The sequence below is a fragment of the Symphalangus syndactylus genome, chromosome 7 (genome assembly GCF_028878055.3).
Source record: "Symphalangus syndactylus isolate Jambi chromosome 7, NHGRI_mSymSyn1-v2.1_pri, whole genome shotgun sequence".
NCBI classification, from domain to species: Eukaryota; Metazoa; Chordata; class Mammalia; order Primates; family Hylobatidae; genus Symphalangus; species Symphalangus syndactylus.
The window spans coordinates 74,593,794-74,665,882 of NC_072429.2; the positions used below are offsets into that span (position 1 = coordinate 74,593,794).

The 72,089-nt window shown below is 33.7% G+C and overlaps 1 long non-coding RNA gene and 1 other non-coding gene across 2 annotated transcripts; both read right to left on the reverse strand.

Moving 5' to 3' along the window:
• Nucleotides 1-8,821: 8,821 nt before the first annotated feature.
• Nucleotides 8,822-59,594, reverse strand: LOC129486524 (uncharacterized). The gene is made up of 3 exons (XR_008659011.1): nt 59,489-59,594; nt 57,466-57,597; nt 8,822-8,855 (listed from the first exon to the last, which is right to left on the reverse strand). It is a non-coding gene; the product is annotated as an uncharacterized lncRNA (long non-coding RNA).
• Nucleotides 27,477-27,666, reverse strand: LOC129487125 (U2 spliceosomal RNA). The gene has a single exon (XR_008659241.1). It is a non-coding gene; the product is annotated as a U2 spliceosomal RNA (small nuclear RNA).
• Nucleotides 59,595-72,089: the final 12,495 nt, after the last annotated feature.

Consider the following 72,089-nt stretch of genomic DNA (forward strand, 5'->3'; position numbering starts at 1 on the left):
ACCAGAACAAAATATTTGGTACTATAATTCGTTATGCAGTAATTTGGAACTGTAATTTGTTATGCAATAATAATAGGTAAAATATATACTTGTGAAACTTCAGAATAAAACATTAAAATATATCATGTTTATATATATTTGTATGTAATAAGAAAGAAGTCAAGAAATTTACAGAGAAATAAGATCAAATTGACATTAGACTTTTCTTCAGTAGATGATAAAACACATTAGAGTAATGCCTTTGAATTCTGAAGGAATAATTTTGAATCGAGAAGATAATTCTTTTTTTAAAGTATATATACAGGACTGTGTGTGTATATATATATATATACACACACATACATATATATACACATACACATACATATACACATACAGATACATGTATGTGTTTGCTTAACAGAAACTAAATGGTTATAATACATTATATATAATCAATTAAGTTGTCATTTTACCACATTAAAAACTTTTTGTTTTGTTTTTGGTTTTTTATTAGTCCAACAGTTTATGAATTTTTCAGAGCTTCCTTGTATATTTTATAGTATTTTCCTTACAGATCTCAGTGTTCTGTAACGATAATAAATGAAACTTTATTTAAAAATTCAACTAGGGATGAAGTGAGGACAGTGGTTAGAATTGGGAAGGGATTACAATTCCCTCAATCTGTAACTATTCCTTTCCCTTTTTGCCAAGTTTTTGATTGTTCAGGAAATAACACGAAGGACAGCATCCCTATCAATGTTGGAGAGAGCTCATTTCTGAGATTTCCCTTTGGTTAAGCCAAAGCACAACTGCCTAAAATACATCTAATTATGGCAGTAATTAAAGTTCTTACCTTACCTGTGTAGTCAGGGACACAAGGACTTCTAATGGGAACAAATCTAGATATAAAGGCTTGCTGTCAATTAGCCCTGATGGTTTGAAAAAATAATGAAGGAGAATGAGGGTTGAGTTACAGCTCCGTACAAAACAAATAGAGTAATTCAGTACCTCTTTCTTTTCCTGGATCCAACGCAAGAGTTTGGGAGAAGAAAGACAAGAAGATTATCTAGGTAATATGATCTTAAGAATATCAGTGGATAATGGTGTCCTCCGTCAACTTCGTGCTAGTGCTTACCTCTAACAAAAGGGGACTGCTACAAATACAAGCCCTTCAATCTGGAAACAACAAAACTGTTCAGGCTCTTGTCACAGATTCTGTCAATAGAATGAAGACCAAAAAAAGGAGAAAAGAAATGTAATTCGGCTGTTGGCAGTGTTTTCTGCTCCATCCTCTCTGAGCAAAACTGTCTTTCCTGATGAGACCTTCACAAGCTGACGATATATTTAGAATATGTTTTTCCTTGATTAAAAAAACATTGTTTTTGTTTTGATAAGGAAATAATCATAATAAATTGTGAGAGAGCTAAATTTATGTAATGGGAATTGTTAAGGTATTCTTTAAAAAATAAAAGTCTTGGAAAATCTTTTTCATCCATAGCATATCTTGACTGTATTACATATTAATCTTAAAAATACAGATATCATATGTATTATTTGAAATGTTGTTGTTTCTATGCCCTCCCAAATTTGCCACTTGATGCAGAAGGTAATCTACACACCTGTCTTCTTATAAAGTCTTTGAGATAATATTATGGACAAATCCCAGAGACTCTGTGACCAGTAAAATGTAAATGTTCAATCTGTATTTTGATCTTGTATCTAATGTGAACTTGAATTTTGCATTAATTATACTAAATACCTATTCTATTAATTATAATGATATCAAGCATGTCATTAAGAATAATTATGTACACTTTATGCATTTCATATTTAAGATTTTTTTCTCAAATTGTATTTTAGGTGCAGAAGATACATCATATACAATTTTGTTACATGGGTAAATTATGTGTTGCTGAGGTTTGATGTATAAATTATTCCATTACCCAGGTGGTGGGTATAGTACCTCATAGGTAGTTTTTCAACTCTCACCCCATTCCTACCCTCTCCCTTCTAGTAGCCTCATGTCCAGTATCTATTGTTCTCATCTGTATGTTCGTGTATACTCAATGCTTAGCTCCCACTTATAAGTGAGAACATGCGGTATTTGGTTTTCCATTCCTTATGCTTTATTTGTGTTTTGTTCTTTTCCTATTTTCTCACTTATTCATACAGAGGGACATGCATTTATTGTGATGGTTAGTTTCACCAATTTGGCTAGGCTATAGTATGCAGTTATTTAATCAAACACTAATATAGGTTTTGCTGTGAAGATATTTTGTACATGTGGTTGTGATTTACAATCAGTTGACTTTAAGTAAGGAGACTGTCCTTGATAATTTGAGTGGGACCTCATCCAAACCATGGAAGACCTTAAGAACAAATATTTGGGTTTTCCAGAGAAGAAGAAATTTTGCCTCACCACTGCAGCATTAACTCCTGCCCTCTAAATTTTCTACAGATCTCAGCCTTGGCAGTTTCCACAATCTGAAGAGTTGACTTTTTAAGATAAATCTATAAATATTTCCACAATCTCATGAGTTGACTTTTTAGATAAATCTATAAATATACAAGGAAGACTTCAAAAAGTTCATAGAAAAAATAGAATTAAAAGACAAAATTTGAAATACAAAATTCATTTCTCAGAATCAAGGTCAAGACTTTCTAATTTTATTTTTCTGAAACAGAGTCCCGCTCTGTCACCCAGGCTGGAGTGCAATAGTGCAATGGTGCCATCTTGGCTCACTGCAAATTTCACCTCCCAGGTTCAAGCAATTCTTCTGCCTCAGCTTCCCAAGTAGCTGGGATTACACCACCACGCCCAGCTAATTTTTCTATTTTTAGTAGAGATGGGGTTTCACCATGTTGTTCAGGCTGGCCAGGGGCAGTGGCTCCTGCCTGTACTGTCAGCACTTTGGGAGACTGAGGCAGGTGGATCACCTGAGGTCAGGAGTTCAAGACATTTTTATAAGCAATGATATCAGCCATTTAGTCTATACATAAAGAACAAAGGGACCTGGGAATTTAACCATGTCAATGTAGTCTTTTTAAAATTATTAACTAAAGAAAAATGGGTTCTCTTTAATGTCTTAATTTTTTTTAAGATTAGGAGACAAAAAGAAGTTAGAGAAAAATAAAGACTGTAAGGTGCATGCTAATGATTCCTCATAAAAACTCTCACAAAATTCCCCTTACTTGATGAGAGAAATGAGTAGGAGTACTGTCGAGGTAACGAAGGTCTCTCTTTCATGCTAAAGCTTGGCTAACTTTCTTAAAACACTCTCATGATAAGTAGATGTTATCATTCTTTGGCTCTCCAGAAAGTCAACCACCAAAATGTCTTCAGCATCCCCACAAAATGTTGCCATGACCTCTGCTCTTCACAGGTCCACTTTTGCTTTGACTGGATCACTTCCACATCATGGTAGCCACTGCTTTGATGGTGTTTTGTCTTCCGGATCATACTGATAAAGCCATGTTTCATCTGCAGTTACAATTTATTTGATAAAACACTTCAGGATCTTGATCCCAATTGTTTAAAATTTCCAATGAAAGCTCTGATCTTGTCTGCAGCTGATCTGGGCCCAACAGTCTGGCATGCATTTATCGAATGGAAAGTTTACTTTAACTTTTCAGTCAAAGTTTTGTAAGCTGAGGTAACTGTGATGTCTTTGGCATTGACTACTGTGTCTGCTGTTAATTGTTGGTCCTCTTTAATTAGGCCGTGAACAAGATGAATTTTTTTCTCACAAGTTGATGTGGATGGTCTGCTATGACAGGCTTCATCTTCAATATTGTTTCGTTCCTTCTGTTTCTTCTTAACACAAGTTACCTATTTGTAAACTGTTGATTTCTTTGGTGCATTGTCCCCATAAACTTTTCATAAAGGATCAATGATTTCGTCATATTTCCACCTCAACTTCAGCACAACTTTGAATGTTTACCACAAATATTCTTGCGTCAATTTTAACAGAATTTAGGTTACTCTGACAGGGGCTCTTTTCAAACTAATCTTATCTTTCTTAATGCCTCCAACTAGATTCTGTTCTGTACAGACATGTTATAGTAAATTACTGTGAGTTTATATTTGTGCAAAAAATGTTGAAATTCGTGATAGCTTTTTGATAATACACATTTTCCATGAACTTTTGAAGAAGCGTTGTGTGTGTTTGTGGTGTGGTGTGTGTGTGTGTGTGTGTGCGCATGCACTTTCCTGAAGAATGCTGACTAATATATAAATTTAAGACATGTGGAATATATATGAAATTTTATAATTTCAGGGAATATCATGAGTTTTTGTCTCTATGTTTGTCATTTATTGCTTTATGTTTTAATACCACATCTTTGAAGTCAGTAATAGAAATGCAAATATGTACTTTGAAACTATCTAGAAAATTATTTTAAAAGATCAGTATGAAAAGCTCATAAATTATACATTTTGCCATATCAGTTAAGGGAATGATTTCAATTTCTTTCACAGTATCATTAAACATTGAGTTGAGTTTACTTAGACAATGCTTTTTAAAACAGATAATCTTTATTGGTTTACAATTTAAAGCAATGAAAGGTACTAAAAGTTTAAAAGAGTATTCAAGCTGTTTCTTTTCTATTTCTCAAATTAATATTGGCCAGTAAACTGGAATAAACACATACAGCATCAGTGTATCTAAGTACATAGATTTTCCAACCATAATTTTCAACTTGCATGAAAGAATGTTAGGGCTTTAAGTATTATCAATATATTATCTAATTTGGAAAGAGGATGCCAATTACCATGGATTGCAAGAGAAATGGTAGATCTTTATATTGTATAAATGTTGAAGCTGAATCCAGCATCAGATAGAAATGATTAGGATGTCTGGTGTAGACATAGTTTGGAAGTTTGGGTAAAGTCAGGTAATAGTACTTGTTTAAGATATTTGACAGAACTAGGCAAATCTATCCTAAAGTAATTAATCATTAAAATCATTTTATGCTTTTCCTAAATAATCTAAATATGTTGAATTCTTATCCAAATAGAAGCATTTCAAAATAAGCAAATACTATCACTTATGCAGAAAATAACTCTACATTAAAAGATGAGAAGAAACATATTGTATAAATTCTAAGACCTTAGAATAGGTCCTTCTATTGCTAATGTAGCCTTAGTCCCAACTCACTTCTCTAATAACTTTAAAGATTAATTACACTAAACATCAACATTGTCCTTACATTAAAAAAAATTTAAATTTAAGAAATATTATTTTGTGTTTGTATATTGCCTTGTAATTTGTTGGTTATTTATGTATCTACAATGCCTACAAACTAAAACATACTTTGAGGTAAATGTCTATCCCAGTTCACCATAGTTCTTGGTATTGAAACTCATTAGACTAACAAAAACATCATAACATAAAATAAGTATTAGAAAGATACAGATTGTAGGAACATGGAAAATATATATGTATAGTTGGAATATATATGTGTGTGTGTGTATACATAGATTTTCCAGTTATAATTTTACAATATATGGTGAAATTATATATATATTATATTATATATTACATATATATTTATAATATATATATTTGTCCACCATATATATAGATTATGTTTTTGAATCTCCAGGTTGTTTACTATTGTCTTCAAAAATGTGTGTCTACCATACATTTTATACATATTGTATACATGGTAGAAAATGTTTGTCTACTATCTATATTATAATATATGTTTATATACTATGTTATAAAACATAACATGTATATTACAATATATATTATTACCATATATATTATGAAATTTATAATAGTAACCAACCTGAAGATTCAAAAACAAATGGAGCTTCCCAGTTAATACTTTTGATGACATTGCGGGACAGTATGTCTTCAGCAGAATATATAAAATATGATTGTATTATTATCATTTTAATTTCTGTTGTTTTATTTTTCTTAGAAAATAGATAATTAAGAAATATAATGGGTGACACATCTTACAAGTTTTCCTGAAATGCCAATATAATCATGTCTTTCTACTAGTACAAAAAGTTCTGATAGTTTTCTATTACACACTGACTCAGGTTTAAACTTTTCTGATAATGTTTAAGGCTTCCCAGAGTATGCCCAACTCTATCTATCCATATTATTTCCTCATAATTTATGATATTATTTTCCCTTTGCATTAAGCAGGTTTATCATCTTGCTTATTTCTCAGAACTTTTCACTTTTCTTCCACTTATAAAGCCCTTACTCTCTGTTCTCCTGCCACTTGTGTCTTTCTGTATCCTCTTTGCTCTTCAAAGCTCAGCTTAAAATTTTGCCTAAATATAGCACTCAGTCAGCAAATAACTGTTGATTGTTTATATGAAAGAATAAAACTACACAAAAAATGACTCAGACTACAAACTATAAGCAAGTGAGTTATGAATGATGGAGGTGTTCACTGCATTGAGAAGATAATAAAATATGACATAAAACCTATAACAACTATTAGCCATATTATGTAATCTTTGTTGGCAAAATTTCATATCTAATAAAATAATAAAACCCATAATGGTCTAATAATTTTAAAAATAGGGAAAGCTATAATATTATAACAAAATTAATAATAAAGAATGTCCATATTTAGCCAAGAATTTTCTCTTGATAGCTTCAATTATTCCACGTTTTATTCTCTACCTCCTGTCCATGATAAGGACCCATTACCAAATGACCTTGTTCAGGAAAGAGACTGTACCTTATTCTTCACTGGATCCCAAGCACCTAACATTGGGTCTAACCATGTTAGACACTCAACAGATATTTGTGAAATAAATAAATTATTACATACTGTTTTCTATGCATTGCAATGTTTTCAAATGTGACGTATTTTTTTTTACTTTCTTCTATTCCTCATTTGCATATCTACTTCCCTTTTACCAGTTCACAAATTGGAATTTTTCTTTGATTTTTCCCCAAGTTTGGATGATGTTGGTTGTCCTTGCCCTGCTGTTTTCACTCTTTATGCTGTTTGTGCTTTCGATCTTATGATTTTCCTAAATGATAAAGCATTCATAGCTGTATTTATTGTCCAAATCTTATGCTTCCTTAAAGGCCCTACTCATTCCTTTGAGAACTTTAATAATTATACTAAACATCAATCTTACTTTATATATTTTTTAAAATCTTAAACTCAAGACACAATATTTTTCTTTATATATTGCTTATTTTTTGGCAATTTTACATATTATTTCCTACCAAACGAAAAATAATGTCCTCCATCATTATATTATTTATTTTACTATCTACAGTGCCTACAAAACATATAGAGCAAATATTCATTACATTATTCTTGAATAAATCTAAACAAGACTTTGGTCAATAAAAATTACTACATCATAATTATCAGAAAATGGTGTACCATGACCTGTGTTTGGTGGCTGTAAGTACCAGCAGAAATTATGACATATAGTGAGCATTTTTTTTGCAATAATAATGAACAAAATGGGTTTAAGATTAGAAACCAACAAAATTATGTGATTAATTTGAAAATATTAGCTAGAATTAAATACTCTTAATTGCTTAAAGAACTCTGAAAAGATTGTTAAAGTAAATATGAAACATACATATTTTTTTAATAAAAATGTATGAAAAATAAAGGGACTGGTTATTATATTGATAAGTATGTAAAATAGAGGTTTTTAAATGTTTTGGTCTCAAACTCTCTGCACACTGTGAAAAAAATATGGAGCACTTCAATGAATTTTTATTTTTGTGAGTTATATTTACTGATGGACACTCTTAAAAATAAAAGCATGCATTTAAAAATATTTATTTCTTAATTTGTTTTAAATTACCATAATAAGCTCATTTTATGTTATTATAAATGATACACTTTGTTTTTAAAAGTAGCTATATTCTCATTTTTTAAATTTTGATTACATTTTTATTTTTTAGATTTTTAAATTTCTTTAATACCTGGCTTAATAGAAGACAGCTGGATTCTCATATCTGTTCAGCACTCAATCTGCTGTGATATCATCACATATTACATAGGACCTGACAAACTCACTGTATATTTGCTAGAAAACTAGTGAAGAATAGGTAAATCACCTCTAGTGTTATTAGGAAAATTTTTTATAGCTGGAAAAAAATCAAGAAAACAATCTCATCTACAATAGCCACAATAAATAAGTAAATAAACAATATACCTGGGAATTAATCAGCAGCATGATAGAGCTCTACAAGAAAAGCTATAAAACACTGATAAGAGAAATTGAAGAGGATACCAAAATATAGAAAGACATACTATGTTTAGAGATTGGAAAAAATAATATTGTTAAAATGACCCAAAGCAATCTTGCAATTAAATATAAGTGACATTCTTTACAGAAATAGAAAAAAAATTATAGAATTTGTATGAAACCACATAAGACCCTGATTAGCCAAAATAATTTTGAACAAAAATAACAGAGCTGGGGCATCACACTACTTGACTTCAAAATGTACTACAAAGCTATAGAAACCAAAATAGCATGGTACTGGAATGAAAACAAATGAAATAAAATGCACTATATATATATATATATGCACTATATATATATATGCACATATATATATGCACTATATATATATATGCACATATATATATGCACTATATATATATATGCACATATATATATGCACTATATATATATAGTGTGTGTGTATATATATACATATACACACACAATACACAATGAAATATTATTCATCCATAACAAAGAATGAAATTATTTTATTAATGGAAACACAGATGAATCTGGAGGACATTATATTAAGTGAAATAAGCCAGGACCAGAAAGACGAATACCACATATACTCACATATATGCGAAAGCTAAAAAAGTTGGTCTCATAGAAGTAGAGAGTAAAATGGTGGTTGCTAGAAGGTGAGAGGGATAGAAAGGAGAGAAAATTAAAGAAAAGCTGCTTAATGAATATAAAATTAGAGCTAGACAGGAGAAATAATTTCTAGGCATCTATAGCCCCATACAGTGAATATAGTTAACAACAATTTATTGGATATTTTAAAATAGCTAGAAGAAAGAATTCTGACTGTTCCCAACAGAAACAAATTATACATGTTTGAGGTGAGGGATATGGTAATTAATCTGATTTGATCATTATGCATTGTGTACATGTATCAAAATAGGACACTGTACCTCATAAATATGTACAGTTATGTCAATTCATAATAAAAAGTCAAGGTCCTAGACAACTTCCTACCTTTTAACATTAAAATCCATTTCTAATAAGAATATAATTATGCTGACAAAACAAAATTTACTAGACCACACTTTGAGAACCACTGCCTGCAACTTCTCTTTCCCATTTGATTATAAATCCTTTCAGCAAATGCTAAAAATAGCCAGTCATATTTACCAAATTAAGGACTGCCTCCCTCTCTGAACCAGACCATACATTAATATATTTTTTAATTGAAGGGTGAAAAACTAAAGGCAGGTTTTATCCTGCCTTTCTTTTCTTATTCAAATGTTGTCAAACAAAGCCCAAATAGTAACTGCAGTGCTTCTAGCCAACTACATGAAAATGTGATCATTTAATTTGCCAAAAGTTTTTGAGCAATACGGCTGTCATTACTAATGAAAGGAGTAGGAATCCTAGTGTTACCCACTCCCTGCCACTCCACCTCTAAAGGCCAAAGTGGGACACCATTTCAAGGGGCAGAGTTGAACTGAACACTTTCAGATTTTTTTTTTTTAGTAGATACTGCAACAATGGTGAGATTCAGCAAAACTTTCAAGACTTTGAGGAGCAATAGTTTCCTATTCTCTTACAGGAAAACAAATAGCAAGGAAACATGCTTTCAAAACCAAAAGAGAAACATTTTCAGGTAAAACATCTGCAGACACACTGTGTTTTTCTTTTTTCTCTGAGATGCTTAGCCTTTCTTATGGAAGGAACACAGACATCTTAAAATTTGCTTAAAAACCATAACCACAGAATATTATTACCATTTAACGTTATGAGAAGAAATAATCATTACAGGGCAGCATCCCAAGTGTTTCTCATAATCTTTAGGCACCTAATTTCAATTTTAATTTTTGACAGTTTTAACTCATGTTTTAACTCTTCCAGTGTAAGCTCTTTTGTTTCGAACAAACAGTCTATAAATATGCTTAAAGAAAAAATAGAGTTTATAGTAGAACCTCGTAGAATCTAGGAACCTGCTATTCCTTTTCTATCTCACAGGCCACATGAAATCTCCCTAATGGCATCTCAGCTTCCGTCTATGCCTGCCCCCTATGACATTGATCTGCCATGATCTCTTTTTGTCTCACGACTCTTCCTATGGGTATATACATCCATGTACAACTTTAACATATTAAAGAGTTTTCCAATGTATTTTAATACTTTAAGGATATGATTTCTCTATATTCTGATTTTTATTTTTTTGTTACTGAGAAAACCGAACTCAAGCTTATTTTTGCTCTTGTTAAAGTAATATATTTTGTGTCAGTAAATGGTTTTAAAATGTTCTCTCTATAATTGCTTTTTTGCAATTTTGCTCTTATTTTCTTTGTATTTATTTTGCATGGGGATCCACAGTGATTCTTAAATCTGAAGCTTGATGTATTTCATCAGTGTCAGAAAATTCTCCACAGTATTATCTTTTCAAACATTGATCCTGCCTACTTGCTTTACTCTTTCTTTCTGAAACTTCTGTTACATCTATGCATGGTCTTCTCAACATACTATTTATACCTTTCCTGCTCTTTTTAAATGCACTTTTCATCCTTTTATTTTTCCGTGCTTCTTCTAGATACATTTTTTCTGCTCTATACATTATGTAAGTGATTCTGTCTGCATCTGTGTCTAATATAATGTTAAACACGTTCATAATTGTAAATTTGTTTACTGATTTGTTTAATTCCTGAATTTTCATCTATCTTATTTTTGTACATTTTAGTTGTCAGTCAAAATTCTCAATCTTGTCTTGAAATCCTTAATTATATCAAGCTCAGCCATTTCAAATTCTGTGTCTCATTATTTCATTTACTGCATTACCTTAGACTGTACTTCTATTTCTATTGTTTTTCTTCGTTCTAAATCATGTAGTCTTATTACATACCTTGTTACTTTGACAGAGTGCCAGGGTTTATAATACCATAGAAATAATTTGAGGCTTGGAATGATTATACCTTCCTTCAGAGAGAATATACTTTTGTACTTGCAGATGGCTACAGGCACTTGGAATTTCAGATCACATAATCCAATTCCAAGGAGATGAGCAGAAACTGTGCTTTAGTCCCTGAAATGACTAAACTATTTCTGATTAACCCTTACTCCTATCTTGTAGACCTTTATGACCTAACATAAAGCCTGAGGGGCTTGGATTCCAGTTTCTGTCCTCAGGCTCCATAAGGCTGTCAAAGCTTTGTTCAGCTTCTCAACCCTTCAGCCACCTCTGCAGTAATCAGAAAAATCCCCTAAGTAAAAAATCTCCTAAGTAAGAGCATTCTAAAATGATGGGCTCACCTCTCTAGGTTTCTTTCCTCTCCAACTCTTTTATATCTTGACCTCATATTTCCTTATTAGCTTCTTAACTTTCCAGTGTCTTCAAACAGCTTTATTTTTCTAGCTTTTCTAGGTGTTTTCAATGTCAGTATTGTTCTGATTTCCTACTGCACTATTACTAGAAGTGGCCCCTTCCAAAGGACATTTTTAACTAGGCTAATTAACAAATAAATAAAATGATAAATAACAGATCAGATGCAATAAAAATGAAAGCAAAAATAGAAGTAAAAATCATCCCAAATCCACTACTCATTAAAGTGCATAATATTTTTTAGCTATTCAATAAATCATTGTTGCTATTTAATAAGGATTTTTCTAGAAGAGATGTTAACACTGATAATAAAAGGTTTTTAGAATATAATTAAATCCAGGGTCTGTCAATAATTATGTTTTTAAAAAATACTACTACAAGAAAGAAATTTTAATTTCCATTATTCCATAAAGATTTTAGGAAGTGAGCCAAGCTCAAATTTTCTTTTGAGATAAGCAACCAATGTATTAAATTAACTGATGGTAACATACACTTGACCCTTAAACAATATGAATTTTAACAATGCTGGTCCATTTACATGTAGATTTTCTTCTGCTTCTGACACCCCAAAAGAACAAGACTAACCCTTCCTCTTCCTCCTTCTCAACCTACTCAACATTAAGACGGCAAAGATGAAGATCTTTATGGTGATCTGCTTCCACTTAATGAACATTAAGTATATTTTATCTTCCTTCTGATTTTCTTAATAACATCTTTTCTCTAGCTTCCTTTAAGAATACACTGTAAAACATATATAACATACAAAATGTGTTGACTTTTTCAGTTACAAATAAGGCTTCTGATCAACATTAAACTGTTAATAATTAAGTTTTTGAAGAGTCAAAAACTTTTGGAGAGTCAAAATTATACATGGATTTTTTGACAGCATGGGGTGTTGGTGTTCCTAACCCCCACATTGTTCAAGGCCCACGTATATAAACATTATAAGTCAAATGGAAAAAATAATCAATGGAGTAATTGAAATTGGATGGAATCTACATAAGATCCTTGAAAGAACTCAAAGATGAAATAATGGAAATGACTAAAGTATATTATATGTTATCATAAGTGTTCTTTATTTTGATATATTGGCTGATTGACTATTTAACTCCCTGTAGAGGTTTTAAAAGATGACCTGTAAGCCAAATCATCTCTATGTCATAGTTGGCAAATTTCCTATGATTACATTCAACAGAAGGGTTCTTCACTGCGTAAACAACTCAACCTATTGGTATGTTATGAAGTTTATGCCAAAGGAAGTCAATATTTTCTGGAACCATTTTAAGGAAGAAAGCATGTACATAAAAAGAGGCTAATTTACCTTGGCATTCTAAAAATTAAAAATAGAATACTTGTAACAAATTTTTGTGATGGCTATCTTTGAAAACAACACTAAAGATTGGAGTTTAATAAAAAGTGTGATTGACTCTTTTCCTAAAAGTTTTATATCAAAGAAACATCTTAAAGCATTTTGATGTCATAAAGAACCTATTAAAATCCAAAGCTATATTTAGAAGTTCAGGCATATTTTTAGACTTAAAGTAGGATAGGATAGTTTCAAATCTAAAGTAAATTCAATAGAACTTTCCATTTTGAATTTTCTTTTTTTTTTTTTTGAGACGAAGTCTTGCTCTTGTCCCCCAAGCTGGAGTGCAATGGCGCGATCTCAGCTCACTGCAACCTCCGCCTCCTGGGTTCAAGTGATTCTCCTGCCTCAGTCTCCTGAGTAGCTGAGATTACAGGCGCCTGCCACCACACCTGGCTAAATTTTTCATTTTTAGTAGAGTCGGGGTTTCACCATGTTAGCCAGGCTGGTCTCGAACACCTGACCTCAGGTGATCTGCCCAACTCAGCCTCCCAAAGTGCTGGGATTACAGGGGTGAGCTACCGCGCCCAGCCCATTTTGAATTTTTAAGAGTATATCTTGTGATGTTTGTCATCTGCTTAAGATGAAACTGGAAAAATTATCACTCCTTTCCATACAACAAAATAATGGCAAAGAATGTAAGTTCAGAGCTTTTCTTAAGCTCCTCAGAGAGTTGAGATTAAAAGTTAACTAACCCCAAATCTAAAAAAATAGAGGTATCAAAGGAGAGATATAATGTGAACACTCGTTCACCAGTGACAGATGATGCTGGACACCATAAAATTGAGTAACATTTTACCTAATTTTTTTTAACATATTGCTAAAGTGGCTAGCATAAAAATATAGAAGCTCTAGTAGCTGCAGACACAAGAAATATTCACACTCACTCACAGCTCTTCTCTACATACATCACTAGATACTCATAAGAAAGAACAAGGACAGGACAAGAGTTCTGAGAAAATGTGCCTCATAATACAGGCTTGGGGAAGGGAGCATCAGTCACTACAACAAAGGCAAAAATCTCTGCCCAAATCCATATTCTCTATCTCTAAAAAAGCAAAAGCCTTCAACCACCTGGAAAGAGCAGAAAACCTTGTTGCCCTTTGGACACTGTGAAGACCAACTGAAGCTAAGAGATGGAAAAAGGGAACAAATACATATATTTTTTTACCCTTGCAGTGGAGCATACATTTACCCTGAAACCAGACCATTAGAATTCTACCACTATAGTGAGCAGGATGGGACAAATGAGAATACCCTATACCTGACACGCGAGGAAACAATGGATGCCTCAGACTGACACAAACTGCAAATAGAAGAGCAGAGAACATTCTCTTCCCACTCTCACCACCAGGCAAGCAAGCACTGAATGACATGAAACAGCAGGCTATCTGAGAGCAGGGAGCGACAGTCTCGGAGGCATGTCCACAAAAGGAAGACCTAGAGCTGAAAGTAGAGTAGTTATTAAAAATAATCCTCTGGCAAACTAGCCCCCATTCTAAACATAAAATAACACAGAGAAATTGAACACTTGTGATGCACTGAGTGTAACCATGGCAACAACAACAGCAAAAAAACCATACCCAACAGGAGTAGCTATATCAATATCAGAGAATAAAACAAGGGATATCACCAGGGATAAAGGAAAATGTTATGTAATAGGAAAAGGTTAACGTTCCAAGAAAATATAACAATCTTAAATGTATATGCACCTATCAAGAGAGCTTCTAAATATAAGATACAAAATCTGATAGAACTGTAAAAAGAAATAGACAACTCTACAATTATAGTCAGACATTTTTATACTTTTCACTTAGTAAATGATAGTGCAAGTGGTCAGGAAATCACCAAGGCTATAGAAAAGCTGAATACCACTATCAACCAACTTGGTCTAATTAACATTTGGCCAGTGCAGTGGCTCATGCCTGTAATCCCAGCACTTTGGGATGTCAAGGCAGGCAGATCATCTGAAGTCAGGAATTTGAGACCAGTCTGGCCAACATGATGAAACCCCGTCTCTACTAAAAATTCAAAAATTAGCTGGGTGTGGTGGTGCACACCTGTAATCCCAGCTACTCGGGTGGCTGAGGCAGGAGAATCACTTGAACCCAGGAGGCGGAGGTGGCAGTGAGCCAAGATCGTGCCACTGCATTCCAGCCTGAGCAGCAGAGCAAGACTCCAAAAAAAAAAAAAAAAAGAAAAAGAAAAACATTTATAGAGCACTCCACCTAACAACAGCAGGATAGACATTTATTTCAAGTGCACATGGAACATTCACTAAGAAAGAGATTATTCTGGGGATAAAGTATATTTTAACAAAATTAAAAGAATTAAAATCATACAAACATACAACTCACACTGCAGAATTTACCTAAAAAATCAATAACAGAAATATATACTTAAAATCACCAAATATTTGTGTTATGAGTTGAATTGTGTCTTCTAAAAATTCATGTGTTGAAGTCTCAATCGTCAATACTTCAAAATGTGACTATATTTGGAGATAAAGTCTTTATGGAGGGAATGAAGTTAAAATGAGGTCATTAGGGTGGGTCCTAATTCAATCTGATTGATGTCCTTATGAGAAGAGAAGATTAAGACAGATAGAGACACCAGGCATGCATATGCATACAGAAAACATCATGCAAGAACACAGAAAGAAGCCAGTTATCTGCAAATAAAGGGGAGAAGCCACAGAAGAAACTAAACCTGCTGACACCTTTATCTTGGACTTGTAACCTCCAGAACTATAAGAAATAAACTTCCGTTTTTTAAGCCACCCAATCTATTATGGAAGCCCTAGCAAATGAATAATATTTATAAATTAGGCAACATATTTCTAAATAGTCCATCAGTCTAAAAGAATATATTAAGGGAAATTAGAAAATGTTTATATTAAATAAAAATGAAAGCACAGTATATAAAAGTTAGTAGGATGCCGCTAAGGGAAATATAAAGCTTATACAGAAAAGATGAAATATGTCACATGAATAACAGAAACTCCAGTATTCAGAAGCCAGAAAAAAAAGAAAAAAAAGGAGCAAATTAAACCCAAAGCAAGGAGAAGGAAAGAAATAAAGAAAAAAGTAGAAATTGGTATAATTAAGAACAGAAAAACAATTTAAAAATTAGTGAAACCAAAACCTGGTTCATTGTAAAGATCAGAAAACATGATACATTCTTAGCCAGCCTGACAAAGGAAAAACTGAATGAAAATATATTACAGATGTAAGAAATAAAGGAGCAGGCATCACTATAGATTCTATGGGCATTTAATAGATAATCAAGGAATAGTACGAACAGTGCTAGGCCATAAATCCAACATCTTAGATAAAAATGCATAAAATTCTTGAAAGATACAAACTGCATTGTAACTATATTTTTCATTATAACTATTTTAAAAAGTAAATTGAGTTAAAAATGTTTTAACATAAAAAATTTCAGGTAAGATGGCTTTACCTAAAGAGGAGCTTGAAGTGGCTGATTACAGGCACCTGGTACTCACTTTCTCCACAGAGAAGAGCCAAAATAGCAAGTAAATAATCACATTTCAAATAGATCATCTAAGGGAGAAAATTGGAATCCAACAGAGAAGTGACAGAGAACACCTAAGGCAGGGAAGGAGAGGTAAGTGAGGCACCCTGCTTTGCCAGGATCAGCTGGGAGCCTGGAGACTCAACGAAGGAAAATGGTAAGTAGGAGAATCCCAGAAGCCCACATGACTAATGCAGATTTCTTCAATCCTAGCCACAGGAGAGCCCCTAGACCATCACAGGCCCAAGACTAACAAAGGAAGCTGCCTGGAGACTAAAAGACAGCATTGTTCCAGAAAGGGTCCCACACACCCCTAATCCTAAGCAGCCACAGAAGGTGCCATATTGAGATCCCAGTACCCACCATACTGCATCCTGCCTGGGGGCCCAACAGCTCCTGTATCTTCATATCCATGCAGCCCCACTGACACTCCCCATGTCCAGTCACCACCAAAGGTAGCTGCTGCTGCCAGGGCTGAAGTACAAATCACTGGCAATTACTCCACTGCCTACAGTGAGGCAGTCATGCATTTTCACATGCCCCAAGGACAAAGTCCCCTGCCTACAGACACTGCTGCTGTGGGCTGCCACCACCAGGCCAAAACGTGAATGAAGTGCATGCTACCCAGCCACTTAAATATGACTGTTGCTGCTAAAAGCAGCCCCACCCTCCTCAGTAGCAAGGCTGCAATACAGCTGTTGCTGCCTCTACCAGAACATTCCCCTGGAGGCCTGGGAGATCCTCCTGCCTGCCACAGCCAGCACCTGTATCCACCATCAGGGGGTCACAGGAAAAGTCTACCCAGCTCAGCATTGCCCCCAGTCAGGGCCCAAGCATGGATCTGGGGGCCTGGGAACTACCCAGTTGAGTCTGCCACAGTTTTACCTTGGCACTCTTCCTGGGGGACTGAATTTGGGCCCACCCAACTTGCCACTACCACCACATCTGGTACACACCCTCATGTGTCACTGGTGGGCCTGGATACTGGCCTACTCAACCTATTACAGCTACCACAAACACCAGCATGGACCACTTGAGAGACAGAGGTTTGTCCTGCCATTGCTACTGCCATCACTCATACTATGCTTGCTTCCCATTGGCCTGAAAATGTGCCCACCCACCAGGTACACCACTGCTAGTACTGGCACCTGAGCAAGCTGCCTGGAAGACCAAGAATCAGCCCACCTAGAACCAATAACACTGGTGCCAGCACATACCACCCTGGGGACAGGCATGCTTAGCCTACTACTGCCACGACTGGGACCCAAAGATACAGTCTATGTAGATCTAGTTCCTGTCTCCATCAAAACTTTACCACAGCCTCCACTACAACAACACCCGACACCACCAAGAAAACCAAAGACACCATTGACACTGTTTAGAGCTGAAGAAATAATGCAGAGATTAAATTACTTCATGTGCCCTGAATCAAAGCCAAAGCACTCTTTCAAACCAATAGCATAGATACATCTTCAGGAAAAAAGTTCTCCTCCACTATAACAAATTTAAAAAAAAAATGGAAGAAGCAACTCTTACACCAGATGCACACATATCAACATGACACAAGAAATGTAAAAAAGCAAGATAATATGACACCTCTCAAAGAACACAATACTTCTCCAGCAACAGATTCTAATGAAAAAGAGATTTATAAGGTCCCAGGAAAGGAACTTAAAATAAGGATATTAAAGAAGCTTGGTTAGGTACAAGAGAATACAGAAAAAAGAATATAAATGAATCAGAACAATTTGGGATATAAATGAGAAATTTGCCAAAGAGATAGAAACTCCCCCCCAAAATTTTGTAACTAAAGAATTTATTAAATGAAATACGAAATACATTTAAAAGCTCCAACAATAAACTAGATCAAGCAGGAAAAATAAATTCAGGAACTGAAGACAGGTCTTTTGTAATAATCCAGCCAAACAAAAACAAAGAAAAAATAATTTAAAAGAATAAACAAAGCCTACACAACATATGGAACATCATAAAATTACCAAATTTTCAAATTTTTTGGTGTCTCAGAGCGTGAAGACAAAATAAAAAAGATTTAAAAATTCCTACTTAATAAAATAATAGCTGGAAATTTCCAAAGTCTAACAAAAGATTTAGACATCCACATACAGGGAGCTTAGAGATTTCTAAACAGATACAATTCAAAAAGGTCTTCGGCACATTATAGCTGAATGATCAAAAGTCAAAGACAAATAAAGTATTCTATAAATAGGAAAATAAAAGTAACTAGTCAGTTATGGGAGAACCCCCGTGATACTAAGAGTGGACTTCTCAGCAAAAGCCTTATGGTTTAGTAGAAAAATAGGATCGTATATTCAAAGTGCTGAAAGAAACAAACTGCCATAAATAATAATATACCCAGTAATGTAATCTTTTATAAATGAACAAGAAATGAAGTTTTTACCAGACAAGCAAAAGTGGAAAAAAAATATCACCAGTAGGCCAGCCCTACTAAAAATCCTTAAGGGAGTCCTACACCTGGAAGCAAAAGTATGATAGCTACAATTATGAAAATACATGAATGTGTAAAATCCACTAGTAAAGCAGACACACAGATAAGGGAGAGAAAGGAATCAAATGTTACCAATACAGGAAACCACTGAACCACAGTGATAAATAATGAGAGAGAAAAAGGAAGAGAAAATATACAAAACAACCAGAAGTCAATTAAAATAATGATATTAATTATTTTAATATCGGAAATCAATTCCTAATAAAATAATCGGAATAAGCCCTCACATAACAATGATAATCTTAAAAGTAACAGATTAGCCTTTCTACTTGAAAGATACAGAGTGGCTGAATGGATAAGAAAACTTGACCTAACTATATGATGCCTACAAGAAACTCACCTCACCTGTAAAGATACATAGAGACTGAAAGTAAAGGGATGTAAAAAGATATTCCATACAAACAAAAACCAAAAGCGAGTCAGAGTAGCTATATTTTTCTTAGCTAAAACAAACTTTAAGTCAAAAACTATAAAAAGAGGCAAAGAAGGCCTTTATTTAATAATAAATGGATCAATTGAGCAAGAGGATGTAACCATTCTAAACATATGTGCTCCCAACACTGGAGCACACCTAGATATATAAAGCTAACAATATTAAATGTTAAAGGGGAGATAGACTTCAATACAATAATAGTTGCAGATGTCAACACTTCAGTTTCAGCATTAGACAGATCATCTAGTCAGAAAATTAACAAAGAAATACTGGATTTAAATTGGACATTAGACCAAATGGACCTAAGAGATATTTACAGAATATTTAATTTAACAGCTACAGAATACATATTTTTCTAATTAGCATTTGAGAATTCTCCAGGATAGACCATAGGTTAGGACACAAAACAATTCTCAACAAATTGAAAAGAAGTCAAAATCATATCAAGTATCTTCTCAGACCACAATGGAATAAAACTAAAAACCAATAACAAGAGAAACTTGGGAAATTGTACACAATCATGGATATTAAATAGTGTAGTCCCAAATGATCATTGGGTCAAGACAGAAATTATGCAGGAAATCAAAAAATTTCTGGAAACAACTGAAAATCTAAACAAAACATAAAACCTATGGGATACAACAAAGTCATCGCTTAAAGAAAAGCAACAAATGCTTACATCAAAAAAGTCGAAATATTTCAAATAGCAATATAACAATTCACCTCAGGAAACCAGAAAAGCAAGAACAGATCAATCCAAAAATTAGTAGAAAGTAAGAAATAACAAAGATCAGAGAACTAAATGAAATAGAAAAAATATATATAAAATATCAACAAAATGAAAAGTAGCTTTTTTTGAAAACATAAAGTCAATAAACTGCTAGCTAGAAAAACAAAGAAAAAAAGAGAGTAGACGCAAATAATCATAATCAGAAATGAAAAAGGAGACATTACAAAGGTAACAGAGAAACACAAAAGGCCAGCCGGGCGCGGTGGCTCACGCCTGTAATCCCAGGACTTCGTGAGGCATAGGCGAGTGGAACATGAGGTGAGGAAATAAAGACCATCCTGGCTAACATGGTGAAAACCCATCTCTACTAACAATACAAAAAATTAGCTGGGTGTGGTGGCATGCACCTGTAGTCGCAGCTACTTGGGAGGCTGAGGCAGGAGAATCGCTTGAACCCAGGAGGCAGAGGTTGCAGTGAGCCCAGATTATGCCACTGCACTCAGCCTGGGCGACAGAGCGAGACTCCATCTCAAAAAAAAAAAAAGGCAGTCAGAGATTACTATAAATTACTATACAGTAAAAACTGGAAAACCTACTGGAAATACATTCCTAGACACATACCACCTCCAAGATTGAATCAGAAAGAAATAGTAAACCTAAACAGACGAATAACAAGTAATTATATTGAATCAGTAATAAAAATTATCCACAAAGAAAAGTTCAGGACTGGATGGCTTCACTGTTAAATTCTACCTTTCAAATAACTAAGAACAAATTCTCCTCAAAAGTAGTCCAAAAAACTAAACAGGGCACCATTCTCACTAGCTCATTCTATGAGGCCAACATACTTTGACACCAATACTAGCTAAAAACACAAGAAAGAAAGAAAACAGGCCAAAACACCTGATGAACACAATGCAGTAATTCTCAACAATATACTAGCAAACTGAATAAAACAGCATATCAAAAAGTTGATACACCATGATCAAGTTGGATTCCTCCTAGGAATGCAAGGGTGGTTCAACATATACAAATCAATAAATGTGACACATCATATCAATGGTATGAAGGACAAAAACCATATGATCATTTCAACAGATGTAGAAAAAGCACTTATAAAATTCAAAATTTCTTTAAGATAAAAGTTCTCAACAAACTAGGCATTGAAGGAACATATCTCAGTGTAATAAAGGCCATATATGATAAACCTACAGTTAACATAATGCTGAATGGGGAAAAGCTGAAAGCCTTCCCTCTAATAATTGAAATAGGACAAGAATTCCTACTTTCATCAATCCTATTCAACATAAGAATCCTCTGGAGGTCCTACCTAGAGCAATCAGCCAAGAAAAGGAAATAAAAGGCATCTAAATTCAAAAAGAGGAAGTCAAGTTACCTCTCTTTGCAGATGATACGCTCTTATATCTAGGAGAACATAAAGAATCCACCAAAAAGCTCTTAGATCTGAAAAATAAATTCAGTAAATTGCAGGATAAAAGTAAACATGAAAATTAGTAGTGTTTATTTGTAAACATCTATAATGAACTAGGTGAGAAAGAAATAAGAAGACTAGCTTATTTATAATAGATTAAAAAATATTTTATTGCTAGGAATAAATTTAGACAGCCAGGTTAAACAACTCTACAAAAAAAAAAACTATAAAACATTGATAAAAGAAATTAAAGAGGAGATAAACAAAAAGACATCCCATACTCACAGACTGAAAGAATTCATATCACTAAATTGACTGTACTGCTCGAAGCGTTCTACAGAGTCAATGCAAATATTATCAAAATACCAACATATATTTTCACAGAAATAGAACAAACAATCCTAAAATTTGTATGGAATCAAAAAAGAGCCCAAATAGCCAAAGCAATCCAGAGCAAAAAGAACAAAGCTGGAGGCATTAGACTCCCTGTCTTCAAAATATAGTACAAGGCTATAGTAAACAAAACATCAGGATATTGGTATAAAAACAATCATATAGACCAATGGAACAGAACAGAGAATCCAGAAATAAATCCACATTTTTACTGCCAACTGATTTTTGACAAAGGTGTCAAGAACATATGTTGGGGAAATAACACCTTCTTCAATAAATAATGCTGGGAAAACTGGATATCCATGTGCAGAAGAATGAAACCAGACCCCTATTTCTTACCATATGCAACAATCAACTGAAGATAGATCAAAGACTTAAATGTAAGACCTGAAACTATAAAAGAAGAAAACGGTATAAACACTCTAAGACAATGGTCTAGGCAAAGATTTTATGGTTAAGACCTCAAAAGAACAGGGAGCAAAAACAAAAATAGACAAATGGGATTATATTAAGCTAGAAAACTGCACAGCAAAAATGACAATCAACAAGGTGAAGAGACAACCTCTTTAATGCAAGGAAATAATTGCAAACTATTCATCTGACAAGGAACTAATATCCAAAATATACAACTAACTCAGACATCTCAATAGTAATAATAATAATAATCCCATTAAAACGTGGGGAAGGAACATAAATATACATTCCTCAAAAGAAGACATATAAGAGGCCAACAGGTGTATAAAAAATGTTCAGTATAACTAATCATCAGAGAAACCCAAATCAAAACCACAATGAAATATCATCTGACTCCAGTTAAAAGAGCTATTATTAAAAAGGCAAAATATCAAATGGCTGGTGAGGATACAGAGAAAAGGGGGCTCTCATACACGATTGGTGGGCATGTAAATTAGTTCTGCCACTATGGAAAACATATGGATAATTCTCAAAAAATAAAAATAGAATTATCATATGGTCTAGCAATCCTACTACTGGGTATTTATCCAAAGGAAAAGGAATTAGTATATCAAAGAAATGCCTACATATCTCTCTTTATTGCAGTAGTATTCTCAATAGCCAAGAGATGGAATCAACCCATGTTCATCGGTAGACAAATGGATAAAGAAAATGTGGTATATATACACATAGTGGAATACTATTCAGCCACAAAAGGAATGACATTATGTCATTTGCAGCGACATGGATGGAACTGGTGGTCATTGTGTTAAGTGAAATAAGCCAGGCACAGAAAGACAAATACTATATGGTCTCACTCATGTGTGGGAGCTTAAATAGCTGTTCTCATGGAGGTAGAAAGTAGACTGATACATACCAGAGGCTAAGAAAGGTATATGGATTAGTGAGGAGAGTGTCTGTAAAGAGTGGGTGGTGATGGATTAATGAGTACAAACATACGTTAGATAGAAAATAAATTCTAATGTTTGATAGCAGAGTGAGTATAGTCAACAACAATGAATTGTGTATTTCAAAATAGCTATGAGAGAGGACTTGAAATGTTCCACAAATATAGAAATAATAAATACTCAAGGTGATGGACAGCCCAAATACCCTGACTTCGTTGTTACACAGTCTATAAATAAACAATGTCACACGAACCCCATAAGTATGTACAAATATTCTGCATCAATAAAAAAGCAAAAAATACAGAGAGATGGCTTCCTCTTGCAAATGAGATAAGGCAAGAAATAAAAAGATATTTATGGTAAAAAAGATGAAATATAACTGTCTGTATCTTCAAACATTATTTGGAATATAGAAATTCCTTAAAATCCGTTAAAAAGCTACTAACACTAATACAGAGTGTTTAGTAAGGTTGCAGGACACAAGGGCAATATTTAGAAGATACTATTTTCCCCTCAACTCAGTTAATTAAATATTTTTATAATTAATATATACTAATTTCCCCTCAACACAGTTACAGTTAATGAAGTATTTTTACAATTAATATTATATAAAAAAGAACTTTTGTTGTTCTTCAAAACATTTTATTCCTCTGCTAAGCCTCTGCTATAAGTAACTGTCACCATAGCTTAATGTATCTCAGATTTAATCTATTGGCAAGACCATGGTTCTATCTTCAAACCTTTCTGTCATTTTTCCTCCATTTCTCCTGTTACCATTCTACTCGAAGCCATCATTAACCCTTTTCTTATATTACTTATGATTCCTTCTAATTTAGCTCTCTCCTATTTTCCTTCTTACTCCCAAAAAAATCCTTTTCCACTTAGTAGCCAAAATGGTTATTTTTAAATCTTAAACAAGATCATATTACTCCTCTGCTTAACATTTCTCAAAAGCTTCAAAATGCTCTAAAAATAAGATCTAAGCTTATCTCGGCCTGTGTCATAGAGCAGCACTTATCAAAATGTTCTCTGCAGAACCATGGGGATCTTCGAGACACTTTAAAGGGATCTGCAATGTCAAAACTATTTTATTAATAATACTAAGATGTTATTTGCCTTTTTTGCTTGTTCTTATTTTCACTGACAGAGCAAAAGTAATGGTGTGTAAAACTCAGTGCCTGACAGTTTCCTAATTTGTAATGACTTTTCTGATAAGACAGGAGATACCATTAACGTTGTTTTTAAAATATCATATAAAGAAATGTGTCAACATTTGAGGGATCTGCAAAACTCAGTCAACCATTATTTTCCAAATAACCAGTGCATAATAGTATAGCCTAATTCATGGGTAAAGACGCATTTAAAGTTTAAGATAAACCACTGGATTTTAATGAGACAGAATAAGAAAAGTTTATTAGAACAGTTTCAGATTCCACACTGCAACTAACCTTTAAGAAACTACAACTTGGTTTTGGTGTCATGCCAAAAAAGAATATCCACAATTATCTAAAAGACTATTAAAATAATACTCTCTTATCCAACTATTTATTTGTGTGATTTCTTTCACATATGGCAACCATACAATATATGACAATAGATTGAATATAGAAATAGATGTGAAAATTCTATTCAAAAAGATATTAAAAAGATTTGAAAATATATAAACAATACCATTCTTCTCTGAAATGACGTTTTGGATTGGGAAACATAGATTTTTTAAATAAAAATGTTATTTATATTAATATATTATGGGCTTCTTATTGTTACTCCCCAAATTAATTAACAGAGATATTTTTAAAATTCAGAGTTTTAATATATAATAAGTATTTATAGATATGACTGACATACGCAAAATATTTGGAGTATTTATTTTTTAAAAGTGTAAATGAGTTCTGAATTCAAGTAGTCTGACTACTGACTACTCTCATAGTGAAATTCATCAGCTTGACTGAGCACTGTGTATTGTCTTTCATAATCTTGCTTCTATAGGCAAAATATATGAGGAATATATATTTAGTTCATAAAATGCTTGAGTTGTCTTAGTGTATTGTTTCTGATTTTAATCCCTAAATTTAGGAAAGAAAAAATATTTAAATATAAGAAGTGTTTTTTTTAATAAAAGCCATGACGCTGCTATGTAGAGATATAACATATTTTTCTATAAATTTTATTAAAAAGTGATTAAAGTAATTTGCCTTCTCCTAGAGGGATAAGATAATAAGGATTAAAACACACACACACTCACATGTTCATTCAAATCAATTCAGCCTATCTCTTGTACTATTTTTTTTTATAATCTAGTTGAATCTGATTGTAATAAAAATGAGAGAAACACCTGCAATTTTACATAGTTGAAAGATAGATCATTAGAGTTTTCATTCCTAGTCATAAGGGATCTGAGTCCATTCCAATACACTGATTAAAATTGAAGGGTCCATCCCAGCACGATTGTAGATTCCATTAAACTCTTCCCCTATATCCATCTACTCACAAGACTGCATGATCTGCCTCCTAAATGTCTTTCCAACCTTTTCTCTCTCTGCCCTATCCATTATTTATTAGAATTCAGCTTTCTTTCTATCTCTTTCTTATAGAACCAAACTCTTCCTGTAAATTACACTGGTTCAACTGTTTCCTACTTCAGAAATTTTGACCTTCCTATTTATTCTGCATAGAATAGCTTTACTCAGCACTAGAGATTGCTTTCTCCTTCTCATTCTTTATTTCTAAATTAAAATATTATTTCCATAAAGCCATCATCCTTGACAAGTGTGTCTATAAACATGTCAACCTTCCCACCTGAACCCCCCAGTTTCTATCTTGTTACTCGACTCTTTTATTTTATACTACTTCATACCACTTTGAAAACTCCTGGTTTGTTTGTTCACTTGGCTATTGTCTTGTTCCTACCCTACAATGTATATTCTCATGAAGGAGAAACTCTGTGAGTCATTACTGCTACACAAGTCTCATTAAATAGTCATGGAATAGATTAATCAGTAAACTAATGAGTCAGGATTGAATTTGTAAATAGTATATTTAAGTTCTAAGAGCAAATCTTCTATTAATTAAGTTTACCTTGTTGATGTCACTGAAGCCTCCAGACTTTCCACTACAAACATGAATAAAATTGCCGTGATCATTAAATTAGATCATTGGACATTGTAGAAGCACTTATTGAGGCGAACTATTGTTGAAATTAGGTGAAATATAACTATGTGTCTGTGTGTGTGTGTGTGTGTGTGTATAAAATAGTATGTGTTTCTGTTCTGTTATCTGGAATTAATAGTATTGTATTATCGGGAATTCATAAAATGTGAGGAATTTGTAGAAGACTAATAATAAAAATTCATCATAAATTCAGAAGTCATGACTTTTCCACAAGAGCAAAAATAATAAATTGCTATAAAATAATTCATTAATATTAAACAATTTATTTTAAAAAGTAACTTTCCAGTAGCCATTGGTATTCTTTTCATTATTTTGCCTTATAAAAAGTAAATGTTCTCATTCTAATCTTTTTGACACTTTTTACCTTCTCCAGAGCTCACAATCAATGGGACAATAATTACTGTATATTCACAGAAAAGGAGTCTTGAGCAATATTAAAATGTTCACTATCCACAATCAGAAAATGAAAATTTCTGATTAGGGTATCAACTGAAAGAAAATGACCTCAAAAAAGCATTCGTGGTTTACTTGGCTTTCTGTAATGCAAACACACACACACACACACACACACAAAATAAATAATGTTGGCTTAATTTAACTGTTAGCAGAAGAGTCCTAGGACTGTATTTCTTCCAGAGTCAGGAAAACGATATGAAATTCTTATTTCAGTCCTCAAATGAGAAAGGCTCATAGAATTTCAAAAATTCAAAAGAAGTTTAACAGTCATTATTTGTGATGGATTCCTACCTGGGATTTAATGGTCTCCAAGATATCTCAACTCCTCTTTGAAATACCTTAGTATAACAAATGACCAAAGAAAAGAGACTTACCCACGGTAAGCCAAGTAAAATATTGATTCTTTCCATTTAGCTAGACTGTAGTAACTAATAGTTACATTTCAGAACAAAAGGTCTAATTTAATATTATGCAGTACTTTGTTATGTTTAAAAGAAAAGTAAGTCAATAATGTATTTTTTAAAATTCCTCTTGGGGGTACCATTTCTGAGAATGCTGATAGGCCAGGTCAATATGTGAAGTGGATTGAGCAAGCTCCTATTCCATCTCTGAGTTCCAAAAATTCATTTAATATTGCATCCTCAAATAGAGAACATATCAAGTATTAAACTGGAAAGAATAGATGTACACTTGATCTTAGCCAAAAGGCTGAGAAACAATTATAAATCATCTCCTAATAAATGTATTATCTTTTCATAGATGGTATATAAAGAATTTTTCAAAATATTGAGTTCATATATTAGACATCATAATAAATACTTCTAGGAAATCAATAGAAAACAAATGATCTAATCCAATTCTCTCTTTCTGCAAATAAAGTATGAAAAGCCTAATGTGCAAATAACTAACCCAAGGCTATTCATTTTCTTATGACCAAGTATGTAACTACAAATAGTGCAATGCTAATCTGGTGCATATTCGTGTTCACTAAAGAGAAGCATTTCCCATATTGCTATACTTGACTTAAGAAATATATAGTTCAAATCCTACTTCTTCCCAACACCCAGTAGTCATCCACATTTAAGTGGATGACTTTTTTGCATTATATGGAAGAAGACTATATTTTTCAGAATAAAAACAAAGTATGTAAGTTGACAAAAATAAGGGCAAATCAATGATATTCACTAGGTTAATATTTGATATTCAGATGTATGTTTCAAAATGTTCAAATATTCTCTATAGAAAGAGCTACAGTATTTAATTATTAAGTCCAAATTTTATTCATATTTTATTTTAAAATCATCATTTTCTTTTCATCAGTGAATCATTCTGAGATATTTTAATCTGGCACTTCAAATTACTCTAAATATCTTCCCTTTATTAGAAAAATTGGTAGCTTTTTGAAGGTCATAATAAACATTTTCAAGAATAGTTTATAAATTGGAAAGAATGTAACTTGAAAGTCATATATATTTGAATTTGAATCTAAATTATACCACTAATTAATAACAAATTCTTGTTCAAATTACTTAGCTTTATTTTTCTCATTTGTTAAGATGGGTGCACTAGCACCTGGTTACTAGGGGTACTGAGAAGATTTCTTATAACTTTTTAATATTTTCTTCACCAAAGGTAAACAGTGTGTGCATATAAAACCTTTCTCAGCTATATGGCCTTGAAAAATATTTGTTAAGCAAATAAAATAAATAAATACATGAAAATAATATACGAGAAAATAACAGCACATGTAAATTGACTGACTGAGTACCTAAAGTATAATGGGACCTCAATTAGTGGTAAACATAATTGTCATTGCAATTTAGAATATAAAAATTAGATACTATTAACAACTAGGACAAGTCTTCAATATGGTTTATCTATATTCTCAATAGAAAAATTGAACAGCTCGAGAAAACATTTAATAGAGTTTTTCCCCATCAAATACCTGATTAGGATACTAGCAGTTTTAAATATAATAAAACATTTTCCATGTCTCTATCATTTCTAAGGCACATATTTACTGGTGTGCTAGTTCAGGATCTTTGAAATGAAACAGCGGGGCCCGGCGCGGTGGCTCACGCTTGTAATCCCAGCACTTTGAGAGGCCGAGGCGGGCGGATCACGAGGTCAGGAGATCGAGACCACGATGAAACCCCGTCTCTACTATAAATACAAAAAATTAGCCGGGCGTGGTGGCAGGCGTCTGTAGTCCCAGCTACTCGGAGAGGCTGAGGCAGGAGAATGGCGTGAACCTGGGAGGCGGAGCTTGCAGTGAGCCGAGATTGCGCTACCGCACTCCAGTCTGGGAGACAGAGGGAGACTCCGTCTCAAAAAAAAAAAAAAAAGAAGAAGTGAAAAAGCACTGATTTGTAGTTTTTGTCTTATTCTCTGATATAAATAGCCTTTCTTACATCCTAGTGTCTCAGCTTCTCAATACCACATGTGGAGCAAATTTTATATATTTTTTTAATAAATGAAAAACATCAGAAGGATGTGCTTAGGTCCATTTAGCAGCATGAAATTAGTTTCAAAACACAAATTCTAAATTCTTTTTATTTGCTAAGTGAATACAGGTAACATGCTCACCCTCTCTGCTTTCTTAGTATCCTTAGATATAAAATCAGGTAGCTATATTGACCTACACACACATACACAAATGCTAATTTGTGACAATGGAAGAAACACATTATTTCAACTGGTTGAAGGTAATATTATATATCACTAATCCATAATATTATGATTTTTTTAAAATAATACTTGTTGAGCCCCTGGTATGCACTAGTTACTAAGGTTCAAAGATGAAGTTAATCAAATCTTATCACATAAGCCATTACTTTCTGATTTCTATCGATGTTCCAAGCTCTTTTTCTCTGCTTTTACATCATATAATTTTTAGCCCTTTTATAACTCCGCATTCTCTACTTTAAACATGGTCTAGTTATTTTCTGTAGGTCTTAATATATACTGTCTGAAAATAAATGTAATGCTCTAGATAAAATTTCACTAGAGTAGCCTAAACAGAACCAGATAACTACCTGCTTTGTTCTTGGTGAATGATGTTCAAAATTCTAGTTCTGTAGTGATGTCAGCAAGATAGAAGACTAGCAAGCTACAGGACCTCCTTCTGCCACAGGGATGCAGAGTTAGCAATAATATACAGACCAGAATATCTTTGTGAGAACTCCAGAGAACAGTTGAGAATCACCCAGGTCATTGTAAAATAAAAAAGGAATTCAAGTGAAAGGATAATTATATATATATATATATATATATATAGTAGCCTTTGGTGCATGTATTTATGATCCTCCCTTTATGAAGATAGAGTAGAGCAATTGCAAGAAAACTCTCATATTTAGGCTTCTCTCTTGGAATGGAAACAAAAGAGTGGCCCAGTTCCAACATTCCAGACCATCTGGGAACTGCCAAAACAACTGATTTCTATCTTATCTAACTTGGAGTGTCCATGGGTCTCCAGCATCAGATTTTGCAAGCCACTAAAAATGGAGGTAAGAACAAAGAACATTAGACCTACAGCTCCAAAGGCATAGGCTAGGGGAAGCAAGAGAATAAAAAGAGTTTGAGAAGTCCTAGAAAATCTTGTTCTGCTGATTGGTAAAACTCTTCCTCTTTAGGAAATGTGATGGTTAATACTGAGTGTTAATTTGATTGGATTGAAAGATACAAAATATTGATCCTGGATGTGTCAGTGATGATGTTGCCAAAGGAGATTAATATTTGAGTTAGTGGGCTGGGAACTGCAGACCCATTCTTAATCTGGGTGGTCACAATCCAAGCAGCCGCTAGAGTGGCTAGAATATAAGCAGGCAAAAAAATGTGAAAACAGAGACTGGCTTAGCATCCCAGCCTACATCTTTCTCTCGTGCTGGATGTCTCCTGCCCTTCAACACTGGACTCCAAATTCTTCAGTTTTGGAACTCAGACTGGCTCTACTTGTTCCTCAGCCTGTAGGTGGCCTATTGTGGGACCTTGTGATCATGTGAGTTAATACTTAATAAATTCCTATGTGTATGTATGTGTGTGTGTCTGTATATATGTATATATTCCATTAGTTCTGTCTCTCTAGAGAACCCTAATACAGGAAGCTGATACGCAAATAACCGAAGATGTTTGTTTTTCCAAATTCCAAAATCCTAGCAAAAGACTACAAGGCATAAAAGAAATAGAAAAATGTGACCCAACCAGAGGAAAACAATAAAATGCCATAAATGAACCATATAGAAAGGTAGATCTATGAGCTGCTTGACAAATAATTTAGAATAATTGTTCAAACAGATGTTCAATGAGCTAAAAGAGGACATAGGCAACTGTATAAAATCAGAAAAATGATACATGAACAAAATGAGAATATCAACAAAGAGAGAGAAATTATAAGATAGAATCAGAAACTCTGGAGCTGAAAAAAGTACAGTAAGTGAACTAAAAAATTCACAGAGAGGGTTAACAGCAGGCTTGTTCAGGAAGTAGAAAAAATTAGCAAAACTGGAAACTGTTCATTTGAAATCATTATGTCAGAGGAACAAAAGAAAAAAAAATGAAGAAAAGGGACTTAAGAGACATTATCACCTGGAGTAACATATGCATTGTGAGAATCCCAGGAGAAGAGAAAGAGGAAATAAGAGGTTATATTAAGAAATAATGACTAAAAACTTCCCAAATCTCAGAAAAGAAACAGACATACAGTTCAAGAAGCTCAGAAAATATTAACTAGGATAAATTCAAAGAGACACACTATATAATAAAACTGTCTGAAGTCAAATACAGAGAATCTTGAAAGCAACAGGAGGAAAGTAGTCCATCACATAGGAAGCATTCATGATATTATCGGTGTTCTTTTTGCAGCAGAAACTTTGAATGCTAGGATGAAATAGAATGACATATTCAAAGTGCTAAAAGAAAAAATATACTATCAACCGAGAATATTATATCTGGCAAAACCATTCTTCAAAAATGGAGAAATTAAGACCTCCAAGTAAACAAAAGCAAAGGCAGTTTGTTATCCCTAAACCTGTTCTGCAGGAATACTAAAGGGATTTTTTTCAAAATAAAATGAAAGTACAGTAGACAACAACACAAAGCCCTACAGAAGTATAAGACTCTTTGATAAAGGTAAATACTTAGACACTTATCATGACATGTATTATTACAATTTTGAAACATAGAATTAAAATGATCAAAAATATTTTTTAAACTTATAAATCTATGTTAATGGGCATATAATACATAAAGATACAATTTTTTAAATTCATAACAAATTGGGAGATAGGGCTATAATGGAGTAGAGATTTTGTATGCAATTGAAGCTAAGTTGTTATCAGTTTAAAATAGGATACAATAACTTTAAGATATTTTATATAATTGCCATGATAGCCACAAATAATGTATTTATAAAATATACTCAAAAGGATATTAGAAAGGAATCAAAGCATGTCACTACAAAATATCATTTAAAAGTAAAGAAAGGCAGCAAGAGAGGAAAGAAGAGACAGAAAAACTGTAAGACATACATAAAACAATTAACAAACAGGCAATCGTAAGTCCTTCCCCATTTGTAATGACTTTAAATGTAACTTGATTAAATTTCTTGATCAAAAGACAGAGATTTGCTGAAAGGATTAAAAAACAGGATCCAACTATATAATGTCCGCAAGACACTCTAAGGAAAATGGAGCATGAAAATAAAAGTATAAAAAAAGATATCCCATGCAAATGACAATTAAAAGAGAGCAAGAGATGCTATATTAATATTAGAAAACAGACTTTAAGTTAAAAACTGTCACAAGATACAATTAAGAATATTATATAATGTTAAAGGGGTAAATTCACTAAAAAGATATATCACTTGTAAACATTTATGCACAAAACTTTAGAATTCCTAAATATATAAAGCATACTTTGATAGAATTCAATAGAGAAATAGACAACAGCACAATAATGGTAGGAGACTTCAAAACCTTACATTAAATAATCAAATAAAAAACTACACAAAAGATCAATAATGAAATAGAGGACGTGAACAATACTACAGACAATTGAGCCTAACAGACATATGAAGAAGACTCCCTAACAACAACAGAATATACTTTCTTCTCAAATGCACATGAAGCATTCTATAGGATAAACCACATGATAGGACACAAAACAACTCTTACCAATTCAAGAAGATTGAAATTATGCAAAGTATCTTATCTGATCACAGTGATATGAAACTAAACATCAAAGCACAAGAAAACAGGAGCACAAGTAAAACAGCAAGAAGAAAACAGAAAAATTCACAAGTATGTAAAAATTAATCAACACCCTCTTAAACACCAATGAGTCAAAGAAATTACAACAGAAATTAGAAAATACCTTGAGAAAATTGAAAATTAAAATAAAAGCACAACATACTAAAACTTATGGGATATAAGAAGCTTATAGCGATAATTATTGCAGGAAACTGAGGACTAGAGAGACTGATATGGAGAACAGGAGGATTGTTTATTTTCGGTATGCACCGGCTCAGTGGATTCACATCCAAAAAGCTGAGCATTGAACAAAGACTGAGCAGGGTTTTTATAAGCAAACTTACAGAAGCAAAAAAGCAGTTAATCATACAGTGACAGGTCACATAATCTGTAGCATAACTGTTGACTTAGCATAACCTGTGGCCTTGCATAGCTAGTGACCTTGTAGCTGCATCAAAAGAAAAACAAGAACTGCCTAAATACAGACATTTGTAAAATATGGTTATGTTTAAGAAGACAGGGAAAGGAGTAACCGTAAAAGAATTTGCCTTTCTCTTCTTTTTTCCCTTCAACCTTGCTCTGGAAAGGGGTGGTGTCTGGGTGTCCTTTGGCCTTGGCTTCCTGGACAGTGGCAGACAGCATTATCTTGTAACTGTCCTTGAAGTGAGCTTGCTAGGCAGAGGAAAACTTGTTCTTTTCTTTTTAACCCTTGTCTTGCCTGTTACTTTTCTTGAAGTGAATGAATGTGTATTTATTTTTAAATTTCTGCCCCATAATTACATACATAAAAAATAAGAAAAACCTCAAATCACAGAACTAGATTTAGGAATCAAGAAACTAGGAAAAGAACACCAAACTAAACCTAAAATCTAGCAGAAGGAAGAAAAAAACAGATTACAGCAAAGATAAACTGAATAGACAATAAAAATAATAAAAAACTAATAATTTTTTTAAAGATGGACAAAACTGAAAAATTCTTAGATTAAGAAAAAAGAGTGAAGACTCAAATACTCAAAATCAGTAATAAAAGAGTAGGTATTATTACTACAGATATCACAGAAATTAAAAAGAATTATAACAGAATGCCAACAAACTGCATAATGTAGAAAAATGGACAAATTCCTAGAAACGCACACCTATCAAAACTAAATTATGAAGAAATAGGAAGTTTGAATAGACCAGTAATACATAAGGAGACTGGAACAGTAATCAGAAACCTCCGAATAAAAACAAAAATCAGAAGGAGATATTTTCACTGAAGAATTCTACTAAACTATTAAAGAATTAACACCAATCATCTGAAAACTCTTCCAATAAATTGAAGAATAAAGAATACTTACAAGCTCATTCTGTGAGATCAGCATTACCTTAATACCAAAGCCATACAAAGACACAACAAAAAAGAAAACTAAAGACCAATATCTTGGATAAATATTGATTCCAAAATTCTCAACAAGACACTAGCAAATCAAATTCAACAGCACATTAAAAAGATTATACACTATCCAGGCACAGTGGCTCATGCCTGTAATTCCAGCACTTTGGGAGGCCAACGCAGTGGATCATGAGGTCAGGAGATTGAGACCATCCTGACCAACATGGTGAAACCCTGTCTCTACTAAAACACAAAATATTAGCCTGGTGTGGTGGTGTGTGCCTGTAGTCCCAGCTACTCAGGAAGCTGCAGCAGGGGAATCACTTGAACCCAGGAGGCAGAGGTTGTGGTGAGCCAAGATTGCGCCACTGTGCTCCAGCTTGGCAACAGAGCAAGACTCCATCTCAAAAAACAAAACACAACAACAACAACATAAAAGATTATATACCACAACCAAAGGGGATTTATACCTTGAATTCAAGGATGTTGTCCAATATACAAAAATAAATCAAGGTAATATACCACATTAATAAAATGAAGGTGAAACCCTACATGATCATTTCAATTAATGCAGAAAGAGTATTTAACAGAATTTAAAACCCTTTCATTATAAAAACCTGACTACACTAGAGATAGAAGAAAATTACTTTAACAGAATGAAGGCCATTTATAAAAAGCACACAGCTACCATCATACTCAATGGTGAAAAGACTGAGAGCTTTTTCTCTAAGATCAGAAATGAGGCAAAGATGCCTACTCTCAGCACTTCCATTCAATAGTGTTGGAAGTCCTAGCCAGAGCAATTAGAAAGGAAAAAGATATAGTCATTCAAATTGCAAAGAAGAAGTAAAATTATCTCTGTTTACCGATGGTATGATCTTATATATAGAAAATTGTAAAGGTTACACACATACACTCATACATGCAAAGTTGCTAGAACTAATACATGAATCTAGCAATATTGCAGAAAACAAATTAGCAGTCAAAAATTAGTTGTATTTCCATATCAAACAATAAACAATACAGAAATAAAATTTTAAAAATAATTCTATTCATAATAGCATTAAAAATAATAAAACACTTAGGAATTAACTGAAGTGAAAGATTTATACAATGAAAAATACAAAAATTGCTATAAAAACTTTAATAAGACACAAACAAATGGAAACTCTCCCATTTTCATGGAGTGGAAGACTTAATTTTGTTTAGATGGCAATAGTATTCAAAGTAATCTACAGATTCAATACAATTTCTATTATTTTCTCAATGATATTTTCCTTTCAGGAATAGAAAAAATATTATCCTAAAATTTGTATCTAATCTCAAGAGACACTGAATAGCCAAAAACATTTTTGAAAAATAACAAAGAAGGCTGACATTTCTTGAGTTCAGACATATTACAAAGATACTATGATAGTTCATTCTATATGTCAATTTGACTGGGTCATTGTGTGCTGAGGTTATTTGGTCAAACATTATTCATGTTATGTCTGTGAGGGTGTTTCTGGATAAGATTAACATTTGAATCAGTACGCTAATGAAAGCAGATTGCCCTCCCTAATGTGGATGGGCCTCCCAATCAATTGCAGACTTGAATAGAACAAAAATGCTAAGAGGAAATTCTTGCTTGACTTTGGAGATGAAACATTGGTCTTTTGTGATCTTGGAATTCAGATTGAAATATTGGGTCTTCTTGGGTCTCCAACCTGCCAGTTTTAAGAATGGAACTTACACCATTGGCCTTCCTGATTCTCAGACTTTTAGCCACGGGCTGGAACTATGCAAGACTTCTCAGCCTTCATAATCACTTTAGCCGATTTCTTATAATAATTATATACACTTATATTGCTTATTGGTTCTGTTTCTCTGGAAAACTCTGACTAATACAGATTTAGTAAACAAAATAGTCTTGTATTTATGTTAAGACAGACATATAGACCAATTGAATAGAATAGAGAGCCCCAAAGTAAACCCAAGCATGTATAATCAAATGATCATCAACAAGAGTGCCACAACTACTACATGGGAAAAAAACTGTCTCTTCAAAAATTGTGTCGTGAAAACTGGATACCCATATGCAAAAATATAAAGTTGGAATCTTATATCATACATATATGGAAATTAATTCAAACTTTATTAAAGATCTGAAACTATAAAGCTTCTAGAAGAAAACATAGGGGCAAAACTTTGTGACACTCAACATGGCAATGATTTCTTAAATATGACACCCAAAAAGCATAGGGAATGAAAGCAAAATTAGATGAGATTCTATCAAACTTTAAAACAGTCAAATCATACAATTAATGAGGGAAAATGCAACCTATGGATGATAGAAATATCTGCAAATCATATATCTGATAAAGAAATCCTTCAAGTTAACAAAATTAAAATAAACCAATTTAAAAATGGGCAAATGGCTTGAACAGACAATTCTCCAAAGATTATATACAAATTGTCATCAAGCATTTGAAATAATGCTCAACATCACTAATCATCAGAAAAATGCAAAGCAAAACCATAGTAAAATACTGACACCCTTTAGAATACCTACTATCAAAAACACAGAAAATAGCAAGTGTTGACAAGGATATGAAGAAATTAGAATCCTTGTGCACTGCTTGTGAGACTGTAAAATGGTAAACCGGTCAGAGGCTTTGGAACTCGAGTGACTTTATCTTGAATAGGGGCTGGGTAAAATAAAGCTTAGACATACTGAGCTGAGTTCCCAGGAGGTCAGGCATTCTTAGTCAGAGGATGAGATAGATAGGAGACCTTGCTGACTATAGCACTTTAAAGATCATAAAACAGGTTGCAGCGAAGAAACTGGCCAAAACCCATCAAAACCAAGATGGTGACAAAAGTGACCTCTGGTTGTCCTCACTGCTCACTACATGCTAATTATAATGCATTAGCATGTTAATAATAGACACTCTCACCTGCGCTAAGTCAGCTTACAAATGTCATGGCAATATCAGGAAGTTACCCTATATGGTCTAAAAAGCGGACAAACTCTCAACTCTGGGAATTGCCCACCCCTTTCCCAGAAAACTCATGAATAATCCACCCCTTGTTCAACATATAATCAAGAAATAACTGTAAGTATACTCAGGAGAGCAGCCAATGCCACTGCTTCCACTATGGAGTAGCCAATCATTCTTTCTTTCCTTTATTTCTCTAATAAACTTGCTTTCACTTACTCTATGGACTTGCCCCAAATTCTTTCATGTGTGAGGTCTGAGAACCCTTTCTTGGGTTCTGGATCAGGATCCCTGTCTGGTAACACAACTGTTATGACAAACAGTATGGAGCTTCCTCAAAAAATTAAAAAGGAAAGTACCATATTATCCAATAACTTCACTTCTGGGCTATAACCAGGAGAATTGATAGCAGACTCTCAAAGAGATATTCACGATAGCAAAGAGGTAGAAGTGACCCAAATACCCATCAATAGAGGAATATACAAACAAAATGTCATATATACATACAATGGAATATTACTAAATTTTAAAACGTGGGAAATTCTGTCATATGCTATAACATGGATGAAACTTGGGGACATTTTGATAAGTGAAATAGGCCAGTTGCAAGAAGACAAATACTGTATGATATTACATGTGAGATATATTTAATGTAGCCTAGTTCATAGAAACAGAAAGTAGAATAGTTGTTACCAGAGGCTGGAAAGAGGAAAAGGGGAAATTGTTGTTCAATGGGTATAGAGTTTCAAATTTGCAAGAAGAAAAAGTTCTAGAGGTCTGTTTTACAACAATGTGAATATACTTAACACTATTTAATTGTATGTATAAAATGGTTCAGATGGCAAATTTTATGTGTTTTTTTTTTACCACGATAGATACAAAGGATAGATAGATAGATAAATAGATAGATGGATAGATAGATAAAGAGAGAGATATAGAAGATAGGTAGATAGATAGGTAGGTAGATAGATAGAATATAGGTATATTTCTAGCCCACCAAAGCCTGAAATTCCATTATTTCAAAACAAACTCAGTTATGGTAAAGTTTTTTCTAAGCATATTCTGAATTTGGGCTTTGGGATTTTTTCAATTTTATTTTGGCTCTGTACAAAGTTACAGAGATGTACAAAGATCTTCTAATTCCATTTGGATGTTTTTGGTTACAGTGCTGCCCCGGTTCTTATTTCCTACTGTCTCAACAGTGTTTCAAGCTAAAGTGTTGTCGCCTATGATTCTAATTCTCTGCTTAATCTCTGGACTTGAACTGTAGTGACCACTTTGCATCTTTTTCATTGATGTACCAGCTGTGACATCTGAAGTTTTCCAGATTTAAAGTTCTTTCCTAGACCATAAAGAGATCCTTTGTTTCTCTCAGCTGCAGCTGTCTACCTCATAAGTAGTTGTCTTTCAAATTTATAAATGTCACATGTTCTTGGTCTACTGCTAATTCACTTCCATACTTGTAAATACATAAAATCTTTACTGCTTGGACTAGTGACATGCAATTTAAAACATCTAACATTGCAACACCTGACATTTCTTCATGTTATTAAAACAAAAACTAAAAAAAAAAAAAGAGGATAGATCTATTTCTTTCTAAGACGATGTTACTTTAGTAATTAATATTCATTAGGTAAAATACTAAACTAGTGGTGAGCCTGCTTATTGCTATTATCATACAGTTCACACATTTCTATCTTGTACAAAGAATAAAAATGCCACGTTAATCCAAATATGCTATTTCTATATCAGTCCTCTGGAATACCAACTTAGTTATTATTGTCAAAAATAGGGAATAAAGACAGCCTACCATACCTTATTCTTAGTGAACACATGCTCACTGCTGCTAATTATGACCTTTCCCCGTACTCAAAAATCATCCATCCATTTCCTTCAAATATTTTACTGAGCATAAATGTCAAGATCCCTGGTCTATAGTTTTAAGACTCTGCCTAACCTTTTCTTAAACTTAGGACATTTTCCTTTCTTTACTCTCCTGGCAGCTCCCCAATTATCAATAGCTCCTCAAAGATTACTGACATCGATCTTATCTTCAAAATTACTCAGCACCCTAAATTAGATACTTCCTAAGCCAGAAAAGTAAATCATTTGGAGAATTTGTTATACTTTTTCTGTTCATATTTCTTCAACTATTTGGAATTTTAATTTCATCATTTTAGTTTCATCCTTCCAACATGAGGATTATTACATTTGAAAGAAAAGATGAAAACAAAATTGAGGTTAAAAAGATCATCTTTTCCTCTTTAGCTATTTATTATTATAGTATTTGTTCTAGGGAGACAACTTCACAATCTGGTTCACAACATAAGTAAAAACTTGGCTTTTTTAGAGGTTTTGAAAATATTAGTGCACTTTGAGATTTAGCATTCCTATTGCTGTTCTGAAATACACCTGCTAATGTCTTGCCATATTCTTTAATTCTCTCTTTGCTTTTTTCTTGTATATTTTTACTTTTAACCTGTGCTTACCAGAGAACCTTATAGAAAACACTTTGATCTTCCTAGATAACTCTCTCTGTTCTTTTTTACCAAGGTCATTCAGAATTCCATGGTCAAAACACATTTTGAAAGTTTCCTATAAAACAATTCCTCATCTAGAGTTAAAGCATGGTTTCTATGAATATACTGAATTATTCTTGCCAAAGTCTGATACTCATGACATGAATGTTAACATTTTACTACTTCATTTATTCACTTAAAATAGATGTTGAGTCTAGCACTTCAAACAGCACATATAACCACATATGATATAATTAATTTATCCATAAGTGACATCTTTGTCATTTCTCAAAACAGATTATCTCTATTGGTTAATTAAAATCTATATTACCATTTCTCATTGTTTCTCTTTTGTTAATCTTCTGTGATATAAAGTGGTTTGCAACAGGGAAAAAAAAATCACTATTTTCTCTCAGTACTTGAAAATGTCCCAAGTTTACAAAAAGGTTAGAACATATAGCCACTGTCTCTCTGCACTCTAACACAGAACACTTCAGGCACCAGAAGTTTGGGCTTTTTTGATACTGACCAATTCTCTGACACTAGATGAGTGTCCTACAATTCAATTAGATCCTGACACTACCTACCTGGAGTTAGTGTCAGATTTCAGAAGTTAAGGGCTTAGTCTCATAAGTCTTCCCCTGCTGAAGATACTTATCACAATTTTGACTGACTATGAATTCAGGGTTCCCATGATCCTCTCCTTATTTTCTGTAATTTTGCTAGAATGGTTCATAGAATTCAGGGAAACTTTTCTTATGTTTACTGTTTTATAATGAAGTATACAACTGAGGAACAGCCAAATAAAAGAGATGCATAGGGCAAGGTATGAAGGAAATGGGATACAGAATTTCTATGCTCTCTCTGGGCAAGACACCCTCCCAGCACCCTGATATATTTACCAACCTGGAAGCTCATCAACTCTCATTGCTCAAGAGATTTTATAGAGATTAATCTTCAGCCCTACCCTACTTTCCTGGAGGTTGTTGGGTGGGGCTTAAAGTTCCAATCCTCTAATCACTTGGTCTTTCTGGGGGACTGAACCCAGCCTGAGGCTACCTAGAGCTCCACCACAAGTCACCTCATTAGCATAAACTCAGGTATGATCAAACAGGCTCATTATAAATAACAAAAGATACTATCACTCAGGAAATTCCAAGGATTTTTGGAGCTCTGTGCCAGGAAGCCTGAAAAAAGACCAAATATATTTCTTATTATACCACAGTACTTTGCTGATATTTGAAGGTCCCCATGGTATCATTGACTCTTTGCAGCTCAGTTTTATGATCTATATCTGGCCAAGTATTTATAGTAAAGGCTCCCACATGTCCATCTGCTGGCAGTTTTATAATTGTCTAAGAACTAAACCTGGTTAAATCTATCAATTCTAGAACCTAATTTCAAACTTTTAAATGCAGCAGATTGAGGCCAGGGCTATGAATGACATTTTAAATAACTACCCAGATGAGTGTGAAAATAAATCATGTTTGGGAAACATTCATTTAGATCATATTCATATAAAAATGTAACTTTTGTTCTGCCTAAATTATTTGCATCCATATATTCTCTTCCGGAATCTCACTATTAAATTTTGGAATTTCATATGATCTGATATTACCAGCCCATTCCTATCTTTGTCTCTCAGTATCCATAGGGGATTGGTTTCAGGACACTTCTCAAATATCAAAATCCTTGAATGCTCAAGTTAGTGATATAAAACAGCATAATATTTGCATATAACCTACAGACATCCTTTCATAGACTGTAATAGATTACTTATAATACCTAATACAATGCAAATGATATGTAAATAATTATTATACTATATTGGTTTCTAAATTTGAATTATTTTTTATAGTTCTTTGTTATGTTTATTGTTTTTGTTCCTTGAATATTTTTGATTCATGGTTCATTGAACCTTCATGTGTGGAACCTGCAGATATGGAGGACTTGCTGTATTAACAAACCTCCTGAGAATTATATTATTCTCCCATCTGTTTTGTTGTTGTTTTGTTTGATAGGCAGTTAGATAGTTGGGAAAGGATAAACACAGCCCATTAATTTGGAAGATGAAAGGGGCCAGAAAGAGAGTGAAATACTCAAACAATTACAATTTCTAACTATTTTCTTAAAAAAAACTAGCATTGATATTCATAAATGTGAATAGGAAACAACTCAAAGATTAAAAAGTTACTAATCAGTACAGCTCTCTTTTCTTCCCTTATAAGCCTCCTTGTGTAACCATTGATATATACATAAAGCATAGACCAGCATTAAGTAGACAATAATTTGTCTTGAGCCATCCAGATGTAAGAAAATGTATTAATCCCATTTACTAGTAGATATTTCCTTTACATATTTACCTTTCTCTTGCAAAGTGTTGATTTTTGCCCCTAAATTTCGTTTTCTGCTCAAATTTCTTATTTTTGAAGTGTTTGCTTAAATCTTTCAAGCCGTATTATTTTTATTCTATAAAAAGTAAAATTTTGTCTTACTTGGCAAAGTTGAGATTGAGTGAGGAGTTTTCATCATTGCATAGATAGCCCATAGCCCAGAGAAATAATACAACTTCAACCCTATATATGAATGTGTTTATACTTAAAATTCATTCCGAAAATTTTATTCAGTATTTTCTATCTGCTATCTACACAGTGCATATGATCTTTGAGAATTCCAACAAATGAACAAGAAGTTACTACATAGAATAATAAGTTCTATGGTGAGAAAAGGCAAGATACCTAAGCACCAAAGAATGGACATCTAAACTGTACTAAGGGATCAAACTTCCAGCAATTCTCATTCTGAGGTCAGTCACAGATTTCCCAAGGATTCTCCTTACATAAAAAAACAAGAATTTTTTTCTCTCTTTTCTTCCCCATAAAGCTAAAATGTAATGTTTACGGGAGATAGTCTCTTATTTGTTTGTATCTTCTCTCCAAGTTTTTCCTGTGTGCTTTCTCATGTACTCATTTCATAACCCTAACCTTGATGCCTTCCACCTTTTTTACCCCTTTAAGTTAATTTTTTATAATACTATAATTAATACTGAATAAATACTGAGCATCTCACAATAATAGCTGAGCATCTCACAACCAAAAAATATTTAATTTTATTTATATCTCACGTGAACTTCACAATAACCTTGTGAGATTTGTATACTTATTGCAGAGATGGAAAAACTGAGGGAAAGGGTTTAGCTGGTCTGGGGTTACCCAGTCAGTAAATGTCAGAAGGAAAATAGCCTGAGAATGCTTTTATCCACTCCATTATGCTATATTCATATCTCACATGGAAAGTAAAAAACAGAAAAGGTACTGTAATTGTGAAATGACTTGACACAAAAGTAACCAAAATTAAAGATTGTGCATATGTTGAATATAGAGAAGATAAGATTGAGTAGCAAAGTGGTGATCAACATCAAATATGTGAAAAAAATAGCATATGGAACCTGTGGAATATGAAATAGTGTCATTCCTAATGGAATTTTAGTTCAAATTGTAAGTCAAAATGTAGAAGAAAAATTTAAATGACATTTAATTTGTCCTGAGGGAAGTGAATAGCAAACCTATAGAATTTTCAGGTATTTGTGTGATTAAGTATGAATATGGATGTGGAAAATAGACATGTTAGTTGTGGTGTTAAGAAACACCACCATTCACAAGAGAAAGAAACCCATATAAATATATGCCTATGCCACAGTTCACCAATGTCAGGTAATAATAGCACAATTCAGAGACGACTTTCCTGATTTCTCACTTCTTCCTGCCTGGATTTACCTTCAAAACTAGAAGCCATTATTAGAAATACATAAAAAATTTTTCCATTTTTTTATGATATGGAACAATAATTTTATGAGTTTTAGAACATCTTCTGAAAGAATGCAGATTTGTTAGCTTTGAGGTTCTCCATGTGTGCAGAAGTATCAGAGAATCACTACAGCCATATTTTTTAGCAGTGATGGACTCTTCAGGTAACCACTGTTAAGAAAATAATTATTATGACAGATAAATTCTAACAAATTCACAGTCATGATATATATAACATTTATATATACAGCATATATAATCTATATATACCTTCATATCACTATACCACATACTTATCACTAGATGTAGCAATGCTTGTTGAAATAATGCTCAAGTATTAAGTAAATGTACGCAGACTTGGTGCTTGTGATTTCCAAGCCTGAACCAAGCATATTACATAATTTACCTATTCTTTACAGTAACCCTATGCTGGATAGGTGTTATAATCTATATTCATTTTACAGGTGAAGAATTTTTGCTTTAAAAAAAATTTGCAAATAGGGCACAATCATACAGCAAATACAAGATGAACTCTAGATTTAATCCAGGTCTATCTGTATTCAAAATCTTTACCCTCGTATTGTATTTACTATACAGTGTATTACATGTGCAATGTATCTTGGTCATCAAATCAGGGATTGAACATTTGCTATAAATTTAGCTGTGTCTGTTTTAATAAAGCATCATATTTTTGGTATTGCTTTATAATTTTAATTTTTATTATAAAATATATCAATATTTGAAGATAAAAATTATGTATTAGTAATCAGTTGCACATATAGTAATATTTTATTAGTTGAAAAACAAAGTATTATACCATTATATGATACTCTAATTATGATAAGCATATCCTTATCAAAATTGGCACTAACTTTACACCAGGGACCTTCATTTTAAAGAATAGTCATTTAAGTCTCTCTGTTTGATTATTAGAATTATATTTCTGACAATCTCACAGACTAAATCAAGATACTTATTCATGCTGTTATATCCATTAAAGTAAAGATATTAATCCCCTCCTCGTGTCTATGTGTTCTCATTGTTCAACTCCCACTTATTTGTGAGAACATGCAGTGGTTGGTTTTCTGTTACTGTGTTAGTTTGCTGAGAATGATCGTTTCCAGCTTCATCCATGTTCCCGCAAAAAACATGAACTCATCCTTTTTTATGGCTGTATAGTATTCGATGGGGTATATGTGCCACATTTTCCTTATCCAGTCTATCACTCATGGGCATTTGGGTTAGTTCCAAGTCTTTGCTGTTGTGAACAGTGCTGCAATAAACATACATGTGCGTGTGTCTTTATAGTAGAGTGACTTATAATCCTTTGGGTATATACTCAATAATGGATTTGCTGGGTCTAATGGTATTTCTGGTTCCAGATCCTTGAGGAATCACCACACTGTCTTCCACAATGCTTGAACTAATTTACACTCCCATTAACAACATAAAGGATTTCCTATTTTTCCACATCCTCTGCAGCATCTGTTGTTTCCTGACTTTTTAATGATCACTTTTCCAACTGGCGTGAGATGGTATCTCATTGTGGTTTTGATTGTCATTTCTCTAATGATCAGTGATGATGAGCTTTTTTTCATATGCTTGTTGTCCATATAAAAGTTGTCTTTTGAGAAGTGTCTGTTAATATTCTTAGCCCACTTTTTGATGGGTTCGTTTGTTTTTTTCTATTAAATGTGTTTAAGTTCCTTGTAGATTCTGGATATTAGCCCTTTGTCAGACAGATAGATTGCAAAAATTTTCTCTTATTCTATAGGTTGCCTGTTCACTCTGATGATAGTTTCTTTTGCTGTGCAGAAGCTCTTTAGTTTAATTAGATCTGATTTATCAATTTTGGCTTTTGTTGACATTGCTTTTGGTGTTTTACTCATGAAGTCTTTGCCCATGCCTATGTCCTGTATGTTATTGCCTAGGTTTTCTTCTAGGGTTTTTATGGTTTTGGGTCTTACATTTAAGTCTTTAACCCATCTTGAGTTAATTTTTGTATACGATGTAAGGAAGGGGTCCAGTTTCAGTTTTCTGCATATGGCTAGCCAGTTTTCCCAACACCATTTATTAAATAGGGAATCCTTTCCCCATTGCTTGTTTGTGTCAGGTCTGTCAAAGATCAGATGATTGTAGATGTGTGGTGTTATTTCTGTGGCCTTCATTCTGTTCCATTGGTCTATATATCTGTTTTGGTATCAATGCCATGATGTTTTGGTTACTGTAGCCTTGTAGTACAGTTTGAAGTCAGGTAGCATGATGCCTCCAGCTTTGATCTTTTTGCTTAGGATTGTGTTGGCTATATGGGCTCTTTTTTGGTTCGATATGAAATTTAAAGTAGTTTTTTTCTAATATTGTGAAGAAAGTCAATGGTAGCTTGATGGGGATAGCATTCAATCTATACATTTTTGGGCAGTATGGCCATTTTCACAATATTGATTCTTCCTATCCATGAGCGTGGAATGTTTTTCCATTTGTTTGTTTCCTAATTTTCTTGAACAGTGGTTTGTAGTTCTCCTTGAAGAAGTCCTTCACATCCCTTGTAAGTTGTATTCCTAGGTATTTTATTCTCTTTGCAGCAGTTGTGAATGGGAGTTCACTCATGATTTGGCTCTCTGTTTGTCTATGACTGGTGTATAGGAATGTTTGCGATTTTGGCACATTGATTTTGTATCCTGTGATTTTACTGAAGTTGCTTATCAGCTTAAGGAGATTTTGGGCTGAGACGATGGAGTTTTCTAAATGTACAATCATGTCACCTGCAAACAGAAAAAATTTGACTTCATCTCTTCCTATTTGAATACCCTTTATTCCTTTCTCTTGCCAGATGGCTCTGGCCAGAACTTGCAATACTGTGTTAAATAGGAGTGGTGAGAGAGGGCATACTTGTCTTGTGCTAGTTTTCAAAGGGAATGCTTTTAGCTTTTGCCCATTCAGTGTGATATAGGCTGTGGGTTTGTCATAAATAGCTCCTATTATTTTCAGATATGTTCCACAATGCCTATTTTATGGAGAGTTTTAGCATAAAGTGGTGTTGAATTTTGTCAAAGGCCTATTCTGCATCTATTGAGGTAATCATGTGGTTATTGTCATTGGTTCTGTTTATGTGATGGATTAAGTTTATTGATTTGTGTATGTTGAGCCAGCCTTGCATCCCAGGGATGAAACCAACTTGATTGTGGTGGATAACCTTTTTGATGTGCTGCTGGATTCAGTTTGCCAATATTTTATTGAAGATTTTCACATCAATGTTCATCAGGGATATGGGCTTGAAATTTTCTTTTTTTGTTGTGTCTGTGCCAGGTTTTGGCATCAGGATCATGCTGCCCTCATAAAATGAGTTAAGGAGGAGTCCTTCTTTTTCTATTGTTTGAAGTAGTTTCAGAAGGAATGGTACCAGCTCTTCTTTGTACCTCTGGTGGAATTTGGCTGTGAATCCTTCTGGTCCTGGACTTTTTTTGGTTGGTAGGCTACTCAGCACTGCCTCAATTTCAGAACCTGTTATTGGACTATTCAGGGATTGGGCTTCTTCCTGGTTTAGTCTTGGGAGGGTGTATGTGTCCAGGAATGTATACATTGCTTCTAGCTTTTCTAGATTATTTGCTTAGAGGTGTTTATAGTATTCCCTGATGGTAGTTTGTATTTCTGTGGGATAAGTGGTGATATCCCCTTTATCATTTTTTTATTGTATCTATTTGATTCTTCTCTCTTTTCCTCTTTATTATTCAGGCTAGCGGTCTATTTTGTTGATATTTTCAAAAAACCATCTCCTGGATTCATTGATTTTTTGAAGGGTTTTTCATGTCTCTATCTCCTCCAGTTCTGCTCTGATCTTAGTTATTTCTTGTCTTCTGCTAGCTTTTGAATTTGTTTGCTCTTGCTTCTCTAGTTGTTTAACTGTGATATTAGGGTGTTGAGTTTAGTTCTTTCCTGCTCTCTCATGTGGGCATTTAGTGCTATAAATTTCCCTCTAAACAGTGCTTTAGCTGTGTCCCAGAGATTCTGATACATTGTGTCTTTGTTCATATTGGTTTTAAAGAATTTATTTATTTCTGCCTTAATTTTATTATTTACCCAGTAGTCATTCAGGAGCAGGTTGTTCAGTTTCCATGTAATTTTGCAGTTTTAGTGAGTTTCTTAATCCTGAGTTTTAATTTCATTGCACTGTGGTCTGAGAGACTGTTTATTATGATTTCCGTTGTTCTGCATTTGCTGAAAAGTTTTTTACTTCCAATTATGCGGTCAATTTTAGAATAAGTGTAATGTGGTGCTAAAAAGAATGTATATTCTATTGATTTGGGGTGGAGAGTTCTGTTGATGTCTATTAGGTCTGCTTGGTCCAGAGCTGAGTTCAAGTTCTGAATATCCTTGTTAATTTTCTGTCTCATTGATCTGTCTAATATTGACAGTGAGGTGTTAAAGTCTCCCACTATTATTGTGTAGGAGTCTAAGTCCCTCTGTAGGTCTCTAAGGACTTGCTTTATGAATCTGGGTGCTCCTGTATTGGGTGCATATATATTTAGGATAGTTAGCTTTTCTTGTTGCATTGATTCCTTTGCCATTATGTAATGCCCTTCTTTGTATACTGTGAGGGGAAAACCACCTACTCAAGCCACAGTAATGGTGGATATTCCTCCCCCCACCAAGCTCGAGCATCCCAGGCCAACTTCAGACTGCTGTGCTGGCAGCGAGAATTTCAAGCCAGTGGATCTCAGCTTGCTGGGCTCCAAGGGGGTGAGATCCACTGAGCTAGACCTCTTGGCTCCCTGGCTTCAGCCCCCTTTCCAGGGGAGTGAACAGTTCTGTCTTGCTGGCGTTCCAGGCACCACTAAGGTATGAAAAAAACTCCTGCAGCTAGCTCGGTGTCTGCCCAAATGGCTGCCCAGTTTTGTGCTTGAAACCCAGGGCCCTGTCAGCGTACGCACCAGAGGAAATCTCTTGGTCTGTGGGTTGTGAGGACCATGGGAAAAGCATAGTATCTGGGCCGCAGTGCACCTTTCTTCACAGCACATTCCCTGACGGCTTCCCTTGGCTAGGGGAGGGAGTTCCCCAATCCCTTGGGCTTCCTGGGTGAGGTGATGCCCCACCCTGCTTCTGCTCATCCTCCTTGGGCTGCACTCACTGTCTAACTCGTCCCAATGAGATGAGCCAGGTACCTCAGTTGGAAATGGAGAAATCGCCCACCTTCTGCATTGATCTCGCTGGGAGCTGCAAACCAGAGCTCTTCCTATTCGGCCATCTTGCCAGCCACCCTAATGCTTGTCTTAAACATTCCTTTAAAACAATGGAGTTTATTGATTATATAAATATGTAGCTCCCTTGCTTACTAACACAAATATTTCTATTTAGGTAAAAATATTCTTCAACAGAAAAGTATGATTCTAAGGTTCATGCTAAAACCAAAATGTCCTTATTTTCTTGTAAGCTTATCAATAGTTTTTTGTTTATCTTAATTTTGAGGCACTTGTACCTTCTTGTATTGACCTAATAGAATACGAGTTTTTAATATATTTTTTTATCTTTTATAATATAATAATGATTACTTAAGATTTAACAGATTCTTGAAAATTTCCATGAAGCTTCAACAGTTAATATTCAAAACATGAAATCTGGGCTTGGATTCCAATTTGCTTCTAATACAATATTAAAGCAAAATATGTATAAAATATTAATGTCATATTGTTTCTGAATTTATTTTTTATTTCAGAATAAAGTCTATCTAGATGATTTCACTTTGAAGGACATTTGTAAAACACAGTTATATTTCTTGATAACTTAATAAAAATTTTGTAATAATTAAATAGTAATTTAATGTAGCTATATTGGAAAATATCTTATACAGAATAAGATTTTGTATTTAAAGCATTATGCTGTGCATGGAACAAATTACACAATGTGATTTTTGCTTTTGTAGCAGTATTAGGAATGAAATTGAAACACTAGTGTTTCATTCAATATCAGAAATGTTTTATCTTTAAATTTTATGTTAAAAATGCCTGCTGTATTTAGCTTTTTCAATGTTTTAAACACCACATTAATTGCATAATAATTATATAGGGACGAATTCTTACTCTAGTACTATCTTCAATGTGTAATAGCTTCATAATTTTTTCATTCAGTTGTAAGGTTTCCCTATATCATTCTAAGAGAATGAGGAAATTCCACTGTTTATTGAAACACATCCCTTAGAATGAATTACACGATTGCATTCTGAAACTGAGTAAGGTCTTTCCTGTTCTAATTTGTGCTTTTATCTAACGGAAAAAAAAAATTAAATTTGATTCTATAACAGAAAATGCCTAATTTTTTATCAAGTTTTGTTTGTTTGTTTGTTTCCTACTGGGCACACATGAAGACTACATTTCTTAGTATTCTTGAAGCTAGGCGTAGCCATGTGCCTGAGTTCTAGCCACTGTAATATGAGTAGATGTGACCTACATCATTTTCAGGCCTGGTCCATAAAACCCTCCCATGTGTGATTTTTCATTCTCTTCATCTGTTTGTCAGTTATGGAGAAAATACTGAGGACTTCAGAGGATAATATAGTCACAAAATAAAAGGACCCTGAAAATCTGAATCACTCTATGGAGTAGAGCCCCTGCTGACCTACATTAAATTGTTCCATGAAGAATAAATAAACATTTATTTTGCAAAGCCACTGAAGTTGTGTGTGTATGTTTGTGTTTTGATTGCAGCAATGAGTTTACTTGGGCTATTGCAGATTCTAAATTCACTTCATACATAAAAAGCTGGACAGAGAAAATTAAAGATTCAAATGTTAAAAAGAAAATTTGGGACATTCTGGAAGAGAATATGTATTTAAGACATCAAAGTTAGTTTATTTTTTTGTTTGCTTGTTTTTCTTTTATTTTCTTTGGAGAGGCGGGGTCTCTTTATGTTTGCCAGGCTGGTCTTGAACTCCTAGCCTCAAGCAGTCCTTCTGCTTTGGCCTCCCAAAGTGTTGAGATTACAGCTGTGAGCCACCACATCCAGCCCAGAATAACAGTATAACATACAGAGATATACATTATAACAGTCACAAACATTTCAAATACTTATAAAATAGCACACAAAACATGCATATATATGCAACACAATTATAAACAAAAGCAAAAGAGGTAGAAATATAAACAAATATAAAAGGATAATAAACATAATGTCACCCGCGGGGATGGGGACAAATTGGGGAGAAACTCACAAATAGCTTGTCATTTCTTAATCAAGTTAGTTGACACATTTTGCTTTATCTTATAATGAACTTTTAAAACATTTGTGACATTATTAAAAATTCGTATTTAAAATTTATATTTATTTTTAAACGGGTAAATTACTTTTACTATTATATGCTTTTATTTAATTATTCAGTAGTATTATGAGTATATTATGTACAATGCTATATGCTAAATTCCTTAGCAGGAGAGGTGAGTAAGATACACCCCTTTTTTCATAGAAGCTGCTATTCAGGAGTTTTAAAGTCAGAACTTTGTTCTTCCACGTTCACAGATAATGAATTTGTGCCTTGCTGCCAGTATCCCCTCCTATACCTATGGCAGATGCACTAAGCAGTCACAGTAATCTTCATTCTGACCCTGAATATAGGCAGGAATTTTCAACACAATACTTCAAGCAGCTATTACTACTTGGTTACAGTTGACACACAATTTTAAATGTATACTCTCCTAGCTCTTTCACATTTATAGAATCTCAAAATATGTATTTCCACACTGTTAAGTAAAAGCATTGATATACATGGAGTACAAGGTGAGAAATAGCTTACAAAATTATTTAATTACTTTTCTATAACAACACTATTTTCCTACTACATTTGGAGCTTGGTAGAATGTATTATAAGAAATGTAATTACTTTTGTGGTGCAAAAAAAAAAAACTATTTGAGAAAGGCCATTTTTGCAATAGAAACAATCACAATATAAAAACCATCTGCATACACCATTTTATTTATAATTTGGGAGTCTGCTTTCCATACATGTCTAATGTATCATTTTTACAAATGACTCTTGATAAAGGAATTTTTTTTTTTTTTTTTTTTTTTTTTTTTGAGAAGGAATCTCACTCTGTCACCCAGGCTGGAGTGCAGTGGTGTGATCTTGGCTCACTGCAACCCACCTCCTGAGTTCAAGTGATTCTCCTGTCTCAGCCTCCCAAGTAACTGAGACTACAAGCATATGCCACCATGCCTGGCTAAGTTTTGCATTTTTAGTAGAGACGGGGTTTCACCATGTTGGTGAGGCTGGTCTCAAACTTCTGACCTCAGGTGATCCACCTGCCTTGGCCTCCCAAAGTGCTGGGATTACAGGCGTTAGCCACCACACCTGGCTGATAAAGGAATTTTTATAAGTGCCCTAACTCATTTGACTCATCACAAAATATAAAGCATTATATCAGAGTCTAAATGCAAACTAAAAACGATAATAGAAAGTACCTAATATATTTTTAATACAAGAGAAAACATTAATATATAAGAGAAAACATTAACCAGTTATTTTTTAGGTACACTGGCAGAATTTACTCTGGAGTTGGAGTTAGAGTGCTAGAGAAGAAGAGTAAAGACTGGCTTTATGGTTTGGGGCTAAAAAAACTTCAAATGAATGGTGTATAATTTTGCTAAGATAGGTAAGTGTAAGAAATGACCCAGATGTTAAGAAGTCAAATATGAATCTAATATCACTGTTAAAATAGTGCTTTTGGGTGTATAGTAAAATATGTGCATTCTAGTTAACATCATTGAGTAGTTAGTCTACCATAGTATTTAAGAACATAGACCTTGTGACGTAGATCAGGAGGACTTGTTTTCCAAGGGCTGGTCACAAGACACTGCTGAACAAAAGACGGGCTGACCAAAACAGGATGCAGCAAAGAAACTGCCCAAAACTAGCTAAAACCAAGATGGTGACAAAAGCAACCTCAGGTTGCCCTCCCTACTCATTATATGCTAATTATAGTGTATTTGTATGCTAAGAGAAACTCCTACAGGGCCATGACAGTTTACAAATGCCATGACAACCCCCAGAAGTTATATGGTTTTAAGAGGGAGGAACCCTAGGTTCCAGAAACTCCCTGCCCCTCTTCCAGAAAATTCATGTATAAACCACCTCTTACTTAGCATATAATCAAGGAATAGCCATATATATATATATGTAGCTAGCCAGCAATCCATGAAGGCTGCTGCTGCTACTACTCTGTTTCTGGAGCAGCCATTTTCCTGTATTCTGTTGCTCTAATAAACTTGCTTTCACTTTGCTTTGCTAGCTCACTTATGAAGTATTTCTTGGCAAAGCCAAGGACCCTCCCAAGCTGAGCCCCCTTTGGGGTTTGCTGGCAACACTTGGAAGTACACATACAAATTTAAAAGTTTCAGAGTCTGACAATCTTACAGGTTAAACCACCTTCCCCAATTCACTTTGCCACTAAATCTCAATTTTCTTATTTGGAAAAATGGGAATATATCTTCGCCTCAAAGATTTCTTTAGAAACTAATAGGATACTTCATGCCAATAATATAACACAGTACTCAATAAATAATATGAAGTGTAGTTACTGTCTAATTTTCTCTGATTGCATGGTTGGTATCATTTAATTAGATCATCAGGAAACCGATATTCAGAGACTGTAGTAATGTTTATGATAATACCTAGCAGTATATGGCAGAGCTACAATAAAGCTTACTCCATATTTTCTATGTTTCATCCATTACAACACTTTGCTTCTGTGTTTGTGATTGTGCCTTAAGCAGATAGATGAACACCTTTGATTAAATCTCAGTGCACACCTATCATGTATTATTATTATTATTATTATTATTATTTTGAAGCAGATTCTCCTTCTGTCATCCAGGCTGGAGTGCCATGGTACCATCTTTGCTCACTGCAACCTCTGCCTCCTGGGTTCAAACGATTCTCATGCTTCAGCCTCCCAAGTATCTGGGATTACAGGCCTATGCCACCATGCCTGGCTAATTTTTTTGTATTTTTAGTAGAGACCAAGTTTTGCTATGTTTGCCAGACTGCTCTCAAACTCCTGGCCTCAAGTGATCTGCCTGTCTTGGCTGCCCAAAATGCTGGGATTACAGGCATGAGCCACCACACTTGGCCCAATGTATTAATTTAAAATATCCAGAACAACAAAAGCAAAGTATTTCTTTTACTCATTCCTGTTCCAGATAAAAACAATCAGAAAAGGACTAATAACAAGGATACATAGCATGAAGAATCAGTCGAAGTCCTAGTAAGAATCACAACATAAAGATAAGCATAGATTTATCACAAACTCAAAATGAATGACTCATGAATTTTTTTAATATGAATGTCCTTCAGGAATGCCACATTCATCTTATTCATGCTTAGAGGAAATGTACACAATCATAAGAGATTTGAGTCTTAAATTCTAAATTCATGCATCATGATTTTTGGGTAATTTGTGTTTAAGAATAATTTATATAATAAATTTAAATATTTCATTCCAAGTCATCAGACTAAGGAAACAGATAAAAATAGTATCTGTTATCAAATGATCAAGAAGGGTGATGTGTGTGTGTGTTTGTGTGTGTGTATTTTAATTAATTGGGACTTTTAATAACCACGGTCAAGTGTATATTGCTATATTCTGTGTAAAAAGAGCACAAAATAAAGATGACTTTTCAGAGAATTCAGAAAAAGCAGGACTGATTTTCAAAACCATTCAGAGAATTTCGAGAAAAGCTAGAACTAACTTGATATACATGATGTATACATTCATATATGTATAGAATAATGCATTTGTATTAAGTTTTCTTGCATATATATATGCATATGGTCAAAATATAAGGGACAATGAAATTTAAGAAATCTGCAAAAGTGATTCAGTTAGCAAATAGGCCTATTAAGTAGATATTCTTTCTAATTTTTCCTATAACATACTTGGCTCTATGCAATCATAATGAATGAGGATATATATTAATCACTAACATTGATTGCCTTGTATTCTATTTTTGTCTTTTTCTTGTTTGCTATAAAAGTCTGTGGTAAATCAGGAATATATCAATTTTCTTCTGAAAATAGGGAAAATTCATGTTTTCTTATTGAGCACCCCATTCTAGCACTTGCTATGTAATTGTTGTCTTTCACAGACTTTGATTCAAAGTTAGATTGGACTGTATCAAAGTTAATAATTAAATTAACTTAAATGTGAGCTATTCCAAAGTAACATTTTGGGTTGTTTCCCACTAGAAATGAATTATTTAAACTCCAGTGAGGTATTATACCTTCTCTTAGGATAGCAAATTTACCTTTGAAGGAGCAAGTTTCTTCATACCTGAAAGTCATAGAATTTAGAACTTCCTTAAATATTAGCATGTTTTTTTCTGCTTATATTTTGTCATCACATTACTTATGATGAAAATTAATCTAACTCGATAAAATAAAGAGGATGGGAATTTACAATATAGACATAAATGTAAAACTAAAAGGTAGCTATAGTTTACTACAAAGCCCAGAAAAAATTGAATCTGAAAATAAGGTAAAAAGGAAAAGGCCTCTGATTCTGCCAGACAACAATACCTGTTGTTACCGTTTGGTAGTTTGAACTGTGTAACATACTGCTTTAATTTGTGGAGATACCAAAGTTTATAATAGTTCATATTTTTTCAGTTAACCAGTGAATTTAAGATACACCAGTGACTTTGTTACACATGAGTACTATTTTTCTGGAGGATATGATAAGTAGATGGTAAATACATCGTTCTCTTGAGTTTGAGATATCAGTTACTAATGATCTAGGGATGAAAGGCTTTGGAACCCAATTATAATTTCTTTTCCTATCCAAATCTTTTATATATAATTTTAAATAATAAACCATATTTTATATATATTATAGAATCATGAAGGAAATATAAAATGAGCAAGATATCTTACCCAAACTGCTTATATATTTTATGAGATTATTCATTGGTTTTGAGTGGATTTGTTACGCAGTCTTTAGGCATCCTTAAACTTACAGCCTAAAAGAGGAAATGATCTAAACATTAAAAATGAAATAAGAAAATAGTATACTTTTAAAGGATCTCAGCTTCATAGCCAGGATTCTACATCTTCCTTTTTGACTCAATCAGACCACAATCTCCAGCTTTTTAAATAAGCAATATAATGTGATTGGAGTAATTGCAGGAATATCATATGAAATATCTTAAAGGAAGTCTGGTCAAAGGAAGTTTTTTAATGCTATTGACGCTCTCTCACTCTTTAAAACTTGATTCCTCCCGCTAATACCATTTTTTAAAGCATATGAATATTTATAGTCAATAAAAAAATTTCAAAACCAAAACATGCTCAGTATTTCTGTTAATGGTTTCTCCTTTCCCTCAGTTTATATAATATTATCTTATTGTTAAAAATACAGCATTGATTCCGTGTGTTAAGCTCTCAGACTTTTTCTTTTGATATGTTTCTTTAAATGTGCCCGTTTATGGATCTTTGAATTAGGAAAAGGAGAATGATTGTCCTAATGAGTGTTCTAAATCAAGAAATATTTCAGATGATAGTATATATAATATGTTCTTATAAGATGCGTGTTCTAATAAAAGATATTCCCTAAACAAGGTGGTGGATAAGACTTGATGGCACAGATTTTTGATGTTTTAAAGAATCATCATACTCCTCATTCTATAAGAAGCAGTAAGTTTAATGGCACTTTAAAGTTGAACTAAAAAGAATTTGTGCCCAGCGTAACTTTTCAGTTTTGTGTTCCAAAAATAGACTTAATATGGGTACGTTTAACCAGTTATTGAATTTTTAAATTACTTTTCATTTTAATGGTAAAATAGTATTACCACTTAATACTAAATGACAAAGAAAAGCCTATCTATGAAGGAATTTTGACTTTATGAAAGTGGCAGTGTCTGGGAATTACATGAATAGACTTCATTCTCCATTTCAGGTCTAAGTGGATGTGCACACTATGCTTCATGTATGGAAGAAATATCTCCCTCTGCCCATCTCCAACTCAAGAGTTTCCTTGAATCAAGAGAAGCATGACTCAGCTAAATGAAGATAGTTACTAAACATACTTTGATTACTCTATGTATACAGACAGCCATATATGTCATTTTTCCTGCATTTTTGGGTAAACATTTTGTTAAGAAACATTTTAAACATGTATAAAGGTAGAGATAATAATTACTCACTCCCCTCCCACCTACCTGTCATTCAACTTCCACAGCTATGAACATATGATCCAAATGAGTTTATCTATAACTCTCACATCTCCATCCCCCAGGTTATTTAGAATAAAACTTAGGTTTACATATGATTTAATTTATAACTATGTCAGTGCACATTTCTAAAACAAGACTTTTTTTAAAAAGTGTTTTTAATTGACAAGATTGTATATAATTATCATGTGCAATATGCTGTTTTGAAAAACAAATACTTCAATCGATTATCACAACTTCACATCATTAAATATCTCATTAGTTTGTAAAGTTACCTGATTGTCACATAAATATTTTAAAGAGTTTGTATGAAACCATATCGAAATTAACTTTGTATATTGCAATGAGTTAATGTTTCTTAAATCTCATTTAATTTGTAGGTTTTCTTACCTTTTTAATTATTTCCTCTTGCAACTCATGTTTAAGAAACTAGAAATTTAGTTTCCCACAGTCTAGAGTTTGCTTATTGCCTCCTTAAAGTGTTATTTAACGTATTTCCTTCTCCACTGTATATCATGTAAACTGGCGATTAGAAAAAAAGGCAAAAAAAAATCTTGATAAGGTTTAATTTTTTGGCAAATATGTTTTATAAGTGATGTTATAGTATAATTCTAGTACAAATGATATGACATCTTGTTGTCTTTTTTATTATAATCATGGCCTAAATTCATTTATTGATTGGAGGTTTAAAAACTATTAAGTTAAAGAGTTTATCAAATTTGATTCATTAATTAACTGAAATACTTCATAAGGAAAACCCTTCCTTCAACTACTAGTTGGTTATCTTGATGTAAAAGATAACTATTCTGACTTTTTTCTGTAGAAAAGTCAGGCTAAAATGCTTAATTATTTACTTTTGCTTATCAAGTTTTATTTAATATATCTTCCCTCTGTCATTCTTCAAAGCTAAGTTGATCATATAATTTATTGTTCAAAGCTGGACATACTTTAAAGTGAAAGTGGACGTTATTAATTATTATACTGGGACAACAAAATAATCCACACTGCCTGTTATTTGTAAACCAGGATAGATAGTCACGCTATGCAAATGTGACCAATGAGGTTTTAGGTCGTGAAACTTATTTTGCTTATAAATAATCATCATAAACTCATGTATTCAGACATATTTGACACATTTCAATACTTGCAATTATTACATGCATTGGTGCTCAGATAAAGGTTGTGGTAAAGCCCATTGGTCATGAGCCTATAAATCATTAAAATCATCTTTTATTTCTGGTATGCCAAGACTTTGCAAGATTATCTCATATATTTTATGCCCAAAATATGAAATCAGCCACTTCTGCAAAACCCCTATTTCCTCCCTGTTAGAACTGGTATGTAGACACCAAAATCTGGGAATCAGGTTGTTTATTGCTACTGGTTTGATTGTTTCTGAGCCTTTTGGTGGACAAAGCTAGAAAATGTATTTTAAAATATAAAATAAAATAAATTGTAAAATCTTACTTTCATATTAAATTCAAATTCAAAACTATAGGGTTTTTACTTAGCCTCTTTAATCTTACTTTTGTATCTTGTTTCCCCTAAGTTAAAATCCAGTTTCTCAATGACACTAACATAGTTATTTGTTTTATCTCATTAGATACATGCAGTAATTTCAGAATAATAATACTAATACTACTTCCAACAATATGATTACTGACCAGAGTTTAAATTTTGTCTACTTTTGAGTTTCATTTGCAGTTCTTTTTTTTTTTTCACAGTATATGAACTAGGAACATTTAATCTTATCATTGGGTTTTAAAGTATCTAGAAATAGTTCCTCTTTGGTGGTTATGAGTTACACCTTCAATTTGATATATTATTAGATTCATTTTATTCATTTTGCTTTACATTTTTAGGGATTTTTTAAAAAGTAGTTTTAGTTACATAGAATATTTATGTGATTCCAAAGTCAAATCTATGAAATAGATACATTCAGATGTCTTGGCCAGGCATGGTGGCTCATGTCTGTAATCCTATCACTTTGGGTGGCTGAGGCCGGTGGATCACCTGAGGTCAGGACTTTGAGACCAGCCTGCCCAATATGGTGAAACCCCATCTCTACTAAAAATACAAAAATTAGCTGGGCGTGGTGGTGCATGCCTGTAATCGCAGCTACTCAGGAGGCTGAGGCAGGAGAATCAGTTGAACCTAGGAGACAAAGGTTGTGGTGAGCCAAGATCGCACCACTGCACTCCAGCTTGGGTGACAGAGCGAGACTCCAACTCCAAAAAGAAAAAAGAGATAGGTCTAGATTCTATTGCTTATGCATACACACAACAAAATGCACATACATATAAACTTACACACACACACACAATTTCCTTTTCCCATTCACATGAATGATCCTTTCTTGACTATTGTACTTCCCTTTTCCCTGTTTTTATTTGACATAAAAAATGTGACTTACGTGCTTTTATCTAACCTTTCTTGGAGAACAGTGACATACTTTATGAATTTTTCTCCTCTTGCTTTCTCTTTAATATACTCTGAAATGACTCCACAGTCGTATAGAACTACTCCTCTTTTCCCCTTTGGAACTACTTAGTATTGTGTGACAATAGTGTTCTATATTCTAGTCCATTATAGATGGACATTAAGTGGTTTGCAGTCTTTTCCTGTTTCAAATAGTACTGCAATGATAGTTATCTGTATCACTCTCTCATATATTTGTCTGCATAAGTTAAAAAGAGAGTTTTAGAAGTGATGTTACCATATCAAAGGATAAATGCCATATAATATTACTAGAATTACCCAATGACTTCTCCAGTGAAGTTGTTTAATTTTTTATGCCCACTAAGAATGGTAATGTTACCAAAAGCTCATCCACATTTTATATTATCAAAATTTTTAATATCTGGGAGGCAGTAAATCAATGTACTTTTAACTTATATTTATCTAATTATAAGTGAATTTATTAATGTATTTTTAGAAATTTACATTTATTTTTGTGAATGTTTTATTTTAATCAATATTATAATCTTCCATATTGCTTATGGGTTTTAATAATAATTATGAAATATTTCCCTGTAATCATAGAAAAACTCACTTAGGTATTCTTCTAGAACTTTCATGCTCTCACATTTTACATTAAAGTTTCTGATGAATTGGAATTTTTTTAAATTTGTCTTATGACAATGAATCCAACTTTATCTTTTAAAATATATAACTATCCTTTCATATTATCTTCACCGATTTAAGAAGCCATATTTCCATATACAATTAAGAATAATTCTAAATTTTATTTTTTCTATATTGACTTTTCAGGCTATGCATACACTAGTATTACACTGTTTTAGAGAGTCTTTACAATATGTTACAATATCAAACAGGCTTAGTTGTCTTCTACTGCTTCTTCCCAAGTCATTTCTATATCAGAATTTTTCTGATTATCCTTATTTGTTATTATAGATGATCTTAATTTTAAAAAATAGTTTGTCTACCTTTTGGGAAATAAAAAAGCCTAATTGTATATTTATTAGAATTGTGTATATTTTATGAAGTAACAAAAACCTGATCATAGATAGATAGAGATTAGACAGAGATTTTCTATTCAAAACATGTTAAGTCTTTACATTTATTCAAGTCTATCTTTGAACCCTTCAGGAATATTTCTTCAGTTCATTTATACTCCATCTACCTATCTATCTCTAATACAAAATAGATAGTATCATCCATTTTGGATTTTATTCATTTTTAAATGTATGCATGAAGATTACTGATTTTGTATATTGACTTTATAAGGTACTACTTTAATAAATTTTGTAGTAATTTTCTCCATAATTTCCACTGGGCTTTCCAGATGTATTATCCTATCATGCAAACATAGAAATGGCATTTCCTCTCCCTTTTCAACTCTTTCTCTTGCTGCTGATTACTTTCTCTTTTCTAATTGCATTGTTGAATATCTACAACACAGATTCTGGGTAGTTAGTTGGCATCTTAATCTTATTTCTGACTTTACCAGGAAAACTTCTTGTGCCTCCACATTAAGTATGATGCTGTCTTTTAGTCTATGATATGTATTTGATTATGTTAAGTAAGTTTCTATGCAATCCTGTTGTACTGAGAGAAGGGTATTGATTTTCTGCGTCTACAGAAATGATCAAAAAATGTTCTTAGTTATTCTGTAAATGTGATGAATAATATTAATGAATTTCTTAATATTAAACCACTTATGCATCTATTAAATAAACCCACATGAACATGCTGCATTATTTTTTATAAAGGCTGTGTTTCTGATTAGCTATATTTTATTTGAGATATTTATATTGATAATCATAAATATGGTTTATTTCGGGGGCCTTTGATTTTTGATAGATTTAGGAAATCAGTGGTATACAATTTATTTTAAATCAATTTAGAAATTTTATTACTTTCATAGTATAAGTGAGTTAAAGTAGAATTGTGATTACTGACCTTTAAGGGTTTGTTAGATTTCACCTGTGAATCCATATAGGCCTGGTGTTATTTTTGCACTTTAATTCTGTGCTTCTAGTGTGGTGATTAAGCCTTTCTGTCTATTCTGAGGTAAATTGTGTTCAATTTTACTCTTTCAGAAAATTTACTCATAGCATCTTCAAAGTAGAACCATGATTTTATGTTTTAATTTTTATATTATTTTTATTAAGTAAATTTGCATAAAATAAAATGCATAGTTTGGTAGGTTTTGACAAATGCTACAGTTCTTTTTTCTTTATTTATTTTTTCAGTGTTTTTTACAAAGTGACCTTGCACTTTCTGAGGACTGCTGGGTCTGTGTCCTTCCCGCAGTTTTGTCTGAAGACTTCACTTCCCTTTGCCTTTCCAGTCCTTATCCTAGAGGTGGATTCGAATCCTTACAACCTTTCCTTAGCACAGAGCTCTTGTGACAGATGGACTATTAATGTGGCTTTCCATGACCTTCTCCCCTAGAGTGTAGGCAGAACCTGTATTTTTTTCACAACCAATGAAATAGAGCCAAGGTGGTTGAACATACGTAATTACATGTAATACATGACTATGCTACCTAAGGCTGTAGCACTTGTCTTGCTGAGTTTTTTTTTCCCTCGTTGCCTCATATACCTCACACACAGTTTACAACCATTATCAACATGTTAGATTACCATAGTATCATTTGTTTTTTATTATTTTTTCCATGATGTCTTTTTTCTGAACCAGAATATTCTCCAAGACTCCACATTACATTCAGTTATCATATCCTTAGCCTCCTCTGGTTTGTGAAAGTTTTTCAGATTTTCTGCGGTTTCAATAACTTTGAGGTTATTCAAGACTATTGGTCAGTTATTTTGTAGAATCTCCTTCTATTGGAACATGTTGACGTTTTTATCATGATTAGAACGGAGCGTTAGGTTTTGAGATGAAGATCACAAAGGTGAAGTGACATTCTCATCACATTATATCAAGGATGCATATTATCAACAAAACATATTACTGATTGTGGTAAATTTTATCTCCTGGCCAAGGTATCATTTGCCAGTTTCTCCACTGTAAAATGACTATTTCCCCCATTTCCATTCTCTAATATTTGAGAACAAGTCATTTATTACACCCACGCTCAAGTAGTGGGAAGTTAAGCCCCACCTCCCTAAAGGGGGGACAGCCACATAAACTATTTGGAATTTTTCTCTTCAATAGATTTGTCTTTCTCCTTCATTTACAAAATTATTCAATAATTTAACTACGTCGGTGCTGACTCATGGGTGTTTATTTTATACTTTGAGCCATAACCCAATACCACATTACCTATTTTGTTAGTCAAAACGTTCTGGTCTTTTCCAAGTTGTCTTCTCTGTCCCTTTGACATACCCCTATCATTTTGTTTTTTAGTGCTTGCTTCCTTACTTTCTGGTAGTACAAGATGCTCTAGGCTCATTGGTATACTCCCTGGCCCAGCCCTAGTTATAACAAGTTCTCCAAAGAACGCTAGTTCTTTCTATTGGCAAATGGCATTAGAAACCAAGATCCAAACACTGGGCTTGCCCATTGCTAGACTGAGCATTCTTGCTTCTATGCCCTCTCGGTGGGCAGAGCTAGGAAATATATGCATGCATATCTACCCATGTGTACATACATATCTATAATTACTTCTGTATCTGTCCATCTGTATTTATATTAAGCTAAACAAGCATGCATACTGATACCCTTCACTGTCACCCAGTACAACGTGATTTATTGGGACTTTTTAATAAAAAGCCTCTTGCTTACCTGTACCTCCCGCCCCAACAATGAGAAGCCTGGCTCCCACCCTCCACCTCCATGCGTGTGTTTGTTCAACTCTCATTTACAGGTATAGCAGTTTTAGAACTGATATCCCATTCCCATCTAAGAAACAATTTTACCAACTAGAGTACAGTATGTATGTGCAGATATGTGCAGATCCTTTTGTCTTTAGTCTTACGGTTTCCAGTCAAAGCCATTTTCCAAAGTTACTCAAGTTAGCACTCATTTTCCCAAACCCTTCAGTAATATGTGTGGTGTTAAAGTACCAAGTTTGTGGTAATTTGTTACACAGTGATAGAAAACTAATATCCTGTGATGCAGCAATGATGTTTTGGTTGACTAGTTCTGAGATCTCATAGGTTCTGGACTATTCCATAATTATTCAAATTTCCTGCAGTTTCCTTGTTCTCCCCACACACTGGAGCTTGTGAAGGCCACCTACTTCAGCTATTGCTCTAACCAGTCTGCAGGGCCTCTAATTGACACTATTAGTAAATTTGTGATCTGCCAAATCTTGGTGACTTGTCTCCACTCAGTGGTATTTTTCCTCCTACTTTTGCTATTAAAGTTTTGTGGGTTTTGATTTTTTTTCTATCTTACTTGTTTCTATGGGCTCTTAAGAGGTACAAAAACTATATTGTCACCTCCACTACCTTTCCACATTTTAGTGTTTTTTTTTTCAAAAGTATTTATTTTTGACTATTGAGCTTGCAAGGGACTTTTGTCATCATCTACAAGATGAGAAGAAGTAACTGAGGTCTTAAATACAAGGCATCACAGTTAATTATGGAGAAAGAATTAGAGCCAGGGATTCCAGAATAATAAGACAAATACATTCAGCATACTGTTCTGCTTCTCTTACATCATTCAGAAATGTCTTCCCATTTTTGGTGAGAGGCAGGTTTTTTGCTCTCAAAATGCATCCAGTTGTTTTAGAAATAATTATCAGATACTCCAAAATGTCGAATTTTACAAGCAAAAGCAGATGAATATGGAAAATCTGAGCATTTTATTATTCTCCTTATGTTGTATCTTAATCATTTTTTACTATGACAATTTAATTTAATGCCTAGAGCAGTAATTCTCACATGTAAAGGTATATGGATCATTTTGAGATTTTTAAAAAATGTTTCATCCAGTAAGTCTGAGGTGCTACTTGAGGGTCAGCATTTCTAACAAGCTTCCATGTGACATCAACGTTGATGATCCACGAACCTCAGCTTTAGTGGCAAGGACCTAGAGCAATGTTCCCCAACCTCTTTGGCACTAGGGATGGGTTTTGTAGAAGACAATTTTTCGATGGACCCGGGGACAAGACATGGGGAGTCGTTTCAGGATAAGCCAAGCACATTACCTTCACTGTGCTCTTTAGTCTATTATTATTACATTGTATTATATAATGAAATAATTATACAACTCACCATAACATAGCATCAGTGGGAGCCCTGAGCTTGTTTTTCTGAAATCAGGTGGTCCCGTCTCGTGGTGATGAAAGACAGTGACAGATCATCAGGCATTAGATTATCCTAAGGAGCATGCAGTCTAGAGCCCTCACATGCACAGTTCAAAATAGGATTTGCACTCCTACAAAAATCTAATGCTGCTGCTGATCTGACAGGAGACAGAGCTCAGACAGTAATGAGAATGATGAGGAGCGGCTTTAAATACAGATGAAGCTTTGTTCACTGGACCACTCATCACCTCCTGCTGTGAGATCTGGTTCAGGCCATGATTGGTACTGGTTTATGGTCTGGAGTTTGGGGACCCCCGACCTAGAAGACCCATCAATGGGTTTCAGGTAGTTGTGCATTTTCTGATTTTATACATGCATACAGAGAGAGCAAAAGAGAATGAGATAAAGAGAGATAATGCATATTTTTCATAAAATTTAAAAGGATTTATGTACTAAAAATGTTAAGAACAGTTAGCCTACAAGATAAAGTTCATATTCCTTAAGATAAATGTAAAATCCTTATAACCATTCCATTTTGTTTTTCTACATTGTCCTTTAGGTATCTGATAGTCCAGCCAGGCTCAGAATTTGCCATGAAGTCTAGAATCATACATGATTTCTAATAGCTACCACTTCAAATAGAATTAGTCATATTTTATTCTCACAAATCACCTTTTATATACTTCCGTTCATTCTTTCAGCTAGCATTTACTAAATGCTCCATACATATATAATGTTTTGCAGTAAGTATTAAGCATATAAAAATAGGCCACAGTCTCTATTTGTGAATCTTTGTAGTCAAAAACTACTGTATTTATTGTTAAGGATTCTTTGCTATGGTAGAGTAATTACCCTGGAACCACATGTAGGTTGGTTGAATAGGTGAGAAGGAAGGAAAGAAAGAAAGAAGGAAAAAAGAAAGAAGAACAAGGAAAGAAAGAATGAAAGAGAAAGAAAAAGAATGAAAGAAAGAAGGAAGGAAGGAAGGGAAAGAAGGAAAGAAAAAGAAAGAAAGAACAACAGAGAGAGGGAGGGATGGAGGAAAGGAAGAAGAAAAAGAGAGAAATGGAGAAAGAGAGGGAGGAAGGAAGGAAGGAAGAAAGGAAAGAAGTTGTAAAAAAGAACCAGGGTGGCAGGTATTGAATCTCAATTGGAAAGTCTGAAGAGTTGTGCTAACTGTTAAGAATAATACAATTTGTTGGAGTGGTATTTGTTGGAGTGGCATTTATCACTTTTAAGATATATAATTTAAAATAATTTTTATAACTGAAGATTTATAATATCAGAAAGCTGTATAAGAAACTATTAATATGTCATCAAAAGCCATCACCACATTCCATTTTTTCCTTATCCTATACACAAGAGAATTATTAAGAAACAAAATTAACAATCTCTTTCCAAATTTCTGAATTGGAAGGAAGCTATCCAGTAGGATGGCAGGTACTAGGCAAGAAAACATGGGGACTTGAGTGGGATTGCCATGTTTTAGTGATACAAATTCTCATTTGGTTCTCCCAAAGGCTTCTGATCACTGTGTTTATAGGGGTGTGAGATAGGGTCTAAAAATCCTGGCTTATAATTTGTAATAGGCTATTTTTATTCAGGGGAGTTGTTGCTACTAGACAAGTGCCTTCATTGCTAGGGCCTTTATGCAGATATGGGAAATGGCAGCATAGCAGGAGACACTGGAAGGAAATTTTGCAGTTTGATCCACAAAATTGCTAACAGTGGGAAATGTCCCTTTGCCTTGATAATCTCTGTAGAATGTATACCATGGACTGAACTAAAAATAGATAAATCCTACAGCATGCTAAACCATTGTGAGGAAGTACAGTGAGAAGTGGATTGACAAACGAGAGTAAACAATAACAACTGAAATAATTTACCAAGACTACTTAAAAATATGTCACTAATGCACGTACAGGCATTTGAAGTCTCATCTGGTAGAAGGGTTGTAGAGAATATTCCTTGTCCCCCTCAGTGCATTTCATTTTCTTCTACTCATTGTACCAAGGTCTGGCCTCATTATAGGCATGCTATTCCAGGTGAATTGGAAAGAAGTTGCATAGATACCTTGCCATTATTAATCACTGCCTCTATTGTCAAAAGCTATTTGCAGATATTTTATCTCATTCTATCTAAAAATTATTCTGATGTATTTATGGTTTGCTCTTCTTTTGTACTACAATTTGGTACATGAAAATGGTGCTCTACAAATCAGGGAGTAGTGAAAGTAATAATTTGTCCACACAAATTAGACTCTGATGTACTACTATTCTCTAATGTCTCTCATATTCGTCTTTGCATCACCAACCACTGTGGATTTTTTCAAATGTGCAAAGAAAATTGCAGCTATTTAAAATAACCTAGAGAGGGAGAATGATAGGCAATATCCTAACCACCTCAGCCCTTTACATTTCAGCAGCCTTGTTGCCAAGGAAACCACTTGGGACTTTAGGGAAATTTGTGGATATTTAAAATGGATTGTGCCTGTACATAGATAGACACTTATACAATTCACATTGCAGAATAAAAAGCTTCCAGCCCTGCAATATTAAGCCTGGAATTTCAAGGACTGAAAGTAGGAAATAACAAAATGCAAAGGTTTATTCACTTATATGCCAACACGTATGCTGTTTATACTATTTCAGATTATTATTAGGCTAGGCTGTTAAAAAATAAGAATCTATCGAGAAGAATAAACAATGCAATATCAACCTCATAAAACTTACACTTCTATCTGCTTTTGTGATTTGCAATTTTAACATTGCATCACCATTTTGATAATTTCCAAGGTATATTGCAGTTTTTAAAATCTAAGCAGAAATGCAGATAAATTCCTTCCTGGGCTGGGCTGGAAATTGACTGAATTCTATGTAAGTGCAGACATGAATCTTTACTCATAATACTGTGAGTAAAATGCAGATATGAGAAGAGAAAGAAGCTAGGCTGACATATCAAAATCCCTTGAGTGGGTTTTTCAGTTTCTATGTGTTTGTGTCTGCCTTCTTATTTTTATTCCTTTACAAATTTCTGCTGAAGATGGGATATTCTTAGTGAGAAAACTGACTGCAGAATAGAAAGCAGGTATACAAATGGACTTTCATATATTATGTTCACATATATTCATGGTCAATTTTTGAACCTATTCTCAGAGTCTTGCTCTCCCTAGACATGCAGGATGACTTTTTCATATTCTCCTTACACTTCTGTCACACGGGAGATTCAGCTTCACCCCACCAGCTCATCTTAAGGAACTCAAGAGCATGGATACAAAAGGTCTGCAAAGCGCAAGTCACTGGCCTGACAATATGTATGTCTGTTTTAACAAAGATTTAGCTGACAGATAGTGACATGGGAGCTCCTACCTTTGATAGTTCCAGAGTGTGAATAGTGAAAATTCATGAAACCAGAAGTAAAACATTGTGTAATGGTTAATTTTAATGTGCCAACTTGACTGCACCACAGGGTGCCTATATATTTAGTGAAGCATTATTCTGGTTGTGTCTGTGGGGGTGTTTCTGGGGGAGATTAACATTTGAATTGGTGGTCTGAGTAAAGCAGATTGCCCTCCCTGATGTGGTTGGGCATCATCCACTCAGCTGAAAGCCTCTCTAGAACAAAAAGCAAAGTAAGGGAGAGTTTACTCACTCTATCTGACTGTCTTCAAGCTTGGACGTTGGTCTTCTCTTGTCTTCAGACTCACGCTTGGAGTATAACTTATATCATTTCCCAGGTTTCTGCTGTCTTCAGATCTTGAGACTACTCAGCCTCTATAATTTCATGAGACAATGCCATATAATAAATTTATTTACAAGCATATATATTAGGTGTATATATTTACACATTTAATATTCATACATATATATAACATTGCATACATATTTATATATTTTAACATTGTGTATAAAAATATATTTCCCTTTGGTTCTGTCTCTCTCTGGGGAACCCAGACTAAGACATATGTGTAATTTAATAATATACAGCATCTATATCTTTTAATAATTCAACATTATGAGGTGTTACAATTTCATTCACATTCATTCATGGACGTATGTTCTCAGCAAAAGATAAACATTTATATAAACATAACTTTCAGATACTAGCTGAAGATTCATAATGAACACAGCGTGCTAACTTATCCTATTCTAAATTCCTTCTAAAATTATTTAAATGATAGAAAAATTAGAGATATCATGCCTCAGGATCCAGGATTAATAGAAAGTATAATCAACTAAAAATAACACAGAGGAATTTCAGTTGGATATTTTCTAGATAGGGTTCAAATGAAAATTTTAAAATAACAACAACAACAAACAAAGTAAAAGCAGACAGATGAGAGGAATATGTGCATGCAGCAAATGAGCCTGATTGCTAGAGGCAAGAGCTAGAAAGAGAGGTAACCAGAGAACACTTGCCTTGGAATCCCTTTCTCCAGTAGGAATAAGAATATTAGAAAGTAATTCATAGAGAATTCCAGAAGCATCTCCAAGCAGAAAACACAGTGGGCATCAACAGCTGCCTTCTCCCCACCTCAGCATAATTGGGCTTTTCTCTGGATCAGCAGGCCTGCTGCCGGCTACAGTGGGCACTGATAACGACTAGACTTTGAGGAGAAAAGGTTAATATACGCACTTGATTTTGGATATATTGGTTATTGATAATCATGCCACCATTTGTGTGTGGGTAGAGAGGAAAAAATCATAACACATAGCATATAAAAACAGTACACACAATAAGATAAGGTGAGCTCAGCCCCTCAGAATCAGAGAAAAAACCTACTCAAAAAGTTTTTCCAAACCTACAGAATAAAGAAGTAGATTTTAAAAAGTGCCTGCTTTGTCTTGCAGTAAAAAGAAAAGAATTGAACACCATGAAACAAGAGATGAAAGATGAGAGGATAAGACAACAGACTGAGATATAAAATGGAGCTAGCTGGGAGCCAGACAGAAGGGCAAAAGGAGCTGAACGAGATAAGGAAAAAATGAAAGGAAACTCAAGATACAATAACTAATTTTAAAACTGCTTTGAAAGCAGTAAAGAGAAGAATCCATACTGTAAAAACTGAATCAGTGATGTGAAAGCTGAACTTTTGAGCCTTTTTTTTATTATTAAGCAATAAATTGCTCAGAGTTAGACTACATTGTTAAAAAATTAAAAACATAAAATTAGCCATAGAAAAAATGAACGAATGAGAATTATGGCAGAAATTGATATATTTTTAAATAAATAAAAAATTTTTTAAATAACCACATTATTAAAACAATAGGAAATCACAGTATAGTTGAGAAGCCTCTAAGTAGTATAGTTAAGCAAAAAAAAAGAAACAAAGAAAAATACATAAGATACATAAATTTAAAAAGACTAAAAATAAGTAAGGGAAAATAAACAGAAATATGGAAACATAAGGAAGAAATGCCTATGCTAATACTTTTTAAAAGCTTCATGAAATACAGTATTCTAAGAATATATAAATCAACAAAAATGATCTCCCAATGCTTAGGGGTCTAACAGAATAATAATAATAAAAGATATTTCATAATTGATATTCCAGATTTCCCAAGGAAAGTGTTCAGATTCATTTGGTATTATAGTTTCTTCTAAATCCACAAGAAACAAAAAATTGTCTCCTAGAAATGGTTCCAGGGCATAGAAAAATTAGAAAATTGTGTTAATTTGTTTTTAGAAGATAACGTACCTCATTAGCAAAAACAGGCAGAGAAACCTAGACAGAACTCATTTAAGAGTATTTGTGATGAAAAACTAGCAAAGCAAATCCAGAGTGTTGTTAGTCAAGTAATAAAAACATAACCAAGTAGGGTCTAGCCTAGTTAGACAATGAGGAAACAACATGAGAAACTCTATTAATATGTACTAATATCAGAGAAACAAAGAATAAAAATGGCATCATCATCACAGGTGCTAAAAGACATTTGATAATAATAGCCAATATTTATTCAGGATAAAAGTAGTATTTGCCAACAGAAAAACAGAGTCTCTTAATAATACAAAAACGTTGCATAAAACTCTTAATACTGCAGTGATGTCATCTCCCTAAACTGAACTACAGATTCAGTTCAATCTCAGTTTAAATCTCAGCAGGTATGAAAGTGTGTGTGTGTGTGTGTGTGTGTGTGTAAATCAACAAGCTTATTCTAAGATGTATGTGAACAAGCCAAGAAGATAGTAAGTCAATATGGAAGAACAAACTTTGTGGATTTTTCATTAATTAGTAATCTACAGTTAAAAAAAAGACAATGGGGTGTTTGCACAAGTATAGACACACAGAATAATAAAACAGAACAGGGTCCAGAAAGTAGATTAAGAGTGGTAGAAGTCAGAAAGAAGTGAGAGAGTGTTTAGAGTATTTTAGGCCATTACAAGCAATTTGCCTTTACTCTGAATAAGATGAGAAGCCATTGGAGTACATTGAACATAATGATAAAATCGTGAGATGGAGTCTTGCTCTGTCACCAAGCAACAGTGCAGTAAAGCGATCTCAGCAAACTGCAACTGCCACCTCCTGGTTCAAGCGATTCTCCTGCCTCAGCCTCCCGAATAGCTGGGACTACAGGCGCACACCACCACACCCAGCTAATTTTTGTATTTTTAGTAGAGACGGGGTTTCACCATGTTGGCCAGATGGTCTCGATCCCTTGACCTTGTGGTCTGCCCACCTCAGCCTCCCAAAGTGCTGGGATTACAGGTATGAACCACTGCAACTGGCCCATATTTATATTTTTAAATGATCACTCTGGTAGGTGTGTTAAGAACAGATAGTACAGGGGCAAGGATGAGAGCTGGGAGAACAGTAAGAAATCTACTGCAGTTATTCATTTAAGAGAGAATGTTGGTGGGAAGTGGTTGGACTCTGCATATATTACAAAAGTGAAGTAAGAAGACTGCAGCTAATGGAATGTAAGGTATAAAGGAAAGAGCAGGATTAAGAACTAGGTCTAGAGTTTTGGCTTAACAACAACTAGAAGGATGATAGTGCTATTTAGTGAGTTTGAGGCAAATTAAGAGGGCTAAATTTGAGAAACAAAAATCAAAATTTCTATTTTCCACCTGCTCTGTTGAGATCTCATTAGCCCTCAGGCAGAGATCTACAAATCTGGAAGGTCAGGATGAGAGTTCAGGCAAATGCAATTATCAAGAGTATAAATTAAGAAGAGATAGGCTTTGAGGGCTGAGTCCTGATAAAAGAGACAGATTCAGGAAAGTGACACCAAATATGTGACACAGGAAGTAAACTGTATAGTTTACTTAAAAACATAGTGAACAGAAGCAAAGTAAAGAAACTTTCCTAAGAAGAAGAAAGAGATCAAACTGTCAA